The sequence below is a fragment of the Panicum hallii genome, chromosome 8 (assembly GCF_002211085.1).
Source record: "Panicum hallii strain FIL2 chromosome 8, PHallii_v3.1, whole genome shotgun sequence".
Taxonomy (NCBI): Eukaryota; Viridiplantae; Streptophyta; class Magnoliopsida; order Poales; family Poaceae; genus Panicum; species Panicum hallii.
Genome location: NC_038049.1, coordinates 19015367 through 19086727, shown reverse-complemented (window position 1 = coordinate 19086727; position 71361 = coordinate 19015367). Strand labels below are relative to the sequence as shown.

At 49.6% G+C, this 71361-nt stretch overlaps 2 protein-coding genes and 1 pseudogene across 5 annotated transcripts; 1 reads left to right on the top strand and 2 right to left on the bottom strand.

Annotated features, from left to right (window-relative positions):
- Positions 1-21874: 21874 nt before the first annotated feature.
- On the bottom strand, positions 21875-49540 carry LOC112902445 (CBBY-like protein). Of its 2 annotated transcripts, XM_025971522.1 has the most exons (8): positions 49152-49538; positions 27874-27944; positions 26603-26761; positions 25823-25889; positions 24099-24194; positions 23790-23836; positions 22747-22827; positions 21879-22137 (listed from the first exon to the last, which is right to left on the bottom strand). In XM_025971522.1, the coding sequence occupies exons 1-8, from the start codon at positions 49461-49463 to the stop codon at positions 22014-22016; spliced, it is 957 nt and encodes a 318-aa protein (XP_025827307.1). In that variant the 5' UTR covers positions 49464-49538; the 3' UTR covers positions 21879-22013. The 2 variants fall into 2 exon arrangements, with proteins under 2 accessions (XP_025827309.1, XP_025827307.1); XM_025971524.1 differs by lacking the exon at positions 22747-22827 and having other exon boundaries at positions 21875-22137; positions 49152-49540.
- Positions 31557-32821, top strand: LOC112902447 (annotated as a pseudogene).
- LOC112902446 lies at positions 42893-45275 on the bottom strand. Of its 3 annotated transcripts, none has more exons than XM_025971526.1 (3): positions 43801-45275; positions 43447-43731; positions 42893-43371 (listed from the first exon to the last, which is right to left on the bottom strand). In XM_025971526.1, exon 1 carries the CDS (start codon positions 45255-45257, stop codon positions 44514-44516), a length of 744 nt encoding a protein of 247 aa, XP_025827311.1. In that variant the 5' UTR covers positions 45258-45275; the 3' UTR covers positions 42893-43371; positions 43447-43731; positions 43801-44513. The 3 variants fall into 3 exon arrangements, with proteins under 3 accessions (XP_025827311.1, XP_025827312.1, XP_025827310.1); XM_025971527.1 differs by having other exon boundaries at positions 42893-43360; XM_025971525.1 differs by having other exon boundaries at positions 42893-43731.
- Positions 49541-71361: the final 21821 nt, after the last annotated feature.

Sequence of the window (71361 nt, the reverse complement as noted above, 5' to 3'; positions counted from 1 at the left end):
GGCCCCCTCAGTAACATAGAATACTAGTCGGGAACTAGTAATCTGAGCGTTACTGAAAGTAGAGATAGGTGACTGGAGATTAATTGGCCAAGAAGAGAAACAAAATCGTGCTGGTAGCTTAGTCGATTCCTTGGTCGGGCCATGAGAATTTACATGTTGCAAGGCAAAAACATCATCGTTGGCCCGAAGGAAGTGATGACGAGGTCCTTCACTTGATTTTGATCAGGTCCTTGGGCGGGCCAAGACAAGTCGTATGTTGCCATTGGAAGATGTCTCAGTTAGCCTGAAGGAATAAATTACGCAATCCTGCATATGTGTTGTTACAAAAGTGGTCGTCATGCGAAGATGACTCGGTTAGCCTAAAGAAATTCCTTGGACGGGCCAAGACAAGTCGTATGTTGCCAGGCGAAGATGTCTCGGTTGGCCCGAAGGAATTCCTTGGCCGAGCCAAGACAGCACTGAAATGTGGATGAACGGACAAAAAGCCCTGTCTTGCGTAAATTCATTGATTCCCTGACCGAGTGGTTGAATAGGTTCTTTGGGGAAAACCCCTTGTTTCGAGATAAAACTCAAGACAATGGTTACATAAGTTCCCTAAAGATCTTCAGAAAACCTCCTTGAATCAGAACTCTGTCTTCACGTGGGCAACCATCCGGGTTGCACAGCGTCCAGCCCCCGAGCCTGGGACCTGTCGAAAACGCACTGAGTGCCTTGTCACGTCCAGCCCTCGAGCGTAGCAACCAGAGAAGCGTGGATAGTTGTCGATCTTGATTCATAGGTGATTGCCAATGAAGCCATATTGCTCGTTGATGGAGCCGCGACAGTTTGTTGATGAGACCCGACTAGTAGGAAACAATTTTGACTAGTCATTGATGGAGTGAGTCCCGCTCCCGACTAGTTTTGTAGTCGAAGTAGTCATCGGTGGGTTGCCAAGTGTGCTCGTGAGTCGAAGTAGTCATCGGTGGGTTGCTTCCGTGAATTAGATTTCTTCAATGAAACCCATAAAGACCTCGCGATCCGGCGAGGAGCTTTTGGCGATCCGCTCCTCTTCTTTGTTGGAGCAATCGAGGGGCCTGCCTTCATGGAACGGTTCTACACCCGAAAGGTTGTCGGGGTTAACAGCGCTGAAAAGTGAGCTAAGGTTGGGTAGCTTGGAGGACTCCGTGCCCATCTGATGCCTGAGCCCGCCTGATCATGTTGAAAGCATGGAAAGGTGGGCTGAGGTCAGGTAGCTTGGAGGACTCCATGCCCTTCCGATGCCCGAGCCCGCCCGGCCAAAGTTGAAGGCGTAGAAGGATGGGCTGAGTTCGGGTAGCTTGGAGGACTCCGTGCCCTTCCGATGCCCGGGCCCGCCCGAGCAAGTTGAAAGCACAGAAAGGTGGGCTGAGGTCGGGTAGCTTGGAGGACTCCGTGCCCTTCTGATGCGCGAGCTTGCCCGACCAAAGTTGAAGGCGCCCTCAGTGTCAGACCCGGGGCCACGGGACTGGGTACATGACGTAGTTTTAAGAGGTCTAAGAGATTAAGTCCGTCTTATCTCTTATTTACCTCATTTATCTCTTATTTATTCCTTTTAAATAGGAGATAAGGCTAACCGATACTGGGGGAATCTACTCGAGATGTGTTCTGGTATGATTCCTTAGCTGGTGTTGGTTAGTATCTTTGTAACCCTGCCCTCTCGGATATATAAGGGAGGACAGGGACCCCTCTCAAAACACGATCTCTAGATCATTCCACACCTAAGGCAATACAAACCACTACAGGATGTAGGGTATTATGCACCTAGCGGCCCGAACCTGTCTAAGCTTTGTGTTCCTTGCACCTTCGAGTTCCTGATCTCGGCATCTCCTCACCCAAAATTTACCACCTTGGGTATATCCCGTAGTGGGCAGCCGGTTAAACACCGACAGCTGGCGCGCTAGGTAGGGGTGCGCGTCGAAGATCCACCGGCAAGCTTGATGGCATCTTTCAAATTCATCAGGTCAGTTCCCTCCTAGGGTACGACATTCGTTTTTGGCTCGTGGGTCTGCATCGCAGATGGTGTGGGTAATTTTCGGCGATTTCTCGTCGACATGAGGCCAAGGACCTCCGCTGCGGATCCCTGCAGCGACCTCGACAAGTTCGTCGACGGGCTCGACAACTTGCTGCTCCATACTTCTACAACAAAGATCGAGGCGGAGACTGCACTAGGATTGACTTCGTCCAGTGTTGCGGCAACTTCCCTTGGGTTGGACTCGTTCCAATCTAGGGATATGCATAGCCGATCCCAGCTCAGTTCATGCAAACCGGCCACTGATCTCCAGGAGGCCAATGTCTCTGGGTCCCTCTCCATGTTAGAAAAGGACCTGGATTTTCCGCTCCAGGACGGAAAGCCTGAAGCCACCGCGTGTCGGGGGGCTTCGGGTTGTTTCGGCGCCGGTGATCTAGTGATCACCTCCTTGCCGTAGGGGCGCATTGTGCATTGGAGGGGCATGGTGCTCTCCGATCTACTCGAGGCAGAGGGTCGACTTGTGGCTCACCTCGAGCCCTTGCCCTTTCAAGAGGGAAGGCCATTGGCTACCGCGGCGGAGGGGTTGACTGAACTAGTCGACGAAAGCTCTCACGAGCTTTCCTCCCGCCAGGTGCTAATGGTGGAAGAAGGCGAGGACGATGGGGATCTTCCCATCATCAACTTTGAAACGGTCTTCGAAGATGAGATCACAGCCAATGCCGGCGACGAGAATGACACCGATCGTGAGGCGCGGAGGGCCAGGAACAGGGCCCGCACAGTCCGGCGGAGGAGGGCCAACGAGCGTAGGCGATCTATGCATCGCGAGCTTGACCCTGAGTTCGCCGCCGTAAGCGAACGGGGTTTTAGGACTCCGGTGACCAACATCGCCAGGGTAACGGCCATCCTCGAGCGCAGTCATGATCTGGATATGCGTCAAGCACTCCTTTACGCGCAGAGGGCTTGGATCCAGCTGGATCAGCACAACCTGACATCCACCATCTAGGTGAGAGTCGGAGCCAGGCTCACAGCCGAACGGCTGGCAGCCGTCCTCGACACCAGCTCAGCAACGACAATGCTCGCGGAAGCCAGGCCCCTGGCGGGAGGCAGCAGCCACAGCCAGGAGGTCACCCGCGACAGGCTAATCATCGACTTCCTCCAGAGGACCTGCGCCAGCACATCAATGAAGGTCGCGACGCGCGGACCGCGATCTCCTCCAGGCGTAAGGTCCGCGAAGAAGTCGAAACTGAAGGTACTGACTGTAGCGACCGATTCCCTAATTTTTCTGCATGTTTCAGCAGTTACAAGTATTCAGAGGGCTTCTAACCAATCGGCATCACCAAGTACGATGGCAAGCAAGCCCCTCAGCAGTGGCTCTGTTGCTACTCCACGGCCATTGAGGTCGCAGGGGGTTCGAATATCACCAAAGTCGTCTACTTCCCGATGGCTTTAGACCCTGCGCCGCTCACTTGGTTGGAAAGCCTCAGCAACAACTCAATCGATTCCTAGGAGCGCCTCAAGAAGGTCTTCATCGACAACTTCCAGGGAGCGATCGCTCGTGCAGGTACTCATCACGATCTTGCTCAGTGTAAGCAGGAATGTAACAAGCTCCTGCGGTCCTACACACGTCGCTTTTTCGACATCCGTGCCACCACTGTGAACATCTCGGAGGACGACATCATCGATTGTTTCTACAATGGCATCACCGACCCAGGCATCTACAGGGATTTCGGGCGGAACAGGCCGAAGACTGTTGCGGGCCTTCGTGATATGATGCACGATTGGTCTGAATAGGAGGAGAAGATGCGGGAGCGGTTCCCGTGGCGTCAAGATAGCAATCTGAGGCGCTCAAATGACAACCGCAACGACAAAGGCCAGCGGGACTTTTCGGGTCCATCCCGGAAACGAAAGCCAGATGATATCATCGTGGTTATCGATCATCCTTCACGGGGCAAGAAGTCGATGACGCAGGAGGAGTTCGAGAAGCTCCTGCAGAAAAAGTGCCCATGGCATCCAGGTGCCAACCACGCCGCCATTGACTACTACCACCTTCGGAGGACGTTCAGCACCTCCGGTGGTGGAAAGAAGAACAAGAAGCCTGCGGACAAAGAACCCGAGGATGACGATCAATAGGACCACGGGCGCAACCCAAAGTTTCAAGACGCTTCGAAGGTCGTCAACGTCATCTTCGGGGGAGATGAGGATTTTGGTTCCAGGCGGGACCAGAAGCTGCTTCTCCGGGAGATTTTGTCCATCGAGCCGGCGGTACCATGACCACTCCGTTGGTCGGAGGTCCCCATCTCGTTCTCTCACGACGACCAGTGGACGAGCTTTTCGGAGCTCAGTAAGTTCCCCTTGGTCCTGGATCCTGTGGTGGTGGAGGTCAAGCTCACCAAGCTCCTCATCGATGGCGGGAGCGGGCTCAATCTCATCTTCGTCAGCACTCTGAAGAAAATGGGCTTGGATTTCAAGGATATGCTGGTTCCCAGCAAGTCCCCGTTCTACGGCATCATCCCAGGTAACGCGGCACACCCGCTTGGTACGGTAGTCCTCCCAGTCACCTTCGGCACGCGGGAAAATTATCGTACTGAGTTTATCAAGTTCGAAGTGGCTAACTTCAAATCTTCTTATCACGCAATATTGGGTCTCTGGCACTCGCCAAGTTTATGGCAGTGCCGCATTACGTTTATCTGCTTCTCAAGATGCCAGGACTCAGTGGAGTACTCACTCTCCGTGGCGACTTGAAGAAGTCGTACGACTGCAATCAGGAGGCAATCCAGTATGCCTCGACTACTCGCGTGCCAGATGCTTCGGGAGAAGTACTCACGGCCGCGCAGCAGCTTTCCCAGTCCGGGCTGGAGATTCCCTCCAAGAAGGCCAGCAAGTCGAGCATCCAGTCAACTGAAGACGTGGCCCTTAAGACGATCCAGCTTCAGGAGGAAGATTCATCTTAGACCGCTATCATCGGCGCGGGCTTAGGTGACAAATAGGAACTCGCGCTCGTCAATTTCCTTCATGCTAACCGAGACATATTCGCGTGGAAACCAGCGGATTTGCCAGGGGTGCCCAGGGAGTTGATCGAGCATGCTTTAAATGTACACCCAAAGGCTATGCCTAAAAAGCAACGCCTGCGAAGGTTTGCTCACGATAAACGTGAGGCCATCAAACGGGAGATCGCTAAACTTCTCGCGGCTGGATTCATTAAGGAAGTAATCCATCTAGAGTGGGTAGCGAATCCCGTTCTTGTAAAGAAAAAGAACAATGAATGGAGAATGTGTGGCAACTACACTGATCTCAACAAGCACTGTCCAAAGGACCATTTTGGGCTGCCGCGCATTGACCAAGTTGTCGATTCGATAGCTGGTTGTGTCCTTCTTTGTTTTCTTGATTGTTACTCAGGTTATTATCAGATCGCGCTCAAGGAGGAGGACCAAATCAAGACCGCATTCATCACTCCATACGGGACATATGCCTACAAAACCATGTCCTTCGGGTTGAAGAATGCAGGAGCGACCTATCAGCGTGCAATCCAGATGTGCTTTGCGGATCAGCTGCACCGGAATGTTGAAGCCTATGTGGACGACGTGGTCATCAAGACCAGGGTGTCCAGCGACTTGATTGCAGATTTGGAGGAAACATTTAGCAGTCTACGCAGATTTTGGTGGAAACTCAATCCTACCAAGTGCGTTTTTGGAGTACCTTCAGGGAAATTGCTCGGGTTCATCGTTAGCAACCGGGGCATCGAAGCCAACCCTGTAAAGATCATGGCCATCACTGATATGGGGGCTCCGGCCACAATCAAGGATGTGCAGAAGTTAACAGGTTGTATGACGGCCTTGAACAGGTTCATCTCCCGACTCGGGGAGAGAGGACTACCCTTCTTCAAGCTTCTAAAACGCCAAGATAAGTTCCAATGGATGGAGGAGGCCGAGCAGGCCTTGCAGGATCTGAAACATCACCTTCAGTCACCTCTGATCCTCACAGCACCATTGCCAGGGGAGGATCTACTACTCTACATCGCGGCAACAGCTCATGTTATCAGCAGTGCTATTGTAGTCGAGCGAGGCGAGGAAGGCCATGCGTTTGGAGTGCAGAGGCCTGTCTACTTCATCAGCGAGATCCTCTCCGAATCCAAGGTACGGTATCCGGCTGTTCAAAAGCTTTTATATGCAATCTTAATCACATCAAGAAAGCTACGCCATTACTTCGATGAGTACAAGATCACTGTGATCACGGATTTCCCGTTGGCGGATATTCTTCATAATCAAGATGCCATGGGGCGTATATCTAAGTGGGCAATGGAACTGGGGGCTTTGTCAATCGACTTCAAGCCACGCACTGCAATCAAATCACAAGCTCTAGTCGACTTCATGGCCGAATGGAGGGAGAATCAAGTCCCAACTCCAGTCGACAAGCCAGAGCACTGGACCATGTACTTTGATGGGTCCCTCAAGCTCGACGGCGGCGGCGCTGGTGTTCTGCTTATTTCTCCACGAGGTGAACAATTGAAGTATGTCCTTCAGATCCTGTGGGTGGTATCCAACAATGAAGCCGAGTATGAAGCCTTGCTTCACGGGCTTCGTCTGGTGGTATCACTAGGGATCAAGCGACTACTTGTGTATGGCGATTCTCTTCTTGTCGTTCAACAAGTCAATAAGGAATGGGACTGCAACAAGGAGACGATGGATGCATATGTACAGGAAGTGCGCAAGTTGGAAAGAAAATTTTCTAGCTTGGAGGTTCACCATGTGTTGCGGGAGCACAATGTTGGCGCGGATATCCTGTCCAAATTGGGATCAACACATGCTCAGGTCCCGCCGGGAGTTTTCGTCCAGGAGCTCAAGCAGCCATCCATCAAGTCTTCTCCGCAGACGCGGGTCCCCAACAACCCGATCGAGAGGTTATGGTGCTGGGGGAGGACTGGCGAGAGGCTTTTATTGACTTCATCCAAGATCAAAGGCTACCAGCGGGACTTGACACCAAGAGCGTGGAGGCGGCACGCGTCCTGCACCGAAGCAAGGGTTTTGTCCTGGTCGACAGCAAGCTCTATCGGCGCGGCGCTCGGTCAGGAGTTCTCATGAAGTGCGTCACAAAGGAAGATGGTTACGACATACTACGGGAGATCCACGAGGGCGTCTGCGGAAACCATGCAGCTTCAAGAATGCTGGTGGGGAAAGCATACAGGGCCGGTTTCTGGTGGCCCACTGCAGTGACTGACGCGGAGGATCTCGTGCGCAGGTGCCAAAATTGTCAATTCTTCGGCAAACAGACTCATGTTCCAGCCCATAGCCTCATCACTACACCGCCCTCCTGGCCTTCTGCTTGTTGGAGCCTCGACATGATTGGGCCCTTCACAACGGCGCCAGGCGGTTTCACCCATGTTCTTGTGGCTATCGACAAGTTTACCAAGTGGATTGAATACAAGCCGATAGCCAAGCTCACACCAGATCGGGTTGTCGACTTCATCTCGGATATTTTGCACCGATTCGGCTCCCCCAACACCATCATCACGGACTTGGGATCAAATTTCACGGCCAACCAGTTCTGGGAGTTCTGCGAGAATGCTTGCATCGAAGTTAAATATGTCTCGGTCGCACACCCAAGTGCTAATGGACAAGTCGAAAGGGCAAATGGCTTGATAATCGACGGCCTCAAGAAGAGACCTTATGATGAAAATAGCAAGAAGAGAGGCAAATGGGTGCATGAGCTGCCACATGTCGTCTGGGGGCTTCAGACTCAGCCGTCCAAAGCCACAGGACAAACACCTTTCTTCCTCGTATACAGATCCGAAGCTATTTTACCAGCCGATATCATGTGGAAGTCTTTGTCGAAATGTACAATGAAGGCGAGGCGGACGAGGCGAGGCAGTTAGAGCTCGATTCTGTTGAAGAGGTTCGCTGCACCGCTCTTGTTCAGTCAGCCCGATACCTGCAGGGGATCCGGCGATATCATGATTGCAACGTGACGGAGCGGTCATTCAGCGTTGGTGATTTGGTCTTGCGTCGCATTCAGGACGAATCCAGCCTACACAAGCTCAACTCAAGGTGGGAGGGCCCGTTCGTCATCAAGCAGGTTACAAGGCTAGGGTCATATCGACTATAATGTCCCGAGGGTCAGGACGTCCCAAACTCCTGGAACATCCAGAACCTGCGCAAGTTCTACCCATAAGAAGATGCCTGGTGATAGCTGAATCCCCGGGGGTCCAGAAGATTTTTTTTCTCGAATCAATTCGGAGGCTATGTGCCACGAGATTCAGTTTGTACATCCTTTACGAACACAAGGAGGCTACTGTCATGAGCAGTACTTATATAAATCGACTTCTCGTCGTGAATGTTACGGAGGCTACGGCCACGAACATATCTTATTGACTTCATTTTTTGACAAAACCCTCCGCTCCGCCCAACTCCTCTACACATCGACTTCTGCCGCGACCTCGGATGGTCGCACACGACAGCAGTTGCGTATTCCCAACACAATCGATCCGTTCGATTGGTCTATACCCAGTTTGTTGGGTGAGCTCGTATAAAGAGCTACCTCGACTACATCCTGAGTGGTGGCACCCAGAGTAGTCTCGTTTCTGCCAAGAGCACGGCATACCAGCGGCAACGCTCGCATTTGCTCCCAACAAGTTCGATCCGTCCATCCGGGTCCTACCTAACTTGCAGAGCGCGCTCCTATGAGGAGCAACCCTGACTACGTCCAGAGTCGATGCACTCGGGGTAGTTTTGCCTTAAGCATGGCAATCGCGCGACGATGCTCGCATTCCTTTTCTAACAGCTTTAGACCCGCGAGTTCGGGTTGTGGACAGCTTGTTAAACAAGTTCCTACATGGAGCTATGGCTATCTTTAGGATCGTTGCACCCAGGGTAGTGTCTACTACTTAAGCCTTGTAAGCCTAGATTCCAATTCAGCCTAGGCACATACACAAGTAGAGACATCAAAAGAAACCATATATACAAGGAAGTGAATACTTGTTTTTAGTACCCTAATCCTGCATTACACTTTGAACTATATGTTCTGATACAGGTTGGGCTTCTAGGAGGTATCTGTCAAATTGCTCCTCGGTGCAGTCCGCCGCCATTCCTTGAGCAAATATTTCCAGCTGAGCGTTCGGCAGGAAGGACTTCACAATCGCGAGGGCGTTGTTGACGCATGTGACAGGTGCTTCGGAGAGGAACTTGAATACTTTCTTCGGGGCCTCGCGGAGCCGCTCTAGTAGGGGCCGAGGGCTTGTTTCGCCTTCTTCCGGTGGATCCACCATGACCACCAGCTCCCGGGCGGCCCCCCTGAGGTCTTCGAGTTCTTTGCCCAGCGTCTTGATTCGCTGAAGGCCGTCGACGAACTGTCGCTCAGTGTCGCCGATAACCTTCTGTAGCCTCTCGACGTCATCTGTACGGTGATAGAGCAGGTTCTTCACATCAATAAGTAGCTCTTCTTTACTCATGAAGATTCTCCTAAGCTCTGTGGTGGAAAGCTTTTCAGAATCCAGGCTGAGTCATACAGTGCAAGTACCCAAGGGAAGCAATGGCTTACCTTGGTGCGCTTTCTTTTGCTCCTTGAGCTACACCTGGTGCGCATGCTTTTGTGCCTCGAGCTCCTTCTTCTGTTCCTCGAGTTGTCGCTGGAGCTCGACGTTGACCTTCTCGAGATGCATATTCTCCGTCCTCTCGTCGTCAAGGCGTCTTCTCAGGGCAGCAAGTTCCTTGCGGTCACAGGCAAGGGTCTTCAGTTCTTCTGCTTGTTTCTGGGAGTGGGCAATCACACTCTGTATAAAAAGGGAAATCCGGATAAGCAGCTCGATATAGTTACCGGCAGAACAGTGTTCAGGTCTTACCATGGCAAAATCATGCGCCTTCTTGAGGTTCTCTATATTGCCATCTGTCAGCAGCAGGTCACCCGCCAGGTCGGCAGCGACGGCATCTCGACAACCTGACCCGGCCAGGAGCAGCTCCACAGGTCTCCTGGAGGTTCCCACGGCTTCTTCAATAGTCGGCTGCTGAGCACCTGCAATCACAAATATCCTCAGCATACAGCATGCGGATCCTAGTAGCTAGCCGGGGCGGTCAAATGCTTACCTGTGCCATCCGTAGGAGCAGCGCTAGGGGCCTCGACTTGTTTCTCGCCACCGGCCCCGACCTCGACTTGTCGAAGTTCGGGAGGCGGCAGGTCGGGCAGCGTCGTGTCGGCCCCGGGGGCTGGCTCCGCGGGCGCTGACCCTTCTGGGGCCGATGGCTCAGGGGCTGGCGCAGCTGTGACTGGCCCAGCGCTTGAGGATTCCTCACGGGTCGAAGACCCAGGGGCTGGGGTAGTCGAAGCTGGTGTCAGCTGGAGGTCCGCAGCGCTTGCAGCTCTAATGAAGTTGAAGCCAGTTAGCGTACAAGTCAAAAGATCAAAATATGTATTGTGCAACTAGAGGCAGACTTACAGTATCGATTTCTTCTTGATGGCCCTTTTCATCCGCACGGTCTGTCGTGGTGTTTCCGTTGCGGGCAGCGGGGCTCCACCAGCCAACGGCGCGGTCCCTGCCACGGCAATGGTGACGGCTACGGCGGCCGATGGGGTTGCTTCTTCTTTTTCGGGCTCGGCCCGGGAGGAGGAGGCGGAAGGACTACAGGAGGATATTGTAAGTACGACATAATATCAGCATATGGCAATACAGTAAGGCAAACAACAAGTACCCGGACGATTCGACTTCTTGCGCCTTCCACTTCCGCACTATCCGACGACCTTGTGGCACCAGTGGCAAAGCGCCGGTCAACCCCACGATCGGCTCAGAGGGGTTGTCCAGACGCGTTTCCTCTTCAGCTTCCTCCCCCGCCTGGGAGCTCACATCTTCTGTGGACCCGCTGCTGCGTTGAGCTGCAGCAAGGCGAGCCCTCTTCGTCTCAACGGCGGCGCTGGGGAGGAGGTGGTCCGGCCGGGGGATGTCAGGTCACGGCGGATAGCTGCGGTACAGCTCTGTGTGTCCCTACAGAAGGTTCTTCAGTTAAGTAATGGAGTAACAGAGGGTGTTTCCCACAAAAAGAAGTCAAATACTCACCGGTTTGGGCAGATTTCGCGCGGAAAACAGTGTTGGCACATACGGCACGGCGTCCACGTCTAGCAACACCCGCTGAACTCGCTGGAGCGCAGCTTCATCTGACAATTCCTCTGCGCACATGCGAGAAGGACCAGCGGGGCTGGTGTACTTGAATCCCAGGTGATGGCGTTGCTGGATTGGCTGGACGCAGCGTTTGAAAAACGCGAACATGACGGAGGCACCGGTCACTCCCTTCGCCTTCTGCGCCTCTATGATGTCCAGTAACTCCCTAACTTGGTCCATGTCTCCACCGGAAGGTTTGAGATTCCACTCTGGCCTCATCATAGGCGGTCTTTTTGATTTTACTGGGAGTTGGGGAGCGTGGTTCTCGATATAGAACCAGTGATTCTTCCACCCGGGAAGGTTGGAGGGGAATTTGTATGTGAGATATTTGTCACCGGCCTGCTGACGCAGTTGGATGCCGGCGCCCCCCTCAACGGAAAGTTCTTTGATGTGGGCTGTGGTTTGATACGGAAGAGGAAGCGGAAAAGATCCCAGTGGGGTTCGATTCCGAGGAATGCTTCGCAGAAATAGATGAAAATTGAAATGTGGTAGATAGAATTTGGGTTGAGGTGATGAAGCTCAAGCCCGTAGTAATACAGAAGGCCTCGGAAGAACGAACAAGAGGGGAGGGCTAATCCCCGTTCGGCAAAGTGGAGAACTGCGACGATTTCGTCAACATTTTCCATGGGGAAAGGCTCGCGGTAAGAGGGGTGCCAGTTGACAAGGTTCTTTTCTTGCAGCAACCCCTCGGAAACTAGTTTGTTTAGATCGTTGAGGGAGCACTTACTGTGTGTCCACTCCGCGGTCGATGGCTGCGCTTCCTTCTTCTTCCCTTCAATCTCTGACTTCTTGGGCGCCATCTCCGATTCGCCTACCACGAGATGCTCGGGGGCTGCGGGGAGAGGGGCGGGGAGGTCGGAGCGGGAGGATTTCTTTGGGGGGATGGCGGCGGCGCTTGGCCCTGATTGGGGATTTTGGCGGTTTTTGGCAAAATGCAGATTGAAAGCACAGTTTTTTCCCACTATTGTCGCGGGGTTAAATAACCAGCGAGGTGGGGAAAAATTACTGTTTCAAAGTTCAAGAGTCATTTTTTGGGAATATTCCGAAGATGAGGGGTCATTTGGTGGACTGTTTGGATTAAATATTCGATTAATCATTTTTTCAGGGCCAATTAGCCCGAAAGAAGGGGTTTTTCGGGTTCATGATCTAATTTCCATCATTTGTATCATCATTTTGGTAATTTCTCAAGTTATCATTTTTTAGCCCGCATGCCACGGTTTCTGGATCCTTATCTCCAAATTTGCGGGATTTTGATTCAAGACTCGGGGGCTGCGGGATACGTGGCATCGACTACTTATTTTTTCAAATTTCTTTGAAGGATAAGGAGGATTATAGACTAATGGGACCCTCAGCCTGATTCTCCGATTCAACCTAAGGCTCGGGGCTACTCCATATGAAGTGCGATTTTTAAATCACACACCATAATAAACATTCGGGGCATGAGCACCTCATAGCATTGATGCAGCCAAGCAAGTACTCGAAGAAGGACTTCAAGATGAAGCTTCAGAAGAAGTCAAAGACTGCTTCGAAAGTACTCGATAAGCCTGCAGTACTCAGCTACGAAGAGCTCGGGGGCTTGACAGACCCGGGGCCACGGGACTGGGTACATGACGTAGTTTTAAGAGGTCTAAGAGATTAAGTCCGTCTTATCTCTTATTTACCTCGTTTATCTCTTATTTATTCCGTTTAAGTAGGAGATAAGGCTAACCGATACAGGGGGAATCTACTCGAGATGTGTTCTGGTATGATTCCTTAGCTGGTGTTGGTTAGTATCTTTGTAACCCTGCCCTCTCGGATATATAAGGGAGGACAGGGACCCCTCTCAAAACACAATCTCTAGATCATTCTACACCTAAGGCAATACAAACCACTACAGGACGTAGGGTATTACGCACCTAGCGGCCCGAACCTGTCTAAGCTTTGTGTTCCTTGCACCTTCGAGTTCCTAATCTCAGGGTCTCCTCACCCAAAATTTACCACCTTGGGTATATCCCTCGGTGGGCAGCCAGTTAAACACCGACACTCAGGTCCTTGTGGCCGTTTGATAAGGGCGATGCATCGTCGATGAAGACCAAGTAGTCAGCGGAGACGAGAGCCCTTCGATGGACAGTGACTAGTCCTCCTCCGACTTGTGGTAGATGATCCAAATCCCCCTTCAACTCAGAGAAGGACTTGTGGTACAGAACCTGGGACCGAGGCGAACTCGGTTCGAGGGGTTCCAGGTTGTCGATCAAGTTGTCGACTACACGATTTACATACATGGCAGGTGGTATGGGTGCTTCAGGCTGCTTCAGGTCGAACAATTGATTTCCGCCGAGACTATTAGCAAGGTCGTATGGGAGCAAGGCTCCTTCAGTAACATTACGCGTAATACTAGTCGAAAACTTGTAAACAGAGTGTTACTGAAAGTTTGAGAGCAAGGCCCCTTCAGTAACATAAAATAATAGTCGAGAACTAGTAATCTGAGCGTTACTGGAAGTATTTGATAGATAATCACATAGATGCTTTACTTGGCTAATTAACGGGTTCCACTAGTCATTGCCAAATGAGGCAACCACTTTTGGCAGTTGCATGGCTTGGTTGTGACAAGGTTCCCTAAGCTTAGACTTGAAGAAATTGAATCATTTTCTTCTTTCCCGAGCTGATCCCCACTGGCCCTATCCTTAGCCCCCGAGCGTTGGTAAAAAAGGCTCGTGACATGAGGAATAGGTGACAAGAGATCGGCTGGAAAAAGTTTGCACTAATTAGGCTGGACATTCATTGGGCACATCTCAGAGTAGTATAGCGAGGAAGTCATGATTAACCCGAATAATGAACATAAATGGCGACCCTGACTGAGTGGTAAAAAGGGGTGCTTTTAGGTTTACGGAACCCCTTATTTCGAGATATAGTTCCAAAACAATGGTTTAAATGAACAAAACACCTAAAAGACCCTCAGAAAACCTCCTTGAATCGGGTACTTAATTTATGAATAAATTATTATTCGGGTAGTCCCGTCGCCTTTCTTCGTAGTCTTTGTTGAGTGGCAGAGCTCCTAGGGCCCTCCAGAGAGTTTGACATTCAAACGTGGAATGCTTGCTCTTCGGGTGCCACGTGCTCACCCGTGGAGGGCTTCCTTGAATTGTTCCTTCGAACTTAGAGTCTTCTTTTTACGGGTGGATTGTTCCCTAGCTTCTTGCTTGGCTTCCAAGTAGTCTCCAGGCAGTCGAGAGGGATTTGATAATGGGTGGGGCTGTAGGCTTCCATGTCTTCGCGTTCCTGCTACCTGGCAATGATGACATTGCGGGCGTCCCAGCCAACGTTGATGATGGTGCAAAGGTTGTCCGTGGAGGAGTCGTAGAGGTTGCCTCTCCCCCACTGGTTCGTCTCGATCACGCGGTGCCCATTGTTACGTCCACGTCTTCGTCGAGTGAATCAAGGAGGTAGTCATCATAGTCGTCTAGCTGGACCTGCTCTAAGCCTTCACAGTCCTCGCCGGCGTGAATCATGAACACTTCTTGATTGGGCATGAAGCGTTTGGCACTCCGCGCCACCTGGCCCTCATCTTCGTCGTTGGAAGGAGGGAGGGGTCTACCTTCTTGAAAAGGGAGTTTGTCAGTTGTAGTAATGGATCGTGGTGGACTTGATTTGAGAAACCTGGAGGGTTTTAGGCCTTTCTAATGCTCAAACCTACCCGACCAATCCGATCATATGAGCAGCCGAATCCAAGTAGTTGTCGGAAAAAGTAGCCCCCCGACGCGCGGTGGCTTCTCCTTCTCCAGGTGGTAGTAGATGATCCAAATCCTCTTCCAATATGGAGAGGGTCCTAGGTTGAACCGCCTCAGACCAAATGTAGTTTTGATTCATGGGAGATTTGTCGATGAAGCCAACTAGTCGGAGCTGATTCCGACTAGTTGACCGTGCGGAGCTAGTCGCCGAGTAGTTTTAAGACTTGTCCATGACTAGTTTCTAGTCAAGATGAGTAGTTGGAGTAATCGTTGGCGTTGCCGATTTGATGCAGTAGTCGTAGCTACGGCGCGAGCTGAGTAGTCGAGGTCGTCGCTGCAGCACGTCTAACAAAATTTAGTTTGGCATTTTTAGAGCAGTATAGGATTTACTAAGAAATTAACTTACTTTCACAAAGACAAAACATAACCAATTTTATAGAATAGCAACATGCAAAACAATATTTTTTGCTGAGTAGATCTACAATACAGGACTTCAACAAAAGAAGTTTCACAATTTTTAGAGATCTACATAATTTTTTATGCTTTTTACAAGTTGATAGATTTATACAAAATATAAAACACAAGGAAACGCTAGGGGCACTCGGATCCGGCGCTCCCAGGCACCGACAGGTAGGCCTAGGAGACCAGGCGGACCCGGGCCGAGTCAAGGCTGGCTGGCAGCGTTGACCCAGGGCAAGGGCGCGGCCGGGGAGGCGAGCGGGGCAGGGACGGTGCGCGCATGGGGGCCTGGGCGCAATGGGGAGGCTCACCCGCAGCACCGGCAGGCGGGATGGCATGGCTAGCGGCGGCACACGAGGAGCGGTGGCGGTGGATGGAGGCCGGTGTCGAGGGGGACCTGCAGGCGAGGAGGACGGCCGGTGAGCGCCCAAATCGACAAGGAGGGCGAGGGGGTGCCGTGCGTGCGAGGAATCAAAGGGAGGCTCACTGGAGAGGGCGAATCAACGGCGGCCGCTGGCAGGGAAGATGAAGGTGGCTGCGGCAATGGGGAAAATGGGAGAGAGAGAGCTAGGGTTTGGAGTGGGGCGGTTTAAAGGAGGGGGAAGGTGAGCAGGCGGCAGGGCATCTCAGTTGCCCAGCCATGCTGGCCCAACCGGCGGCCAGTGAAGAGGCGCCGTCGCCCCTACTGCCCAACGGCGGGCTAGCAGGCGCGGGGAAGGCGGGGTGAGGGTTGACGTATGGGCCCGGGGAGGAGGGAAAAAGAGCATGAAATAAATTCATCGTCAATGATGGGTTTGTGTTTCGAGCTAACAAGCTATGCATTCCAGCTAGCTCCATTCCTTTGTTGTTGTTATAGGAAGTGTATGGAGGTGGCTTGATGGGGCATTTTGGAGCAAAGAGGACAGAGGATGTACTTGCTGATCATTTCTTTTGGCCAAAAATGAGAAGAGATGTGGAGCAATTTGTTGCACGATGCACTATATGTCAAAAAGCTAAGTCACGATTAAATCCGCATAGTTTTTATATGCCTTTATCAGTTCCTAGTGCTTCTTGGGAGGATATTTTTATGGATTTCATGTTGGGATTGCCTAGAACTAGGAAGGGACGTGATAGCGTTTTTATGGCTATGGATAGATTTTCTAAGATGGCACACTTTATACCATGTCATAAAACTGATGATGCTACACATGTTGCTGATTTGTTCTTTCGAGAAATTGTTCGTTTGCATGGTGTGCCAAACATAATTATTTCTGATTGCGGTGCCAAATTTCTTAGCCACTTTTGGAGAATTTTATGGGCACAATTGGGAACTAAGCTTCTATTTTCTACTACTTGTCATCCCCAATCTGATGGTCAAACTAAAGTTGTTAATCGAACCTTGTCTACCATATTAAGAGCTGTTTTAAAGAAAAATATTAAGTTGTGGGAAGAATGTTTGCCTCATGTTGAATTTGCTTATAATCGTTCCATGCATTCTACTACAAAGATGTGCCCCTTTGAGATTGTTTATGGCTTGATATCTCGTGCTCCTATTGATTTAGTGTCTTTGCCCAGTTCTGAACAATTGAACTTTGATGCTAAGCAACATGCTGAACTGATGTTAAAATTGCATGAAACAACTAAAGAAAATATAGAGCGCATGAATTCTAAGTATAAGCTTGCTGGTGATAAAGGTAGAAAGCAATTGATTTTTGAACCTGATGAATTGGTTTGGTTGCACTTGAGAAAGGAAAGGTTTCCTGCTTTATGAAAGTCTAAATTGATGCCTCGGGCTGATGGATCGTTTAAAGTGCTAGAACGAATTAATGATAATGCATATAAGCTAGATCTGCATGTAGATTTTGGGGTTAGTCCCATATTTAACATTACAGATTTAAAGCCATATTTGGGAGAGGACGATGAGCTTGAGTCGAGGATGACTCAAATGCAAGAAAGGGAGGATGATGAGGACATCGCCACCAATGATACATCCACACCTACACCAGTATCTACTTCGCCAACACCACTTGGTCCTATTACTTGCGCTTGTACTCGTCGGCTTACCCATCAAGTATGTTCACTCTTAAGCTCAGGTTCATCATATTTAGACAATGGAGACACGTGCACTCTTGTTTTACTTAGGAACAATGGATTGGATCAAAAGAGAAGAGGCATCGCGCAGGCTGGATTCGGATTGCAGGACAGACACGACTTGTGACAGCCGCTACAACTTCATTCGAACTCCATTTTGGTCATTCAAGTACTTTCTGGAAAGCTTATCAAATATACTTTCCAAGAGATCCGGAATCAATCACCTCCATATCTGTTCGGAGTTAACCGCAATCGTCAATTTACTACAGAGTCCTTTTCAGCCACAGTGCTGCGTCACCCTATTTTGGCCCAATGGACCGTGTATCAAGTTGAGTCCAATTCAGATGCGTCCAAGATTGGAACACAACCCCAGCACCCTTGCGGTTGTTCTCCCACTTCTTTATAACCTTTAGCCACTGCCAAGAACACTCGGGTTTTGTTAGATGCAAGTTTAGCTTTTGCTACTTCCTTGTAGGCGCGCGTGCTGATCCAGCCGCCCGTCTACTTATTTTTCGAACCCCACCATATTTGAGATTTAGTTTGAGACCTTCAATTACATCTCGTATTTCAGTACTTGTTCTACTTGTTCTTGCTAGTTCTTCGATTGCTTGCAGGACGAGTGTCGTAGTGGCCGGGTTTCGCGCTCCACAAGATCGCGGCAACCATAGGAGGTGGTGTATCGGTTGCTAAGGCGCAGCATCCTTGGAAGGCTGCAGTCAGGCCATGAACATCGTCTCCTCCATCAATCGAGTTATCCCACGCCTCTCATCGAAAGATCAGGAACAAACCCTAGCGGGTTCGCATCATTAGCCACCACACTTTGGTTGGGTGGGTGACAGGTGGGTCCCACATCCTGGTAAGCGTGCATGGTGCATTTCTATGTCGGTTTGGACTGGTTTGTGGGCCAATAAATCCATGTTCTGGCTTGTGATTGCCCGGAAGCATGTTACCTTGGATCTTGCTTGTGTTTTTGTTCATTTTCTGCCCAAGTGCACCTGGACATATTTTTAAACCAACGTCTGTGGAATTCGTTAGATAGATGCCTTATTCTAATGTTACTCCATGTTGGTACTTCATATTTTGCATTGTTTATGCAGGAATTGACGATCAAATTTGTATTTATCGGCCGTCAATAGTATGCATAGCTCATATGCTGCGATGTCAGATGTATGCTCTTTGCTTAGGTTATACTTGTACCATATACCTTGCATGATTGGATGAGTAATTCTAGTGCCACGGCATTGGCTTCAGTATTCGAATGTATGCTCTAGTACGATGCCTATCGATCCATAGGGTCGGGGCTCTATTCGGGATATTAGAGTATCACTTAACAATGCAGGCACGGGGCCTCGGTTGGTTAAAAGTGTTGGTGGATGCGGCTTTACCCCATGGTTTGTAGAGGTAGGAGGCAGTTGGTGACAGCCCTGTCCATTCTCTATAATCCTTCACGTTTGAACGAGCGGTAGGAGGTCCATAAAGTAGCCGAGTTGGCTGGTGGTTCCTCTGCCAGTCATGTGCGGTTCTCCTGGTAGTGCTTGGGAGCCTAGAGCTAGGTCCTAATCATGTGTATATGTATGTGTATGTGTGTACAATATGAGCTGTATGTTTAGATTAAAATTACATAAGTCCCTAGTAGTTCTCTTTTTCCTTTCTCCTGCCTAAGTCTATTCAATGAGCTTGGGTTAACTTGTGTATCATATTACCTCTCTACCTTATTATACTTACCGTGTTTGTACACTAGATACTCAATCAAGAATTAATTATTAACTTATTTATTCCATAACCATCGCCTTTGTTACGGAAATATAACACCCGAGATTACTCACGCGTAAAATGCTATTACAGTATATCCATGCACTTATAAATTTATCTGTGACCTAAAAAATACCGACATAAGTAGGCTGCCGCTAGATTGCACGACACGAGGGCTGCCAGATCGATCACCATTTGCCTCTCCCACGAGTTCCACCACAACATGAGATCGAAGGCGGTGGTGCCGAGGTCCACCATAACAAGAGGATCGGACGTGGTGCCGTGCAACATCTACTCGGCTGGCAGGTGAAATTATTACTTCATGCATATTGCCATTTTATGGAACATATATTTTCGAATCAATTTATCGTGCTGCTTGGATCTCCATCTTCTCCGTGGGCGGTTCCCCTCCGGCGGCCTAATCATTGCCATCGGCACCATATAGCTATCACCGTCAACATCTCCATTGCCATTTCCATCGCCATCGTCGTTGCTGCTCCGGCGGCCTATGCTTTGTCGTCGCCATGGTCATCGTCATTGCCATCACCATCGCTGCTTGACGTCGTGTTGCCGGTGCTCATGGACTGGTGTGGGTTAGAGCGCATCAAGGTTCGTTTTTTATCTCGCGTTTTGATCTCCCGTTTACTTCTGATTTTACGTTGCATGTAAAATCAGAGATCCAGCCTATTGAGAACAGCTTTGCTACTGAGTCCCTTCTATCAGAGATACAACCTAGCTATTGTTTGGTCTCCTTATTAAGTAGATCCTTTCGGTGCTCTGAATTTGGAATAATATAGGTCTGAATTTGATACCTCTTGTGCAAGAATAGTGGCTTTGATCAGCTTTTACTTCGGTGCTCTGAATTTGGATGACATAGGTCTTAGATTTCGCCAAAATACTGTGACAGATTGTAGCATTTTAAAATATTATTCATATATGATGTTATAATGCAACGTTGGTTTTGGTTCATGAAAGAGCAATTTCATCCTTTTCGGCAATGCATTACTGTTCAATAATTCATACATCCCGTCTTAATTCATGAACCGGAGAATGGTTGCTTCTATGTTTTTTTTTGCAGCAATCGATTGCGAGCTAAGTTTAGTCAATACGGCAAGAACTGAAGATTGTAAACTGGACATTAGGGTTCATTACTTGATCAAATAAGCAGCTAGACAAAAGATAATAATACAATAGCTAGACACGACGTCAAGATAATGGTTGTTTCATAACGACACACCGAAAGGTACACCAAAAGCTACTGGCCAATTCAAATCGAAGAGAAATGGCAAAAGAGATGATATAAACTGGAAGCTGCTAGATCGTCGCTTGTAGTTTAAGAGGATGCCTCCGTTTGCCTGGACGTGCAAAGGTGGAGCCAGGGCTAAGGCGCCGGGCACCGCTCACACCGGGCTCTGGTAAGCTACATCGCCGGCGTGGTCCCGCTCTTGAGCAGGCTGTCCCTGATAGGAGAGGGAAACTGAATCATCAGGTTTACTTGATGCAAGGCAAATAATAAAGCACAGGATCAAACTGCCTCTGTTGGTTGATGACAAACAAAAACGGGAAAGCAATAGAAGATGGAGCCATCTAATGAAATTGCTGTTCAGACGACGTGCCTCGCCGGCGACCAATTCCAGATCGCGTGCGGGATCAACAATCCTCGCTGGCCAACTCTAGATCGCCACCTTGCCTGGGATGTCTGTGGGAGAAAACATGGAAAGCAATTTGTTCAAAAAAACATGGAAAGCAGCAAATGTAATTACCAATCACGGGGATTTCGTAGCTATTTTCGTGGGGGCGTGACGGGATTCGGGAGTGCGGGTGCGGGTGGGTACGTGAAAATTTCACGGTGAAAAAGTAGATGGAAAATGGCAGAAGCATTTTAGAAACATCTATTTTTTCTGCCCCTCAAAATTTTCGTCCTACCTCGATCCTGACAAGCGGGTTCAACATGAGGGGTAAGAAGGACCCAATCTGAGTAAAAAATGTTTTCAAAAATTTTCTTTCTTTATAGTTAAAATCTAATGAACTTGAAAAAGTTCCAAGGCCTCAATACTTGGGACAAGATTCTGACAATGTTAGCCGCCTTGATAGGTCAACGGAACTGTATTGAATATCTTGCAATGCAACCTGCCAATATATACTTTGTCTAAAACTGCCCTGCCATATAAATATAGTACTTCCTCCATGGGTCATTTTAGTTATGTTCTATGTCAAACTTCTCTAATCTTGCATAACTGCTGTATCTCAAACTTCTAACTCGCATAGATTGGCACATGGGGCCAAGAAGCTTTTTACCCAGTCTCACAGGTGGCGGGATTACTTATCATTATCACGTTTGGAACATCCCTTTCTTCTTGTTTAGGCTATGTGCATCCTGCTATGTAGAGGCCATGAGTGTTTTTAAAAATTCTTTTCAACTTGATTTTTATGTTCTTGAAATGAATAAAACTTCCCTTATCAACAACAATGTAAAGATATCCTGCGACTGCATTTCCAAGTAGCAAAGCCAATTCCAAGATGCCCAATTTAGAAACATAGAAAACGACCAGAAAAACTACATGGCTTACATATTGTTTGAGGGCGTATAGTAAATTGGAGTTGAAACAAATGGTGGTAAAATATTTGAGGAACTGCCAATTTCTATAGGGTAGAAAAAGGGAATTGGCAGGACATGGCGGTCAGTCACTAATCAGCTATCCATGTCAGAGCAGTGAGGATTCAGTAAACATGCAACTTGGCACTTCGATTACCAGTAAAAACAAAATGAAAGATTACTAGTGAGATTTGCCAGAAGAGTAGTTACATGTATAACACATTGTTGTTTGTTTATACATTTGAGGTCCTTTACAAACAATACTTGTTTTCTAACAAGATGTACCATAAATGTGCCCTTCGTTTAGCTTACATATTGTTTTTGGAGCAGGTCTGCGCAGAAATCCAAATCAAAGCGTACTTCAGGTGGGTCTCCAATGCAATCGAACACGGCTTCTGCTGTCGCAAAGTCCTCTTCTGCAGTGTAGCTAAAAGGAACATTCATGCTACATCTTGTTAGAAAACAAGGTTCATAATTTTGATTGAATAATTAATGAGATGGCTTTATTCTCTACTCGAAAGGATGTAGCATAGAAGTAACGAAAGTGACAATTTAGGATAAATACAAAATTTTGAAGATGGCTAAAATAAATTGGCATGTGGATAACATTAATTCAACTGTCAATCAGAATGATGCTTAAATGTGCCACATTAGTTACTCATGTGGATTTACAGCTTCCAACCATTTCACCTTTTCCTCTTTGTTTTAGCACTCGATCACTTGTAAATATATCCTTCCTTATGCACAGAAATTGACACAATCTCATGCAGATTCGTTCAAAAAAGAGAAAAAAAAATGATAGACACATGTGCATAACATTCAATGCAGAAAATAGCTCTAAGTAGAACATACAGCTTCCTCACAAAAGAAAGTAGAACATATAGCGTAAACTACAGAAAAGCTATGTAAAATTAGAATTTCAGATAACTTAAAGTCAAATTTTCCTTTTCATAAAAGAGATGAACACCTTCAGTATGAAATTCCTATCAACTTTTATTAAGTAACAGAATTAGTGTTCCAAAGAAGAAATTTGTACCTGCTTTTTGTTACAATACACTTCATGCCGGCAGCTTTGGCCGCTGCAAGTCCTATAGTACTGTCCTCAACCACAACACAGCTTCATATAGAAGAAGAATGATTTACAATAAGGTACCAAATCATATATATAGAAAATCACATCAAAGATAACAAAATTACATATTTGTATCTACGGGAACATCCAAGCATTATCTAGTCATAATACAGTGCAACAACATGTCGGATACATGGAAAAAATATTACAGTATGTTTAAAAAAGGGAAAAGTCAAATTTCCACCCTCGAACTAGCACAATTGATCGATTTTCATCCTTCAACTAAATAATCAGATAACAGAGGTCATCGAATTGTCGAAACCGGACGAATTTGGCACTTTGGGTGGTTTCAAACGTGATTTGTATTTCTTGAAAAAAATAAAAATTCTGATTAGATCTAAAAAACCACAATAATTCATTTTAAATATGAAAAATATGAATCTGGTATCAAATTTTTTCTAAAAATGTAACCTATCCAATGGTACTGTATTTGAATCTTATTTTTCAAAAATAATAGGCATAACTATAAGCAAACAAATATTAGGAACATGAAAATTTTGGATCCAAACAACTCACAAGTAGAGTGCCAATAAATAGGTTACATTTTTTGCAAAATGCTAGCACCCATTCCGTATTTTTCTGATTCAAATTAGTAACTAATGAATTTTTTAATTTAAACTTGAATATTTTTAATTTTCACAAAATGAAAAACCACCTTTGAAACCAATCAAGGAGCCATATTTACCCAGTTGCAACAATTGGATAGCTCTCATTATCCGATTTTATAGTTGAAGGTTGAAAATCGGACTTTTGTGATAGTTCGAAGGTGGAAACTGGACCTTTTCCTTTAAAAAATGCATTATGCACTGGTACACAACTGTACTAAATCAAGTTAACAGTAAGTAATCGAAGATATATCAATTACGCCATCAATCTTTGCAATGGTATTTGTGAAAATAATAGATACGGATTGATATAATAATTGTTCAAACATGTATTGTCAGTACCTAGATGGATCAACTCCAAGTGTAGTTGCCGCTAATATGTAGATTGCCTGCAAATACCCACAAAGAGAAACACATAATCTCTGACACATAATGCATTTTGGGACCCAATTGTTATAAACAAACTATGGCCGTGCACAATGCAAGATGAACGGTACAATACAGTACCACACCACGGGCCTTTCCTGGAATCAGGGCCCATATTAGGACATGTTATCAATGTGTATGTACATTTTGTAAAATATTTATTCAAGTAAATAACTCAACAGGGAAAGGAGAATAGTGTCTACCGTATTGCCAAATCAAACTTACTGGATCAGGTTTTTTGCGAGGAACCACATCCCCGGCAAATATGGTAATCTTTTCTGCTCTGTCAGGCCCTAATAAGCATGACACTATTGCTGAAACCTGCAATAAGTAAAAGAAAACACAATTCACAAGATGCTATACTGATAAGCTTATAAAATTGATTTCTTAATTCTATAGGTAACTTTTGGCTCATTTCCACGGTCCAGATGTCAGGAGAATGTGAACAAAAGGGTTGGAAGCAGTCTAGTTCTATTTAGCAATCTTCAACAATGTCAACAATAGATCTTTGGACTTGAGTGCTAGAAATAATTGTGGCCATGTTGATAACCAAAACAGGCGATACAGGCAGTTTGGAAAAACCGGACCACCTGATTTCCCAAAACCGATGGTCCAGTTTTGAGACCACCATGTTATAACTCTCATCGATACAATCAAAATGCATAATTGATCGTCCAATTTGGAGTCCGAATAAGAAAGTTACTGTGACCAGGAGGTTCCACCAGCTGGAAAAACAGGTCAATATGTATTTTGTGATGTATTCGGACTCTACACAGGGCAAGACCTTCCCACCCTATAAATATGAAGTGACATAGCCGATTGTGGTATCCAATCAATCAAAAATCCATCTACTGTTTTGGTTTATCTCTCTATCTTGAATTCCCTTCAAAACCCCAATTTTTTGTTATTCCTTGCTCTCGACGGTGATTGAGGACATCCTAGCTGGCCAGGTGATACTAGGGCAACCCAAAGTTTGTTTGCCCCAATGGAGCCCCTCCGGGCAAACCCTCGTTGATCAACCGAAGAAATCTGAGAAAACAAGGGCATCCAATTCTAGTAGAAGCACTGCAGTGTGTGTTTCTACGGGGTTGCATGTGACGTGCTCATGTGCCAGCACATCTGAGCATCAACAGACAACCTATTGAAAGCGAATATGGCTCGGGAAATAATAGACTGATAATGAGGTGCAAGGCATGGTCCAGAATTGCTATCCGTACGACCTTTGTCTTAGATTGTATAAACGAATACAGGCGAGCGTCTCTAGGGTTTATGGAAACATAACCAACTGGGAGATGCCTAATACAATACCTATCCATCTATCCCTATGGGCGGGGCACAGCAACAGGCTGATGCGGCCAACACCCAAGGCCCATTAGGACCGGCCGAATACCCTTTTGCTAACACCTATAATCCTACTAAATTAAATTAGAATAGTATGTCGATGAGATATAATTATTTCTCTCAACTCTAACCTTTGAGTACAACAAATCCAATGAAAATTTTGTACAGCAATAAGAACCAAAAAAATAAAGTAAAAGTGCACAAACTAAAATGAGTGTTTCATTTGACCCGGAAGCTCGGCAAAATGTTTTGCTGCTTAAATATATTATATGGAATTTTGAACAAATCCAATGGAAAAAGGGTTGAAAAATCTGGATTAATAGGCACTGGATCGAAAACTTAGGTTGAACATCCATGATGCTTTCCTTCCATCAGGAATTGGTGGTATTTGAATTTTGTTACGTCAGTCGATGTCCTACTAAGTGATCAAATGAATTTCTCAGCATTTCACGGACCAGCTGTTGACGCAAGATGGTGGAACGTATGTTCATATCTTGCTCAAAATTGAAAGAAATTATTCTCCTGGATATTGTAGACATCTGTTGTAACTCCTAACGACCATATCCTCTGCAAAAGCACTTCAAGGTGGGAATGGATGTGTTACTTACAGCTTTCTCATTTGATGTACTGCACACTGCAACTTTAACTTCCTTTCCTAATGCTTCATCGATTAACCTGTAAAGTTGAAAATTAACCTAGCTTAGCTTTACCTTTCATTTTCATGAAGCTAGAGTGATTCACATTTACATTTTGTTGGCATGTCTTTCTCTCAGTTGAATCCCTTCTGTATTGTCAACAAGTGTGTCCGCATCTAATACACATACTGTGGACGTCAACAAAATGAATGCTAACTTTACAGTACTTTCAAAATATAATTAGATAATGTATTACAATATCATGTTGGTAGATATATTTAGTTTTCCAAAGTACAACACCTTGATCACACCACAACGGTTTGCACCTTTTATTTTCTTTGTGCTAAAAGTAAGAACCTCTTTAGGGCGTTGTGAAGATCTATTCTTGATCTTGTTGATTCGTGGAAGATATAACATCTCTAGAGGGATATTCGCTATTATAGATCCAAAAAACATTCTGCAAACAAATAATTGCCACCAGAGCTAGAAATAAACAAGCACTTTTGAAAAGTCACCATAGTGCCAAATGGAGCCTTATTGTTTATTAGTAGTTGAGATGTTGAAGTATATCGGATTCATGGTTTTACATGCAACATCAATGTTTTTTGTGTGACATTTTTTATTATGTTGTACAGTGTCACTTGATGACACACTTGTCTCAAGAAGCAGGCGAGGATATTTTCCAGCGTTGCAACTTATGGGTTCATTTAAACTGTAGCTAAGTTACTAAAGTCATCAAGTTGTTGGAAATACCTTTGAACTCCTGGGCGGAGAGGAAGCAACTTCTTCTCAATTAGGGCCATGAATAGTTCTGTTTTCCTCTTGTGAAGAGAAGCAATAAACTGCTTTCTTTCTTCATCAGTTTTTGGTGCTTTAGCTGGCCATCCTGTCTTGTTGAAGTAAGCCATCATCCTGAAAATAAATATTTAGAATTTGAAAATGTGAGGCTTCAGTTGAATTAAAATAAATAATTCCTTTATTTGAAATATTTGAATTCTAGTTGTCCTTAAAACACTAATAATTGTTTGAGACCATTCCCAACCAATCTTCCAATATCCTATATGAGTAATTATCATAGATCCTTCAGACAGTGTCTAATGAGGGCACTCTTCCCCTTTTCTTTCTTAAATGAAATGACACGCAGTTCTCCTGCGTCGTTCGAGAAAAAGAATAATTATCTTATGCAACTTACCTTTTATTTTTGATAGGAAATTAAATGTCTAAACTCAATTACAGTTGATTATATTACTGATCTCAATCACAACAACAAAGTCAAACAATTGTTTGTGTTTGTAGTTAATCATACCAACATATGTTGATATTTCTATAGCGGCTGCTAATGTAGAGGATCAAAAATTTTAGGATGAAAACTTTTTATATGAGATGATAATAAACTTTTTTGGGTGGAGATGCTTCATAACATTCAATAATGAGTCAACTACATTTCACCTTTTGTCGTAAAAAGCAAACACATGATTTGAATAGCCCTGTGGCATTAAGTTTCACCCGAGATGGATAATGGCTACAAAATTGTTGAACCATGAACTGATTACAACAATAATATGTTCCACTCCAGCCTGACAGTCAATATTTGAAGAAAATATGGAATAGGATGAAATTTAATTATATGAAAAAAGTTGCATTAGGAATTGGACATGTTTCCCATGTAGAAAGTTTACATTTAGAATGTTTCACATTCAAATGTCCATTTGCTGGTCGTAGAATGAATTTTGCAAAAGCCGTATTACATTCTTCTTTTGTTACAGTTGCATGATAACCAGACCAAAGTTCCTACAGAAGTACACATAGATGGGAATAAATGACAAATTCCACAGGAAAGTAAAGTGCTATCTCCTTAAGCTCTTAATGGAAGTCATCAATCATTCAACATAAATACAATTAACTGATTCATATTTCGTTCCGGCCACTTATTTTGGGCATAAATGTTTATAAGGGAAGTACTGAAGATAATTTGTAAAGGTAAATGAACAATTATAATCGAGTTAAGTAAGTAATTGATTGACCTTTCCTTACCACCACCTATCTTGAGCAATTCTCCGTACAATTCAACGTCCCAGCTGACACCTAATTCCCTCTGTAAATATCAACAGCCCATTAATCAGCAAACTTCAACAGACATCAACAATTGGTAGGTTTAGTTTCTTATGGTGTCATTTCTTGGATTTATTGATCAATAAGAACGCACATTAGAATTTTTTCCAACATAAAAACAATCACATGAAACAACTTTACTACTGGATAAATGATTACATTTTATTTTTCCGAAAGTTCTGGTGGGTCCATTTGAAGCTAACAGGCTAGGTACTAATCTTAAGAAAAACAATAACCAATGCACCAAGCTGGACCTATTGTATTCAAGAATACATCTGACGGGGGTGGATATCACGGGTACCCTTAAGTATGGACTTGGGAGACTAATCGTGGATAGGGTCCCCTAAACGAACGGCTCAACTTAACAAGGCCGCATGCGGCCATGGACGGCTCGGCGACTGAATGACGTCGACGGCCCAACAACGGGTCCAGGCAGGGGGCGCAAGCCACTTCGTCCGACCCTCACAAGGAGGACGTGGGGCCCCTAGGGTCCTGCGGGAGTGAAGCGTCACATCAGAGGTCAAACCTCTGGCGTAAGGATAGGTGAGGGCACGCCCTGACACGACATCCGGAAGTGACAGGCCATGACGGTAGGCGCCCGCCGCCACCACGCTGGGGCTTAAGCCAGGGAACGCGCTGGGGGCTCCCGCCGCCCATCATGTCAGAGCGCACATCGCTCACCGCAGCGGGAACTCGCGCCACCCGGCGCCGGGGGCCGCGCCGGTTGACCTGTTGGGGTGCACGTCGCCCGTCGTTCCGGGAGCGGCGCAGGGACACGCCCATCGTCATCCACAGGACCAGTGGGGCCCGCATGAAGGGAAGGAGAAGCAGCGAGATCCCGGGATTTTCCTCTACCTGCTCTGGTCTTTTTCTTACTCTCTCTCTCTCGTGTATCCGACCTCTTCCTTTTGACTTGTAAAAGGGGAAGGGAGACCCCTCGCGAGGGGGATCGAACGCACGTGCGCGTACACACACATGCACGCACTTCACCAGAGACTTGGGAGCCCGTTCCCTCTCTTGCCCGTTTGAAACCCCTACTGCAAACCTAGTGCAAGAACACGAGCAGCTCGAACAGGATGTAGGGACATTCTGCCCGAACTAGTATAAACCCTATTGTCATCCTTGCATACCATCCGGGCTAGACGCGCAACACAAATTTATTAGTTGGCGGTTCGATACACCAATAGTTGGCACACCAGGTGGGGGCCTTTATGCGTCTCGTCGGCTTCGCTACGCCGCAGATGGCCAACCACGTCGGAGGATGGGCCCCGGGCGCGCTCGTGCGTTTCGGGAACCTAGACTTCATCGTCACCACGGAGGGAGGGCTGGGGCAAGTTCAAGTTCCGGTCTGGCCCGCTCGCACCACTAGCCTCGATCCCGTCATCGATGCTTTCGAGGGGATGCGGCTACGCACTTCGGAGGATAGCGCCTTCGGGGATAGCTGGCTCCTCGACTTCGATTTCGAGATGCTGGGGCATCAGCTCCACGACTTCCTGGGTCCCCGACCAACCTAGGAGGACTTGCATCACGCTTTCATCTTGCTTATCAGAGTGACGGCGCAGCTTTCCGAAGGAGAACCACTCTCCCCGGAGATCCTGACGAGGCGCGTCCCGAAGACGTTCCCGTTTGGTTTGCGCAACGCAGCAGAGGACGTGCGCCGCCTCACGGCGAGTTCGTGGGGATGACGGACTACGTCTTGGAGTCCTTCCATGACCTCATGGGGGAATCGGAGGCGATCTCCGACTCCGACTCCAGCGGAGGGAGCCATCACCACTCGCTGGAGTGCTTCATGGCGGACACTCCCGAAGGGCACATCAAAAGTGTTCATGACGGAAACACTCCCCTGAATAGCCCCGCCGCCGGGGACTGGGAGAATAGCAGAGCCCCGCCACGCGCGGCTGGAGCAGCTATAGGAGCACTAGAAAGAGCTCGAGAAGGCACACCTCCAGTTAGACCAAGAGCACGCCAAGCTCGAGTAGGAGATCACACGTCGCAGAGATGGTGGGCGTGCGCGCGCCAATGCCCGCAACGTGAATCAGAAGATCCTCGAGGACGACGAGGGCCCCCCACTCTTCACCCGGGCAAGCCAAAACATCGCTGCCGTGGCAGCCCTGCTTGAAGGGCTCCCGGAACCCGCAACGCCTGAGGGGTGCCGCGCCCACAACAGGCTACGCATGCTTCCCAAGCGCGCGGTGCAACAGCAGGCGGAGAGCTTGATGTCCCGACGATGCGGGCCCATCGCCAGACAGCGCCCGTCTGCGGCACCAGGTGTGAGGGACATATCCGTCCATCAGGCCCGCGTGAGGGACAAAAGCCCGCGAACGCCCCCGTTAGGGGACGCCTCGGCGCCAACCACGACCTGCGCCTCACCCTCGATGCCCGGAAGCGCTAGCACGAGGACAAGCTGGCGGCAGCAAGCCGAGGGTATCATCGTCGCCACGGTGGACGCCACGATAGTGGCAAGGACCAAAGCCCAAGCCCCGATCGGCCGGGTCCTAGGGTCTTCAATCCGCGCATTCGTAGTGGGCCGTTCCTGCCACGGTACCGTCCCCTAGCGAACATCACGAAGTATGCTGGGGAGATGAACCCGGGCTTGTGGTTCGAAGACTACCCGGCTTGCTTGCAGGGGTGGAGGAGCAGACCGTGATGATTTCATCATCTGCAACTTGCAGCTGTTCCTGGCCGACTTGGCCCGGACGTGGCTCGAGCATCTCCCGTCCGGCCGGATCCACAACTGGTCTGAAGGAAATCTACGTGGGAAACTTCCGAGACACTTACGAACGCCCCGGGAACCCATGGGATCTCAAGAATTGCCGGCAGAAGCTGGGAGAAACTCTTCGCGAATACATCCGGCGCTTCTCAAGGGAGTGCAACGCGTTGCCCGCTGTCGCCGACACCGACGTTATCGAGGCATTATTTTCTGGGACCACCTGCGAGTCCCTAGTCCACAAGCTGGGACGAAAGAGCCCACGAACCACCAAGGAACTCCTCGACATCGCGACAAGCCATGCCTCAAGTGAGGAGGCGGTCGGGGCGATCTTCGACCACGCCAAGGGCAAGGTGAAGCGAGACGAGGACGCTGGCGAGGGCGCCTCGAACCGCCAAAAGAAGAAAAAGAACAAGAGGAACAACGGGGGTTCCCTTGTGGCCGCGGCCGACCGCAAGGGCGGTAAGCGGCCGTCGGAGAAACCCCCGGCCATTTCGAAGAGATGCTTGAGAAGCCGTGCCCGAACCACGCCTTCCCCGTCAAGCACATCTACAAGCACCTCTACAGGACTATGCCCTCATGAACAAGTATCTAGCCAAGAGCTCCAAAACAAGGGAGCGAGGGAAGAAGCCAGAAGTGGGGGAGGGCGACGCCAAGGAGAAGGACGGCGACTTCCCGGACACTGACAGCTACCTCATGATATTCGGCCGGCTGACCACCCACGAGTCCTGGCGCCGCCAAAAGCTCACACGCCAGGAGGTCTACGCGGCCGAGCCGGCTACGCCTGCGTTCCTCCGGTGGTCGGAGTCTACTATCACTTTCCAGCGATTCGACCAACCCGAGTAGCGTTCCGCAACCAGGGAGGTGTCTGCTCGTGGTCGACCCGATTATCAGCATGAAGCGCCTCACCAAGGTACTGATGGACAGGGGCAGCAGCCTCAACATCATGTATGTCGAGACCCTGGATGCCATGGGTATCGACCAGTTGGGCATCCGACCATTCGGAGCACCTTTCCATGGGGTTGTGCCGGGAAAACAGGCAAGACCACTCGGGTAGATCGATTGCCTGTAACGTTCGGGGATCTGACCAACTACAGGACGAAGACCCTCACCTTCGAGGTGGTTGGATTCCACAGATCCTACCACGCCATCTTGGGGCAACCATGCTACGTGAAGTTCATGGCCGTCCCCAACTACACATACCTTAAGCTCAAGATGCCGGGCCCGCGAGGGATCATCACCGTCGGCACCTCTTTCCAACGCGCCTACTAGTGTGACGTAGAGAGCTGCGAGCTGGCCTCGACGGTCATCGCCTCCGAAGAGCTCGCGATCATCAGGGAGGAGATCGCGGAGGAAGCGCCCGACGCCAAGCGAACCACCGGATCCTTTGAGCCTGCGGAGGGCATCAAAGAAATCCTCATCGACCCCAACAACTCATGGGACAAGAAGGTGCGGATCGGCACCGCCCTCTCCGCATAGGAAAGCGTGCTCGTTGACTTCCTCCCTATCAATAAAGACATCTTCGCGTGGAAACCCTCGGATATGCCGGCATATCGAGAGAAATCGTCGAGCATGCCTTGAAGATCAGGCCAGGCTCCAATCCAGTCAAGGAACGCCTGCACCGCTTTTGGCAGCCGGATTCTTCAAGGAAGTGTATCACCCCGAGTGGTTAGTCAATCCTGTTCTTGTACAAAAAAAGAGTGGGAAATGGATAATGTGTGTGGACTACACGAGTCTCAACAAAGAATGCCCAAAGGATCCGTTTTCTTTGCTCCGCATAGACCAGGTAGTCGACTCGACCTTGGGGTGCGAAAGCTTCCTTGATGCGTACTCCGGGTACCATCAGATTGCGATGAAAGAGTCCGACCAGCTCGCGACCTCATTCATCACCCCCTTTGGATCGTAATGCTACGTGACTATGCCGTTCGGTCTGAAGAACGCGGGGGCTACCTATCAGCATTGTATGCTCAGGGGCTACCTCATCGGGCGAACTGTGGAGGCATACGTAGACGACATCGTCGTCAAGTCCAAATAGGCCAACCAGCTGGTGGCCGACCTAGAGCAAACCTTCACTAGACTCCGGGCAAATAGCATGAGGCTCAACCCCGAGAAATGCGTCTTCGGGGTTCCGAGGGGCATGCTGCTCGGTTTTATCGTCTCTGAGCGTGGTATCAAAGCCAACCCAGAGGAGATCGCGGCTATCACCAAGATGGGTCTGATTCAGAACCTCAATGGGGTTCAGCGGATCACAAGGTCCCTTGCGGCGTTGATCCGTTTCATCTGGCGCCTTGGCGAACGAGGCCTCCCCCTTTACCGGCTTCTTAGGAAGACCGATCGTTTCGCGTGGACCCCCGAGGCCCAGGAGGCGCTTGACAAGCTCAAAGCGCTCCTAACAAAGGCCCCGATCTTGGTCCCGCCGACCGACGGGGAGCCACTCCTACTCTACATCGCGACAACGACACAGGTTGTTAGCGCCGCCCTGGCCGTGGAGTGGGAGGAGGGGCACACCTTCAAGGTGCAGCGCCCCGTATACTTCGTAAGTGAGATCTTGGCCGATGCCAAGACCCGCTTCCCCCAGATCCAGAATTTCCAGATGGAGGCTTCGGAGCCTTCCGGAATTCTTTGTCAGATGGAGGCTAGACCCACGGATGATATTCGCGTGGTGTCTGAATTCCCAGATGTCTTTCCGGATGATTTGCTAGATATGCCGCCTGATCGCGATATTGAGTTTTCTATTGATCTCTTGCCTGGCACAGCTCCTATTGCTAAGCGGCCCTATCGTATGGCACCCGTCGAGCATGAGGAAGTTAAGAAGACTGTCGACGAGTTGCTAGCCAAGGGCTATATCCGTCGTAGTTTCTCTCCTTGAACTTTTCCTGTATTGCTTGTAGAGAAGAAGAATGGAGCGAAGAGAATGTGCGTCGATTATCGGGATCTAAATGCAGTCACTATCAAGAACAAGCATCCATTGCCTCGCATCGAGGATCTTTTTGATCAGCTTCAGGGTGCTTGTGTATTCTCGAAGATTGATCTGCGTTCAGGTTATCACCAGCTGAAGATTCGTTCCGAGGATATTCCGAAGACGGCATTCACCTGCAAGTATGGGCTATACGAGTATACGGTCATGTCCTTTGGCTTGACCAATGCTCCGGCTTTCTTCATGCATCTGATGAACAAGGTTTTCATGGATTATCTGGACACGTTTGTGGTGATATTCATTGATGATATCCTGATATAATCCAAGTCAGAAGCAGAGCATGAGAAACATCTGAGGCTTGTGTTGCAGAGGCTCAGAGAGCACAAGCTATATGCCAAGATCAGCAAGTGCGAATTCTGGATTGACGAGATTCCATTCCTCGGTCATGTCATCTCCAAGGGAGGTATTGCTGTGGACCCCGGAAAGGTGAAGGATGTGTTTGACTGGGTGGTACCGCAGACAGTGAAGGCAGTCCGCTCTTTTCTGGGCTTAGCAGGATATTATCGGAGATTCATTGAGAATTTCTCTAAGATTGCGAAGCCTTTGACTTCCTTGCTAGAGAAGGGTGCGGATTCCTCTTGGACGGATGAACGTCAGAAGGCCTTCGAGGAGCTGAAGAAGAGGTTGACTACGGCGCCAGTCCTTACTCTGCCAGACCAGAGCAAGAGATTCACAGTGTATTGTGATGCTTCGAGAGATGGTCTTGGCTGCGTTCTGATGCAGGAAGGCAGAGTGATAGCTTATGCTTCAGCAGTTGCGCCGGCACGAGCTGAATTATCCCACTCATGATCTGGAGTTAGCCGCAGTTATGCATGCTCTGAAGATATGGAGGCATTACTTGTTTGGGCAGAGGTGTGATATTTAGACCGATCACAAGAGCCTCAAGTACATTTTCACTCAGAATGAGCTGAACATGCGGCAGAGAAGATGGCTAGAGTTGGTCAAAAATTATGACCTGGAGATTCACTATCATCCGGGCAAGGCCAATGTTATAGCAGATGCTCTCAGCATGAAAATCTATGTTAACATGGCCGTGGCTTTTCAGATGCCTCAGGAGTTATGCGAGGAATTTGAGCAGTTGAGTCTAGGTTTCGTGCATCACACCTCGAGTGCATCATTCGAGGCAGAACCCACTCTAGAGGCGGAGATCAGGCAGCATCAGAAAAAAGATAAGAAGCTGCAGGAGATCCGTGAATTGATTAAGATTGGCAAGGCACCTCATTTCCAAGAAGATGATCAGGGTACCTTGTGGTACAAGGGTCGGATATGTGTGCCAGATGTAGAGGATCTCAGGAAGCTGATCTTAAGTGAGGCTCATGATACGGCATATTCCATTCATCCAGGCAGCACGAAGATGTATTATGACCTCAAGAAACGATTCTGGTGGTACGGAATGAAGCGTTCCGTTGCAGAGTACGTGGCTATCTGTGACACTTGCCAGCGTGTCAAGGCAGATCATGAGAGGCCAGCAGGTCTATTGCAGCCATTGAAGATTCCGGAGTGGAAATGGGAAGAGATCACTATGGACTTCATTGTGGGATTGACTCGTACTCAGAAAGGGTACAACTCCATATGGGTAGTGGTGGATCGGTTGACAAAGGTGGCCCACTTCATTCCAGTGAACACTACTTACTCCGGTGCTAGACTCGCAGAGTTATACATCTCCAGGATCGTTTGTCTGCATGGTGTTCCGAAGAAGATCATATCTGACCGAAGATCTCAGTTCACTTCACGGTTCTGGGAGCAGTTGCATGACTCGTTGGATACGAAGCTGCGTTTCAGTACTGCTTATCATCCTCAGACAGATGGGCAAACAGAGAGAACCAACCAAGTGTTGGAGGATATGCTTCGAGCCTGCGCTATTCAGTATATTACCAGCTGGGATAAATGCCTGCCGTATGCAGAGTTTTCATACAACAACAGCTATCAGGCGAGTCTGAAGAAATCTCCTTTCGAGGCCCTGTATGGTCGGAAGTGCAGGACTCCGCTGTATTGGGATCAGATTGGCGAAAGGCAGGTGTTTGGTCCGGATATTGTCGAGGGGGCAGAACAGCTGGTACAGCAGGTGCGCGAGAACCTGAGGGTCGCACAGACTCGTCAGAAGAGCTACGCGGATGTTCGTCGTCGAGATCTGACCTTTGCTGTAGGTGATCATGTGTACCTGAAGGTCTCGCCGATGAGAGGAATCCATAGGTTTAACGTGAGAGGGAAGCTAGCCCCTCGATACATTGGTCCGTTCAAGGTGTTGGAACGGAAGGGTGAGGTGGCATATCGTTTGGAGTTACCTCCCAACCTCTCGGGAGTGCATGATGTGTTCCACGTGTCTCAGCTGAAGAAGTGCTTGAGGGTGCCAGAAGAGCAAGCACCGCTAGAAGGGTTGAATGTGCAGGAGGATCTGACCTACATCGAGCATCCGGTAAAGATACTGGAGACGTCTGAGAGGGTTACCAGAAACAAGAAGATCAAGATGTGCCGTGTTCAGTGGAGTCATCACACCGAGGATGAGGCTACCTGGGAACGAGAAGATGAGCTGAGGAAGACATATCCCGATCTCTTTGCTAGCTAGCCTATCAGAATCTCTGGACGAGATTCCTGTAAGGGGGGTAGGTTTGTAACACCCTAATATAATTTTCCCAAATTTTAATAAATTTATTTTGGCTCAAATAAAATTTCCAGGGTTTTCTCTAATTTATCTTACATTTAAAGTAATTTTATAACACGAGAAAATAAAATTTATTATAGGATCAACTTGTTTATGCATTCATGCTGGAGCATTGTTTTATTTGTGTTGATTATATAGGGTTTGAATTCAAATTTATTTGAATTCAAATAGAATTGTTTGAACAGTTTGAGGGTGGAAAGGAAAAAGAAAAGAAAAGGGAAAGGAAAAGAGAGCAGCAGCCCACTCCCCTCTCCCCTCTCCCCTCTCCTCTCCACGCGGCCCATCCACGCCCGGCCCAGCTCTCCCCTCTCCTTTCCCTCCTTTCCCCGCATGGGCCGCACCGAGGCCCAGCTCCCTCAGCCCCTCAGCGCAGCCCAGCCCGAGCATGCTCTCCCCTCTCCCTCACTGCCACCTCGGGCCCGCATGTCGGCGCCACTCCTCTCCCCGCTCACGCGCCCGCTCTCCCTTCTTTTCTCTCTCTGGCAGCGTGGCCCCGCGCGTCAGCGCCTCCTTCCCCTTTTCCTTCTTCTTCCCGTGCCCGACCCCTCCTCTGTTTTTATTTCCCGCCGGCCCGGCCGCTCGGCCGCTGCCCGTGGCCCCGCTCTGCCGCACCCCCCCCCCCCCGAGCCCTTGCGCCGCACCCGAGCCCGCACCCCGGCCGCGACCGAGCCTCCCCCTCCGTTCCAAAAGCTTCGCCGCCCGAGCCAGTATCGCGCGAGGTAGTTGTGCACGATCCGTTTCCTCTGCACGCCGAGGTTGTCACCGTGCTTTCCGCGCCAGCCCGGGCACGCACGCCAGCTTCCGCTCGGCCCTTAATTAGCTCCGCGCACGCCACTGGAACCTAAACCACAGAAGCGCCCGCCCGCGAACCCTCGAGCCGCTGCCACGATCTGCTCCGCCACATCGAGCTTCAGCTCCGCCGTGGGACGATCGATCCACTACAGCCCCGCCGCCTGAGACTCCCGCAGGAGCTCCGCCCCAGTACAGGGTCGGCCCCCGAGCCCTTGCTCGCGTCATCACGCCCTTGTGCTCGTCGGATTTGGGCCCCGAGCCGTCGCAGCCGGTGAGCCGCCTCCGAGCAATTGCCGGCCACCGATGCATCTCAGGCCGTATTGACCCCTCCGCCCACTTCGCAGGACCTCCCGGAGCAGGACCGTGGAGCCGGAAGCCGTGAGCCGCCCTTCTACGAGCCTCTTCCCCGACGCCGTCCGTGCGCCGCCGCTCGTCGTGGTCTCTGGCCGTCCTGCGCCGCCTAGCTGGTTCACCCGAGCCTAGGTGAGCAACAGCTCGATCCCCTCTCCCGTTTCCACTTGTTGTCGTGCGCCCTAGGTCAACCCCGGGGCGGGAACGTCACGCGCCGGCGAGGCGCCGCCGCGGAGACCGCACTCCGGTGACACCCCGCAGTCCCGAGCACGCGTTGACCGAGCCGTGGATCTGAGCCACTCGATCCCGATCCAACGCTCCTAAACAGAACGTACCGCTTCAGCTTGGTTTCTTGCTAAAGAGCCCCTGCCCTTTTGTGAAATCAACCCGCAGTCCTTTTTAGTTCAAGAGTATTTACATTTTACTCCTGTTTCTTCTGTTCAGCCCCCTGTAGTTTTTCGAAATCGAACCCGCTGTCCATGCCCTGAGTTTTTGCGGGTTAGACCTCAGATCTAGCCTTTAATTGTGTTTAGGCCCCTGGTTTAAGCACAGAAACCCCTGGTTTTTCTGTTTTCTTACAGAAAGACCCCTGGACCTTGTTTTAACCCTAGATTTCACGTCTTAGCTCTGTTTTAGGCAGTTTTCGCGCTCACACGATCGTTGTAACGCGTAGAATAGTTCTATCATAGTTTAGTGTGCTGTTTTATGTAATGATGTAATGTTTCTTATCTTTTGTCTTTGTTTGTATGTATGTGTATGTGTATGTGCTGGACCATGTTTTTGGCATTGCGATCGTGAGTAGACGCTGAGCCTTTGGACGAGTACCAGGAGCCCCTTTCTGCAGAGCTATTTGAGCAGCAGCAGGAGAACTTTGAGGAAGACTAGTATAACATGAACATCCTATCACTTTTAAATACAATTTTATACTGCATTTTAATATTATATGCCTATAAGGACTTCCTAGCCACCTTATCCTTTATATAAATACCTTGGGTTGCATTTTGGTTAGTTGTGCTAGGTGCTGCGCCCTCACACCCCTCGGTCCTTTTTAATTAATTTGATTAATGGTTATATGCAACTTAATTCTGAGAGTGGCCCTCTGTGCTGTGTGCTTGAGCGGCTCACGTCTCGTTAAAAGATGTTCTTATAGAAACTTGGTTTAGGGGGCCAGCACGGTGCTTAGTGCTTGGTTGGCCACTCTCCATAAGGACCGGTTCATAGAGCGACAATCTGGGACAACCGCGCAACCACAAGACTGGAATGGGACGGCCTTGACTTATTAATTAGGTCATTTTGGTTCGGGAGTAACTTACCTGCGTGGGCAAAAGGGGTGGTAGGCTTCAATGGTCCCTGCTCCTCCGGCTTGGTCTGTGCTGTGTGCTTGTACCCCCGGAGGTGGGCCCCATCGTCGCTGATCCAGAATACTTAGCGGTTACACCTTACTAACGTGATCCTTTGTAACGGTCTCGTAGTGTGCTTGCTAGCCATCTCACCTAAGGAAGTGTGATGAACAACTAGCGTAGCTCACGACTTGTGGGTAAATTTGTGCAACCTCTCGAGAGTGTAAAACTGATATATCAGCTGTGCTCACAGTCATGAGCGGCCCAGATCCTCCGTCTGATTAGTGGGGTTGTACCTTGGTGGTTTGGCTTGGCTTTCAGTAGTCTAATGTTAAATCTTGATTAATTATTATGCAACTTGGGTTACGGTAATTCATCCACCTGTAGTAATTAGCTTTAATAAAATTTGCAAAGATTAAAATCTAATGCAGTTGAGTCAGCTAACCTTAGAGCCTCATAATCCATGTTATACTTGTTGAGTACAAGTTGTGTACTCACACTTGCCTTCTCTACTCTTCTGTTCTTTCGGGGATATCTTCGACTGCTGCTCAGTACCAGGCGACGTGGAGAACTACATCAGCGGACTCGACGATTTCTAGGCGTTATCTCCCAGTTGACGTCCCTGTGGCGCCCTACCCTTCATGTATTTATTTTACGCTTCCGCATTGCTTGAACTAATTCTTGATTCAGTTGTAATAAAGATATTCATTTATAATTTATACGCATTTATCCAAGATACGTGTTGTGATATCTTGATGATTCTGTTGTATATATGCGTGACTTGATCCTGGCGCATATATGATCGCTCGATTTATGTTCTTATAAATCGGGTGTGACAGGTCTCCCACCTGCGGGTCTTTGGCTGCCTCGCGTTCGCCAAGGAGCTTGGCCACGTCAGCAAGCTCGACGACAGGAGCACTCCGGGAGTGTTCATCGGCTACGCAGAGGGCTCGAAGGCCTACCGCATCCTCGACCCGAAGACACAGCGTGTGCGCACCACGCGCGACGTTGTGTTCAACGAAGGATGGGCGTGGGACAAGGCAGTGGACGACGGCTCGACTCCGGCGTACGACGACTTCATTGTCGAGTACTTCCACTTCGAGGGATCCGGGGGAGTAGGCAGCCCCTCTTCGACGAGCGTGGCTACTCCAGTCCCCGAGCCTTCACCATCCCCGGCGCCTTCTACCCCAGCAGCACCATGCTCTTCAGCCAGGACTCGGGCTGCGACGAGATCGTCTTCGCCGACTCCACCACAGCTGGCGACACCATGCTCTCCAGCCACGACTCTGGCTAAGATGAGTTCCTCATCTGCTCCACCTCAGTCGGCAACGCCATGCACTCCAGCACCGACAGCTAATTCTCCGGTCATGTCTACTCCAGCACTAGCTCACGTCGAGCCCAGCCCGGTGGAGTTTGCTACCCCACTCTCTCACGATGAGGAGCGCATCGACGTGTGCTACGACGGCGAGCCGTTGCGGTACCGTACGATGGAGGATCTTCTTGGCGACCAGCCGGTGCCGGGACCCGTGCCTCATGACCTGGAGGGGCAGTTGCACCTTGTGTGCGATGACGGCGAGCCTCGGTCTTTCGCAGAGGCCGAGAAAGACGCGGCATGGCGTGCCGCGATGAAGGCGAAGATGGATGCGGTAGAGAAGAACCGCACCTGTGAGCTTGCTGATCTCCCTTGTGGTCACCGTGCGATCACCCTTAAGTGGGTGTTCAAGCTGAAGAGGGATGAAGTCGGCGCCATCATCAAGCACAAGGCTCGCTTGGTGGCACGAGGTTTCTTGCAGCGGGAGGGGATCGACTTCGACGATGCCTTCGCTCCCGTTGCCCGGATGGAATCCGTGCGACTCCTCCTTGCGCTGGCTGCCCAGGAGGGCTGGCGTGTTCACCACATGGACGTCAAGTCGGCGTTCCTTAACGGCGACTTGAAGGAGGAGGTCTACGTGCACCAGCCGCCGGGATTCGCGATCCCCGGCAAGGAGGGCAAGGTGCTGCGCCTGCGCAAGGCCCTCTATGGCTTGCGGCAGGCACCAAGGGCATGGAATGCCAAGTTGGATTCCACGCTCAGGAGGATGGGCTTCGAGCAAAGCCCGCACGAGGCGGCCATCTACCGGCGGGGCAATGGAGGAAATGTCCTGCTGGTGGGCGTCTACGTCGACGACTTGGTGATCACCGGCACCAAGGTTGCGGAGGTGGCGGCGTTCAAGGAAGAGATGAAGGCCACCTTCCAGATGAGTGACCTGGGGCCTCTCTCTTTCTACCTGGGGATCGAGGTGCACCAGGACGACTTCGGGATCACACTTCGGCAGACTGCCTACGCCAAGCGCGTCGTTGAGCTAGCTAGGCTCACCGACTGCAACCCAGCTCTCACTCCGATGGAGGAAAGGCTGAAGCTGAGCCGTGATAGCAGGGCAGAGGAGGTGGACGCTACCCAGTACCGGCGTCTTGTGGGGAGCCTTCGCTATGTTGCCCACACACGGCCGGACTTGGCGTTCTCCGTCGGCTACGTTAGTTGGTTCATGCAGCGACCGACGACGGAGCACCAGCAGGCGGTGAAGAGAATCATCCGCTACGTTGCGGGGACTCTCGACCACGGCCTCTACTACCCGAGGTGCCCCGGAGCGGCACACTTCGTCGGGTACAGTGACAGCGACCACGCCGGTGACATTGACACCAGCAAGAGCACCAGTGGGATCCTCTTCTTCCTTGGCAAGTGCCTCGTCAGCTGGCAGTCGATCAAGCAGCAGGTGGTAGCTCTGTCCAGCTGTGAGGCCGAGTACATCGCGGCCTCCACCGCTTCGACTCAGGCGATCTGGCTCGCTCGACTGCTCGGTGATCTCCTCAGTAGAGACGCTAGAGCGGTGGATCTCCGAGTGGACAGCAAGTCCGCTCTGGCCCTGGCAAAGAACCCCGTTTTCCATGAACGGAGCAAGCACATCCGGGTGAGGTACCACTTCATCCGAGGCTGCTTGGAGGAAGGGAGCATCAAGGCAGGCTACATCAACACCACGGACCAGCTTGCAGACCTGCTCACCAAGCCTCTTGGGAGGCTCAAGTTCCTGGAGCTCTGCTCCAAGATTGGGATGGTCCAGATTTCCCACAAGACGACGCACAAGACTTAGGGGGAGAATGATGGGAATAAGTCTCTGTACTTGGTCTTTGTGGGCAGGGGGTTTTTCTCAGCATTTTTCAACATCTTGGACTGCTTTTAGAGCAGCTAGGACAGCAGCATCTTGACTGCTTTTAGGACAGCATTTAGGACAGCATCTAGTTTGGCATCTTAGACTAGCAACTAGCATATCCTTGGCTGGCTAGCAGCCTATAAATATGTATCCCCAACCCCCTAGAGGGTATGGCATTGTGGTAGAGTTTGAGAAGTAAACCCAGGAAAAAATTCCCAACTCCTAGTGTCATCTTCACTCTCAATGAGAGTGAAAATTCTGCTACTAACATTCCCTTCGCTGTGCTTCTTGCCATGATTTGTGATGTTTCGCTCTTCATCCGTGCAGGCCGCCTCCACGGGTCCTCGGGACTTAATCGCCGCGCGCGGGGCAGTTGGAGGGCCCTCTGCGGCTGCGTAGCTGGCGTCGTCAGGGTCGTCCGGCGCAGGGAGATCTGGGATCTCGAGCGGGAGGCGTCCGAGGCTAGGGGCCGGTACTCGGACGTGACGCGATAGGTGGGCAGGCTGGAGTCCGACCTCGCCGTTGTCCAAGGCCGCGAACATCTACGCCTAGGCAGCATGTGCATCCCTCGTGCCGAGGGCATGCATTTGTTTTCATTCCCGGGGTAGTAGTCGTGCGCTCATCCTCCCGTGCTCTCAGGTTTGGAGGAGGTTGCTGCTTCGCGTCTCGGGAGCTACACGAAGACGCCTTCAGAAGTACTCGAAAGTCTGCAGCACTCGACTACGAAGAACTCGGGGGCTTGTCAGACCTGGGCCCACGGGACTGTGCACACGGCGTACATATCCTAGGATAGGGGATGGAACATGGCCCACGCCCCACATATGTTATAACTACTTGCACCGTAGTAGGACTACTCGAACAGTAGTAGAACTAGTCGGAACAGAAGGAAACTTTCCGAAAAGTACTCGGGTAGGATTCTTGGGCTCGTATCTGACTAGGACTTCTATATAAGGGCGGGTAGGGACCCCTCCAAACGGAGGAGATCACCCCGATCAACATTTAAGGCAATACAAACCACATAGGACGTAGGGTATTACACTCTTGGCGGTCCGAACCTGTCTAAACTTTGTGTTCCTTGCACCTTCGAGTTCGATCTCGGCGACACCCTACCTACAAACTCACCGCCTTGGGGGTACCCCTCGGTGGGCTTGGCGGTAAAACACTGACAACGTCAAAAAGCCTGCCTGAAGCTCCAAAAGAACGGCCGGTGCAAGCGAAGCCTTACCACTCACTTGATCGCGGAGCTTGCCCGCCTCGGTATTCAAGCGAACGACCCCTGCCCGTCCAGAAGCAACCACCACAGCAAGGTCGGCCTCAGCCGCCTTGGCTTGAAGCTTCTGGTACATCTCGGCAGCAAGCTCTTGCTGGAGGGAAGCCACCTGCTGTTGGACGGCTGCACGAGAGAGGAATGAAGCATGTCGTGCCCAGGAATCTAACAAATTGAAGGGAAGAAGAGAAGGATCTTAACCGCGAGACTCCCTTGAATGGCCCGCTCTCACTCCTCCATCTCCTCGGACAGACGCATGGTGGCGTCGCGCTCTTGGTCGGCTGCTTCAAGCTCACCGCAGAACTCGTCCACGCTCCGAGCCAACTGGTCCCACTCCTCATGCAACAGCTGGAACGCGGCAGCATCCACGAGAGCCTTGGCTCGGGCTTTAGCCACCTCCTGGCGGGCGGTAGCAAGCTGCTCGGCTAGCTCCTCACGTCATCGCACCTCTTCGACATGACGGTTCCGATTACGATTTAGAAGGGACTACGAGGAGGACGCAAGTTAGGAATACCCAAGGAGGAGGCAGCAGTCGGGGACGCTGAGATGTCTTACCTACACGGCGGACAAGGCCTTAAAGACATCTCTCCTCTCTGCATCCTCCACCTCGTCACCCAGGGCAAGGATCGCCATAGTAGGGTCCTGCGAGCCCTGAGCACCTCCCCTTGCCAACAGATTGCCGCCCGCCTAGGCCAAAGACGGCGAGGATCCCCGCCGTGGCTGGCCTCGCCTGTTCCCTCCAGCGCCAAGCTGGCAGGCATCTCCTGCGCCACTGCCCCCGGGGCAACCGCGGCCACCTCGTCATCGGCAGCCAAGGCCTCCTCCTGGGCAATCGCCGCAATCTCGTGCGGCGGCGGCTCCTCTCGCACCATCTCCTCATCTGTTCGCCCCGCCGCGGACACAACAGCCTGTTGGGGCAGCAGCAACGTTTGCACCTCGGCCTCGGGGAGTGAACCTGGTGCACCTTTCCACGTCGGCTGCCTTCGGGGGCGTCCGCTGGAGCACAAGGACCTTCCGCGGCGCCACCACCAAGGTATCTGCCCGGCCTCCAGCGCTACAACGAAAGCATAAAAGATAGAGCAGTTAGCATAAGATCGCCTAGAGTGAAAGAACAAGGAGATCCTCAACTCACTGAGGCGCCACCATGCGAGGGCGCTACGGGGTCGGTCCACCCGACCCCAGCTGCGCCTCCGCGGCGCGTTTGGAACCCTCCGCTTGTGCGGGCTCCCAGCAGGGTGCCACGATATGCGCCCATGGCCTCCACGCGCCTATCCTCCCCCTCCTGCGCCGGGGTGGGCACAGGGTCGAAGGGAACTTGTGCTGACACCGAGAGGACGGTCCCTCGTTGTCATCTCGCGCGTTAGCTCATCCCGAGGGATGTCATACTCTTCCTCCTCATCATCGCCATCATCATCATCGTCATCTTCCTCCACCTCCTCGTTTGATCTCTGCTGGCATTTGCCGTGCTGCCGCGCGGTCTGCGTCTTCTTCTCCTCCTCCTTCTTTGCGTCCTTCTTACGCGCCTCGTCGGCAGCACGGTTCGCCGCACACACGGCCTCGTCCTCCGGCAACGGCGCGTGAGAATCATGCAAGGGGCTAAATTGCCCCTGCAGGCATCGACCTATGAAGCCAAAATAAGACCCAGAAAGAAGCAAGACGTGGAAGGAAGGCGGAAAGGCACTCACTAGGTCGATGAAGCCAGTATCGAGCCGCATCACCGGGTGTCCCTCGACAGCAAACACCGCTTCGGGCCCATCCAGCGCCTCCCGGATGCACTGCGTGATCTCGGAGTCACGAAGTGAACCCTGAGCGAACGTCATGCCCTCAGGATGCATGCCCAGCCCCATCCCGAACAGCGGGATTGCGCATGCCATTAGCAGCGCCACCCTCCTCGCATGGTAGGCTCCGATGACGCCGAAGCAGCAAAGGCCGCGCCTCTTCAGGTGCGCTATGGAACCCAGGAGCAGCACGAGCCTCTTCTTCTCCTTGTCCACGGGCCCCCATAACCACATCGGCAGAGCCGCCTCGATCGTGCAGCCGGTGAAAAGCAGAAGGGGGCGTCGCCGTGGTTCTTGATATAGAGCCACTGCGAGTGCTACCCCTTGTTGGATTTCGTGGGGGCGATGGCCATATACTCGTGTGCTCGAGGTCCATGGAGATGGATGCCGACGCAGCCTGTTGGCGCTACCGCCGTCCCTCATCTTGACCAAGGAGACGGCAAAGAAGTACTTCTAGAGCTCGAATTGGGGCTCGATCACTAGGTATCCCTCACACAGCGCGATGAAGACCGCGATGTGCTGGATCCCGTTTGGATTGATTTGCTGCAGCTCGATTCGGTAGTGGTGAAGGAGTCCCCAGACGAAGGGATGAGGCGGCATCGTGAGCCCGCGCTCGTGGAACCGCGCGAAGGAGACGACATAGCCATCGCGCAGTGCCGGCACCTCCTCACGGCCAGGTAAGAGCCACTCCTCTACAGCGGTCGCCGGGTGGAGGAGCCCGCGCGATATGAGGCCCCCAGACACGCCTGGCCTGCATCCGAGCGGAACCATGACGCCATTGACGGGCAATGGTAAGCGCACAAGAACTCTCATAGGGACAAAGGAGCAAAGGGCGGAACGGTTTGTGCTTCAGCAGCGGGAACACATAAAAAGCGGGAAGACGAAGCGGCCTAGTGAGGGTGAAGGGGCCAGGAACCCTAGCTATAAACGGGGGGAGCGGAAGCCGAACCGACGCCTTAATCCCCACGTCCACCATGATGGCCACGTCCGCCGCGTCACGTCGCCCCGTCCCATCATGAAGCACATGCACACCATGCCCGGGCCCGGCCGCTCAGGGGACGCACCCGGAAAATGAAGGGGCCAAACACCCCCGCAGGTAAGACGGGATACGTGCTGAAAATGCCCCGACGGCCCATTAAGCTCCGAGGGTTCGAATGTTGGCCCGCCGACAGGTTCAGAACCGGAGTGAGGGGCAGAAACGGATGGGCCCGCTAGCGGCCAACACCCAGGCGTGCGCGCGCTGCGGGCATCCCGACCCGCATCCTAGTCTTGGCTGGAGCATGATCCGTGGTTTTTCTCTGAAGAAAGGCAACGAGCCATCAAGATCGGTCAAACGGACCTGATAACTATACGGATCGGCTGTCAGGTTTCTAGAGTCGGTCACCAGCTGACCCATGCTAGATCCCCACGAACGGGAACTGGGGACCATGTTTCAACCCGTTACCAGCTCACTGAGCACCACATTTCAACCAACGAGGAAAAACGTGGCATGGCTCAGCCTTTCCGCCTTAACGAAAAAGACGCTTGAAGGGAAGGGATAGCAAAACGAGACGGCGTCCCGACCAGTCACCCATAACTCACGGGAGCTCGAGGATTGGACTCGCGAGGAGACCGAGTAAGAGGTCGCATACAAAACGGGGGCAAAAGCCGAAAGGGGAAGTCCTCTCAGCCTTTCAGGTCCCTCCCGAACGAAAGGGCCCCCGTGACAAAATCCAATCCCTCCACAGGCTCGGGGGCTGCCGTGGCAAACACAACACACTCCGGGATAAACACGCTTTATTCCTGGAAAATAAATATTACAAAGTACAGTCGGCCCAAGGCCGTTACAAGGTACAAAAACTAGTTACCACCACTAAGGTTGTAACGCCGGTAGCCATGGGGAAGGCTGCTACAAGTGCGGGAGGGTTAGGAGGTGCATCCTCCTCTCAAGCCTTCTTCTTGCACCCCCCTCCCTCATTGGTAGGGGATGAGGTGAGCAGTCCATCTGCCGCCGCCGCCGATCGAACTCCCTCGTCGTCTCAAACGACAGCGAGGAGCTCTTTCGCAGCTTCAGCCGCTTAGGAAGGACAAGCCTTCTCATAAGACAGGTTGGAGCTGAGGAACGAAGGGATGCCAAACCCACTCGGGGCCTAGGTAGTTCCCGCAGGCATGCGCCGCAATAGAAGGGAACGAGGAGTTCCTCCCCGCACCTGGACCCGGCCGGTGGAAGCACTGCCACATCCACCGCTAGGGGTCGACGCTCCCCCACAGTCACCCAAGACGACTAGGGAAGCAGCGTCGACCGCTAGCCGGAGACGGTGACCCGCCTGCGGTCACCTGCGCACCCGCTCCCCTCAATCATCCAAGCACGACGCTCGGAGGACTCAGCTTGGGAAAAGCCCGAGCGAACGACGTCGCCCACGTGCTATCCCCTACCGCTAGCAAGCGTTCTTCTAGCACCAGATGCTGAAGGATTCGCCAGCTTCGTCGGGCAAACACACACGGGCGGAGAGAAGCTCCATTATGCAAGGCTAGGCTCACCCACGACTCAGGGGACGCGCCTGACCCGGCGCACACGGGAACGGGAAGCAAGACCCGGGCAGAACGGATCCCCCTCACGGCTCTCCGAGCCACGCAGAGGCTCAGGGGCTACTGACGGGGGTGGATATCACGGGTACCCTTAAATATGGACTCGAAAGACTAATCGTGGATAGGGTCCCCTAAACGAACGGCCCAACTTAACAAGGCTGCGACGCGGCCACGGTCGGCCCGGCGACCGAAGGACGTCAACGGCCCAACAACGGGTCCAGGCAGGGGGCGCGAGCCACTTCGTCCGACCCTCACAAGGAGGGCCCCGCCTCGCCCGACTCCTGTGTGGAGAACTCCGCCTCACCCGACCCTGAGGGCACGGTCTCGGCCACTCCCGAGGACGTGGGGCCCAGGGTCCTACTGGAGTGAAGCGTCACGTCAAAGGTCAAACCTCTAGCGTAACGTAAGGACAGGCGAGGGCACGCCCCGACGCGACCTCTGGAAGTGACAGGCCATGACGGTAAGCGCCCGCCACCCACCACGCAGGGGCTTAAGCTAGGGAACGCGCTGGGGGCTCATGTCGCCTATCATGTCACAGCGGCACGTCGCCCGCTGGAGCAGGAACTCATGCCACCCGGCGCACTGGGGGCCCGCGCTGCTTGACCTGTTGGGGCGCACGTCGCTCGTCGTTCCGAGGAGCGGCGCAGGGACACTTCCCATCGTCATCTACAGGGCCAGCGGGGCCCGCACGAAGGGAAGGAGAAGCAGCGAGATACCGAGGATTTTCCTCTACCTGCTCCGGTCTTTCTCTCTCTCTCTCTCTCTCGTGTCTGACCCCTTCCTTTTGACTTATAAAAGGTGAAACGAGACCCCACGCGAGGGGGATCGAATGCACGCGCGCGCGCACACGCACGCACTTCACCAGAGATTTGGGAGCCCGTTCCCTCTCTCGCTAGTTTGTAATCCCTATTGCAAACCTAGTACAAGAACACGAGCAGCTCAAACTGGACATAGGGACATTCTGCCTGAATCAGTATAAACCCTTGTGTCATCCTTGCACACCATTCAGGACAGACGCGCAATACAGATTTACTAGTCGGCCCAACAACATCAGTTTAACTGGATCCAAGTTAGAGTTCTTTCAGTGGCCATATCATTCGTTTTTTTCCAACTCAAGGCACACAATAGTCAAGTAATATTTGAACTGTTTTTTAACAATTTTATTCCTCATTTAGTAAATGTATCAAGCACGCAAAGTTTTAAGCATGTAAACATATTCCAAGTTTAATATAGACCAGCTACGGGTAGCCTTTATGATTTTAATTCATTATATTTACAATCTATGATGATTAAAATTATGGCTAACTTGGATCCAATGAATGTAAGGATAACGCTACATAACGTGAATGCTGCATCAGAAGTCAATTTTGGAGCAAAGGGATAGCTGCACAAAATCAAAGTAGCGATGAGATTGTCAACCTCCAACCATAGGTAAGGTAACTAAGCAACACGAAGCCGCATTGTTGAAAGAAGACGATCCAGGTTCAGCACGAGTACTAAAATGCATTTAGGAGCAAAAGTATCATAGAAAATTAAAATCAGGGGAGCAGGGTGCTTGACCTCGGCGAAGGTCTCATTGAAAGAGATTCGGTGACCGTCCTTCTCCGTGTCCACCAGCACGCCGTCGCAGTCAAACAGCAGCGCCGCCGGCAGGGAGACGACCGACGCATCCCCGTCGCCAGCCGCCGCCGCCGCCGCCGCGCGGACGACTGCCGCTGTCCGCCCGCTCCCGGTGCGGAAGCAGAGTGAGGAAGGAGAAGATCTCCTCGCTACGCAATTTGGAATGCGCTGTTGATCGGAGGTTCTTGGGACACGGCGCGCGTTTGTGAAGTTGCTTCCCTGCAGCAGCGTGGACGACGCGGCGGCCGCCATGGAGGGAGATGGTTTCGTTGGGCGGGAAAACAGTGGCGGGTCAGTGGATAGCGCGCCCTTGTGGCTGGCTGGCTACCGATGCGGGGTAAGGATTTTAAAGCTGAGTCCACCACACATGCCTCTTCGCCTCGGTCATCTTTCGTGTACCTCAGTGGCTGACGATCGATGACGGGGAAGTTGGCATGCGGCAGGCCACACATTCACTCCACGGCTCTTTTGTTGCCACTTTTTTTGTTTTTCATTTTTAATAGATGGAAAATACCCTAACTAAGGCTTGACATGCCAGACATGAAACACGGATCGACCTTGATAGGTGAACAAGTACTGATTTTTAATCGATATTAGTAGTAAGCCCGCTAGCATTAGACGGCTTTTGCCTTCGAAGAAGTAACTGATCTCACGATAATTCATTATAAAATATAAATTCTCAATTGCAAAATTCTATTTTGTTACCCCTAGCATCGAGCGTGAATCCATTTTCCCTTTTTTGTTAGTATTCTAAAAGTTTCACCTAAAAATTATTAGTGATTCCAATTCCCTATGTGTACTAAAGGCACAAATATCAAAATATAATAAAATATTATCTTTACCTATTTCTAAAGTGAGTAATATTTCCACCTCTAAGTTTTTATTTGGTCCAACTTCTCTATTGCGTCGGTATTTCGTACACCGGCTAGTGAATGTACGCTGCACTTCTCCCGATCTCAATGGCTAGGACTCAAACACAGCAATTTATACTGATTCCGACGAGGATCCAATTTGTGTTCTTCAAGTGCTCAATAGCTTACAACGGGATACTTGTAAGCAAAGTGAACCTGAATGTCGTGCGTGTGTGCATGTTGAGAGAGTTCAGAAAGTGCTTAACTCTCCTTGTAGGTTCGGGGGCTGGCCACAATGAGAAAGTAGGGATCCCACAACCCTAGTGATCGGGTCACCCATGGGCATGGACGGAGCTCTACATGTGGTGGAACGGTACCGTACCCCATCACGTCATTGGTCCTGTAGCGAATCGCGTCGTGACACCATTATGCAATGAGGTAGTCACAGTGCGAGCGTGGCCACGGTCCTATCTGCAACTCCCATGGCAGAGAGGGGGCGTTCGGCATCTGTTGCTGCCGAATGGGTCGTCCTGGTCGGCGACTGCCTGACCGTTTGCCATCGCAAAGCAGCCGGGTGAACACTCGTGACCACTGGGCAAGTGGTCAGGGGCCTATACTGGGCCGGTAGCTTAGCAGTGGGCCACGACAGTGTGGAGTGTGCTCCAGCCCCATGCCCGTGAGTGGGTGGTTGCGTCGTACACTCCTGCCCATTCCTGGGACCGGACGCGGGCAGGTGGCACAAGAGCGAGTCCTAGTGTGCACAGCAAGTCATGACGATGAGCCTGACTGGGGCGCAGAGTTGGATCCCATGGGTAAAGCTGTCTTCAACGCGAGACTCTAAACCGTTCTCTACTCTATATATATAGAGAAGATTCCGTTCTCTATATGCTCCAGCAGCGTTTTCTAAATGGTCCTCTAAAATAGAGAACGCTACATGTTTTCTTTATATATAGAGATTCTCTCTCCTTTTCTCTATTTTTTCTTTACGTTTTAAACACTAGATTAAATAAAAATAAAATATGTCCATAACATTTGAGGTATGATAAATACGTACGTACAAAAATTTGGAACAAAATACGTTTCTAATATAGGGTTTAATGTATAGAGAACGAGATTTAGAGAACGTTGTTGGAGAGAAATAAGATATAGAGGAGAGAATCTTATAAAGAAGTCTGTAAATGACGGATACAGAGAATGATACAGAGAACGGCGGTTGGAGATAGCGCAGTAGCCGTTGCCTCCGGTTCTCGTGTTGGACCAAGCGCGTGGCGGGTGCGCGTGTTATGTCAGCGTGCCGCGCATTGAATGCCCTGCCTAAACCATCTACCTCCCGTCCTCCCGATGCAAGAGGTCGCTGCAGCTACTGGCACGGCGGCTTCCGCTCCCCTGTGCCACCCGAGGGGGTCGGGGGAGCGCCATGTGTCACGTTCCAACCTTAGGAGATAGGGGCTGAGGCCGCATACGTGGTCCTGTTCATCGGCGGTCCTCTTGAGCGCTCTCGTTAGGCTTCATTCTGCCGGCCGTGGCATCCCTTTTAGATAATGGAAAGAGTTCCGGCTTCATCCCCTTCTAAGAGGAAATAAGTCCACACATTCTTATAACTAGATTCAAAAAAGTAAGTATCACAAGCTAATCCGTAAATTAAATGGCCAACCATGGAAGGCAAAAAAAAAAATGAAGAGCCGATATCTACAGTGATTGACACGCCTGGATCATCATCTTCTTTATATCGTCATTGTGCTGCAATTGCACACATTGTCGAAGCCAATGCATTCACCTGAAAAGAACCTACATAAAATTTTTTTGGTTGGTATTTATCAAAAATAACATCACTCCTTGTGAGCCAAATTGCCCAACGAAAAGCCACTGCCCCTGTTAATAAGTAGAAGTTTGGATTTTGCCCCCACCCCCCAACCATTGATGAAACAAATTCTCAAAGTTCAGAGGTGGTGCAATTCCAAAAACGATATGTACTGCTTGTTGCACGAATCTAGCATAAGCACATTAAAAAAAAAGATGTTGGATAGTCTCTTTAGAGTGACAAAAGCTGCAGGCCTCGCTACCGTTCCAATTTCTTCTAGCTAAATTATCTTTGTAAGCACTACCCCTTTTTCAAATACCACATAAATATTTTAATAATCAAAGGTAACTTGGCACGCCAATCTCCGTTGTGACTCTTATCCAATTGTTAATCATATGTTTATACATGGAGCGCATAGAAAAGTCTCGCTACAAGATTATACCAGTCATTTAGTTTGTCACCTATTAGAGATCTCCGAAATGAGATGTTTAAATATCTAGAACTAAACACTTCTGCCACTGTAGCATATTTTTTACGTCCGATATTATACAGGGATGGATATTGAGATTTCAACGGTTGATTACCTAGCCAAATGTCTTCCCAGAACCTAATTTATGTTCCCTCTTGCAAATTGAAGCGACCCAGGCCAAGGAATTGGTCCTTCACATTCATCAATCTTATCCAAAAATGTGAATCTCCTGGTTTCTTTATAACTTGACCTAACGTCTTGTTATTTAGATATTTATTTGTTAGCAATTGCCAAATCCACTTCTCGTTACACAATTCAAATTGCCACTTACTAAGTAGGAATTTATTTTGTAAATTCAGATTTTGTATGCACAAACCCCCTTGTTCCTTTGGTTGGCACAAAATCTTCCATTTAACTAGTCTATACTTCTTATGTTGTCCGTATTGCCAAAAAAATCTTGATCTATAGTATTCCAGTTTCTTAAGAACTCCCTTTGGAACTTCAAAGAACGACATCATGGACATCGGTAAGCTAGATAGAACTGAGTTAATCAACACCAGTCTACCACCTACCGGTAATACCTTGCCTTTCCACCCACTAAGTCGCTTTTCAAATCATTCCTCAATAAATTTCCAATCCTTGTTACTCAACTTCCTGAAAGTGCATTGGGATGCCAAGGTATCGAAATGGATAAATTCTGTCACACCCGGTTTTAAGGATAAAACCGAATGCATAACTATATGTATATTAGGATTAACTTTCATACATACAATGACTTCATCAGTGAATAATCAGTAACAGTATCACGAAAAGAGAAATAAAAGATTAAAAGACTATAAGAGTTATACATGTTATCCTGAAAACGAAAACTCCAAACTTCACAGACAATCGACTAGGAGTTGCGTAAGCCTAGAACTCAGCATCATCTTCAAAAGACTTCACGGCAACTTTCTCTTCTGAGCAACAATTATAGCAAGCATGAGTACACTTATGGTTGGTACTCAGCAAGTGTTGGGAATTATATGACATGAAGGCCAAAGGCTGACTGACTTACTGCGATAAGCAATTTTAATTGGTCAAATTTTATTAGCACCTGATTACTAAGGTATAAGTATATATCAATCCGCATTAAAAGAAACAGAATAGATATAGCAGAAGCATGACCATAACCATAAACATATGGTCCACGATTTATTTTATCTTCAAGTTCAATTAATCATGTGAGGGTCCAAACCGCTCATAACTGTGAGCACGACTGATATACCAGTTTTCACTCTGCAGAGGTTGTACACTTTACCCACAATTCGTGTCACCCGATTTGCCCAGGGTAGCTAGCCTCTTAACATTTCCGAGGTGAGTGGCAAAAGATTCACTACGAGACTTTTACAAAGATTCCCTAACTCATGGCAATCCGCTAAGATTTCAAGTCAAAGCGGTCATAACTCTCCCTAATAAGGCAGACGTCTTAACCAGGACCATATCATACCCTCAAAGAGACCGAGCTATACCCCGATGATGCAACCAATCTTACTCTTTCGATAAGGTTGTTATAAGCTAGTGTTTCTAATTAATTAGCCAAAACCAGAGCTATATAGTATTGTGGTTGCACTGCTTTCCTAGGTGGTTCTCCATGTTCCGATTAAAGCATATGATCTTGTGATTAACAACATGAAAATGGATAGAACAGGTGTAGCATCATCATTGTTATCATCATGGTTATATATTATTCCCAAACCGAAACCAGTTATAGCAACTAAGCAGAAGCTACCCAACAACAAGATAAAACCTAGATTGACAAGAAATGATAATAAATACTAGTCATATCCTTAATTAGGATTCATCAGGTTAAGAAACATGCCTGCATAAAAGAAAGTAATATTTATTGCAATTAATAAATATAACACTTGCCTTTCTTCTATAGAATAGCTGCTCAGTGTCTTCAACTCTTCTTCTTAAAACTCTTAATCTTCAAAGGTCTTGGATCGCGCTCCTTCTAACGTCACACAAGCATCGGGCCCAAGCATACAAACAAACAAACAAACAAGAACAACTAAAAACAGATACACCAAATAAAAAGAAAGCTTATAAAGGAGCGTACTAAAGGATAGGGCTCGTTGCTATGGTCATGAGAACGCAAGAAACGCGAAAAATAGAGCTACATTTGAAAAGAAACAACTATCAGAAGGTTTATGTTATAAAAGAGAATAAAGAAACTATAAGTTTCATTTATTTTAATTGGAAAACAAATGTGAAGGATTTTAAAAGAAATATTCAGGTTATAATTAACTTAAATTATATTTGAATTTGTAAAGGCGAAGTAGAACTTAGTCAAATTTTATTTGTGATTATCTATGTATAAATTATATTAATTAAACAATTAATTAGAAAAGAACGTGTGAGGATATCTAAGCATATAACTTTATGATTCGTGTTGAACTAACAAATTATAATTAAAATATATTTATGTTGGTATTAATAAAATTAACATTAATTATGAAAACCGAAGTATAGATCTAATTGAATTTTAATTGGAAAAACTAGATGAGAGGATATTAATCAAATTAAATTGATATTCAATTTTAAAAACAGGCACCATGGTACAACGAGACTATTTAACTGAAGCTTACACTAAAACAAAACTAACGCAACAAGAACAAGTCAAAACGGATCTAAAACAACGATTCGATGGAAGAAACAAGGTTTAAGGGACCTAGTCGCGATTAACTATAGATATGGAGGGCTAGCAGCAAAGAATTGCAAGACACAGAAACAGTGCTCGCAAATTAGGGAAAGTTTAGGGTTAGATCTAAAAAAGACCACGGGTGGGGCTAGGTTGAAAAGATGCAACTTTCCTAGGGGGTTTTCTGCAGATTTTGCATGACACAAGAAAATAGCAGAAAATTACATGTTTTTCAGGGACTAATATACAAAAAGCTCAGAACAGCGCCCATGGAGGACCTGCGGGTACTGTTTGCCGGATTCCCGGTGATTTAGGGCACGAGAGGGTTTGGGATTTGGGGGAAAAGAAAGAGGACAATGAGGGGATTCCTGGTGATGCATCGTGGTGGCAGGAATCGAAGCTGGAAGAAGAGGCAGCGGTTCGGTTCGTGGCCTTCTGGTGGCAGCGTTGCACGATTGAGAGGCGCGAGGGGGCGGTGGCGGCCGGGCAGGCACTGCGGTGCTGTAGAGAGGGGGCGATGCAAAGCAGGGCTGCGTAGGCAGGGCGTGCAGCATTGGGGCACGGCTTGGGCGCACGGCCTAGCAGCAACGCGGCTTCCTCGCGCGTTGGCGACGGCATGCGGTGCGAGGTGGAGGGAAGGGTGTGAGCAGGGGGTGACGCGGGGGAGGGTGACGGCGGTGCTCTGCTGTGCGTGGGAGGGCGCGAGGCGTGGTAGGTGCGCGCGGTGCAGGTAGGCGCGACAGCAGGGAGTCGTGGGGAAGGCTAGGGCCGGCGACGCACGACAGTAGGGTCGAGGGGAGGGCTCGGCCTCCCAATTTATAGGCCGCGGTGTCCTGGCTGGGCGTGGTGAGCACGCCAAGAATGACGACGACACCACCAGCACCGTAGCATGCAGCGTCAGGAGAACCGAGCCGTATCTGGATGCACCAACGGGCTAAGATGGGCCTTTCACGCTCCGCCCATTAGGGTTCGGAGAGAGAGAGAGAGAGAGAGAGAGAGAGAGAGAGAGAGAGGTAGAAGAGGGGTGGACAGGGCCAGCTTGACGAGCACACCGAGGCACCAGGCTACGACCGGTGCTGCGCAGTTCGTCATGATGGGATGAATAGTTTTGGGTGTGGTCGAAGTTGAATGTTGGCTGGCTGAAGATGAACGGGTAGGTTGACTGAGCAGTGTTGGGCCAAGGAAAAGAGAAGAGAGATAGAGAGAGGAATCGTGCTAGGTTGTTCGCGGGTCAGTTCGGGTCTCGTAACGGCGATGCAGGTCGCCAGAGCTGGCACTTACGAAACCAGAGACATCATCGAAAAACACCGAAGTTGGGCTACGGCTCCGTTTCAAGCGTGATTTGATGAGGGAGAAGGATTAGAGGATGCGGAACTCGAATGGGCATTTTAGGGTGTCAGATACGACAGTGTAAAAAGGGAGGATGGCGATATAATGGATCGGTCCGATTATGATAAGAAAGTGAGAACATCAGAAAGAGAAAAGGAAAGATAGGGGAAATGGCCTTGGGAGTTTTATCATCTCACGGGGAAATTTCTGGATAACACCAACTCGGTGAACGAAGGTGATCGACGGTGAGTGGCAATCCGCTAGCTTCGATGAGAAGGTAAGCTTCGAAAAAGAAGGGCAAAAGGCAAAAATAAGAGTCTTTTCATCGGTACATCAAAGGGAAGTTTTTGATTTACTTTTTGTCGATGGAAAAGCAACGAACGACGAGATCAGGATGGTGGCCAAGCTCAAGCTTGCGCACGGCACGATTCTAGGATTTAAGGCGGACTTGACCGAAACAAGTTGAATCCAGCTCGAGATGAAAAGAAAACAAATTCATTTTCCAGAACATATTTTTAAGCTTAAAATTAATCTAGAAAAGTCCAGATAAATCTTTTAAACAACGAAAAATATATCCTGAAGAATCCTAAAAATATAGAGGAAAACTCTAGAGATAATTTGGGATACGAGGAATCCAAATAAAATACTTAGAATTTGAGAAAAATATTTTAGAACTTTTCAATAAATGGATTTAGCTCTACGAAAAAAAGAGAATAATTGCCAGAAAAATTTGGAAAATTCTCTAGAAGCCCTATTGATGGATGAACACATTCTAAAAGATATTCACATCCTAAAATTAAATATTTTAGAGTGTGACAGAACTACCCCCTTAAACAGAATCTCATCGCGAGAATCGCAAGGGCCGGTGACAAAGAGGAGATCTATGGCAAAGAGATTCATCAAGGAGACAACAAGAGAACAAAATATTTAAAGAGAAAAAGAGAGATTTCGGATGTTGGTCTTCTTCACCTGTTTTCAATTGGATTGAGTAGATGGTGTTGACAAGAGATTCGCAAAATCTGGCGATATAAAGGAGAGATAGAACATAGAGTTTTTGATAAGAAGTAAGGCGAGATGACAAGATGGGTATAAAAAAATGGGTCTTCTTTGTTTTTCGAGTGGATCAAGTAGAAAGCATTGAAGAGATAACTAAGGAATGAATGATGTTATTGCAGGCATAAGTCCCACAACACATGAACAAAGAAGAAAAGACATCTAACAAACAAAGACAAAACAACAACCATTAGAAGCATACCAAAACAAACTATCAAACAACCGAAACTAACATTTTATAACTGAAAAGGGAAAGCTCATTTTACAACTGAAAAGGGAAACCTCTTAATTATGGGTCATATCTTAAAGCTTCAGCATTCTTGATGTAGGCATCTCTCTCAGCCTATCTTTGAGTGTGGCATAGTATCCACTTTTTGGTTGTAACGGCTTTGAGTCCGATGTGGTCTTCAGCTGCTCTGGCTTGACTTCTTGCAGTAGACCGTTACTTTCATTCTCCTTGTAGTACACCGTTACTTCCATTCTTCATGTGGGGCATAAGGTTGGACAATCTAACGTTTGTAACCAGAGGAGAGAAGAAAATCACTGTTGAATTGAAGGAAAAGGGATTTTCAAAGTGAACATACTTAAAATCAAGGAGGAGGTAAATTAGAATCAATAGATACAAGGTAACTAATGTCAATTAGGGAAGAAGTGACCATGGAAATTGGGAGAGGTAAAAGCAATCAAAAGGAGGGATAAATAGGACAAGATAAAGGGGTCAGAGAGAAGCAACATCAAGGATGAGATAAATGAAGAAGGTTGAGGAATAAACAACAAGAGGGTCAAGGATATGGTAAAGAATGGCTTTTATATCAAAATAGATCTTAGGAAACGACCATTTCTATCTAGGCTGGCGTCCTACGATCAATTCAACTCTGATACCACCTCTGTCACATCCGCATTAAAAGAAACAGAACAGATATAGCAGAAGCATGACCATAACCATAAACATATGGTCCACGTTTTATTTCATCTTCAAGTTCAATTAATCATGCGAGGGTCCAAACCGCTCGTAACCGTGAGCATGACTTATATATCAGTTTTCACTCTGTAGAGGTTCTACACTTTACCCGATATTAGTGTCTTCGATTTGCCCGAGATAGCTAGCCTCTTAAACACTTCCGAGGTGAGTGGCAAGGGATTCACTATGAGGCTTTTACAAAGATTCCCTAACTCATGGCAATCCACTAAGGTTTCAAGTCAAAGAGGTCATAACTCTCCCTAATGAGGCAGACGCCTTAACTAGGACCATATCATACCCTCAAAGGGATCGAGTTATACCCTGATGATGCAACCCCTCTTGCTCTTTCGATAGGGTTGTCATAAGCTAGTGTTTCTAATTAATTAGCCAAAACCAGAGCTATATAGTATTGTGGTTGCACTGCTTTCCTGGGTGGTTCTCCATGTTCCGATTAAAGCATATGATCCTGTGATTAACAACACATAGCACATGAAAATGGATAGAACAGGTGTAGCATCATCATTATTGTCATCATGGTTATATATTATTCCCAAACTGGAACCAGTTATAGAAACTAAGCAGAAGCTACCCAATAAGAAGATAAAATCCAGGTTGACAAGGAATGATCATAAAGACTAGGCGGATCCTTATTTAGGATCCATCAGGTTAAGACACATGCATGCATAAAAGAAAGTTATATTTATTGCGATTATTAGGACAAAAGCTTGATTAAGGAAACACTTGCCTTTCTTCTTGGGAATAGCTGCTCTGTGTCTTCAACTCTTATTCTCGAAACTCTTAATCTTCAAAGGTCTTAGATCGCGCTCCTTCTAACGTCACACGAGCATCGGGCCCAAGCATAGAAGCAAGCAAACAAATAAGAACAACTAAGAACAGATACACCAAATAAAAAGAAAGCTTAAAAAGAGCATACTAAAGGATAGAGCTCGTTGCTATGGTCACGAGAACGCAAGAAATATGGAAAACGGAGCTACGGTTGAAAAGAAACAACTATCGGAAGGTTTATATTATAAAAGAGAACCAAGAAACTATAAGCTTCATTTATTTTAATTGGAAAACAAATGTGAAGGATATTGAAAAGAAATATTCAGGTTATAATTAACTTTAATTATATTTGAATTTGTAGAGGCGAAGTAGAACTTAGTCAAATTTTATTTGTGATTGTCTATGTTTAAACTATACTAGTTAAACAATTAATTAGAAAATAACTTGTGAGAATATCTAAGCATATAACTTTATGATTTATGTTGAGCTAACAAATTATAATTAAAACATATTTATGTTGGTATTAATAAAATTAACATTAATTATGAAAACCAGAATATAGATCTAGTTGGATTTTAATTGGAAAAACTAGATGAGAGGATATTAATCAAATTAAATTGATATTTAATTCTAAAAATAGGAACTATGGTACAACGAGACTATTGAACTGAAGCTTACGCTAAAATAAAACTAACGCAACAAGAACGTGTCAAAACGGATCTAAAACGGCGATTCGATGAAAGAAACATGGTTTCACGAACCTAGTCGCGATTAACTATAGAAATGGAGGGCTAGCAGAAAAGAATTGCAAGACATAGAAACAGTGCTCGCAAATTAGGGAAAGTTTAGGGTCAGATCTGAAAAATACCACGGATGGGGCTGGGTTGAAAAGATGCAACTTTCCTATGGGGTTTTCTGCAGATTTTGCATGACACAAAAACACAATAGAAAATTACATGTTTCTTCAGGGACTAATCTGAAAAAGCTCGGAACAGCCCCCATGGAGGACCTATTGGTACTGTTTGCCGGATTTCCGGTGATTTAGGGCACGAGAGGGCTTGGGAGTTGGGGGAAAGAAAGTGGACGATGAGAGGATTCGATTTTATACCTTTCTTGCGGTGGAGATGCATCTTGGCGGCGGGAATCGAAGCCGGAAGAAGAGGCAGCGGTTTTGTTCATGGCTTCCTGGTGGCTGCGTTGCACGAGGGAGAGGAGCGAGGGGGCGGGGTGCGGCTGGGCAGGCACGGCAGCGCTGTAGAGAGGGGGCAATCTAAAGCAGGGCTGCATAGGCAGGGCGTGCAGCACAGGGGCAAGGCTTGGGCGCACGGCCTAGCAGCAGTGTTGCTTCCTCGCGCGTTGGCGATGGCATGCGGCGCGAGGTGGAGGGAAGGGTGCGAGTAGGGGGTGACGCGGGGGAGGGCGATGGCGGCACTCTGCTGCGCGGGGGAGGGCGCGAGGCATGGTAGGTGCGTGCGGTGCAGGTAGGCGCGACAGCAGGGAGTCGTGGGGGAGGCTAGGGCCGGCGACGCATGGTAGTAGGGTTGAGGGGAGGGCTCGGCCTCCCGATTTATAGGCTGCGGCGTCCGGGCTGGGCATGGTGAGCACGCCAGGAACGATGATGGCACCACCAGCACCATAGCATGCAGTGTCAGGAGACTTGAGCTGTATCTAGATGCACCAACAGGCTAAGATGGGCCTTTCATGCTCCGCCCATTAGGGTTCGCAAAGAGAGAGAGAGAGGTAGAAGAGGGGTGGATAGGGCCAGCTTGACGAGCACGCCGAGGCACCAGGCTACGACGGTGCTGCGCGGTTCGTTGTGCTGGGATGAACAGTTTTGGGTGTGGTCGAAGTTAAATGTTGGCTGGCTGAAGATGAACGGGTAGGTCGACTGAAAAGTGTTGGGCCAAGGAAAAGAGAATAGAGAGAGAGGGATCGGGCCAGGTTGTTCGCGGGTCAGTTCGGGTCTCGCAACAGCGATGCAGGTCGCCAGAGCTGGCACTTACGAAACCAGAGACATCATCGGAAAACACCGAAGTCGGGCTACGGCTCTGTTTCGAGCGTGATTTGATGAGGGAGAAGGATTAGAGGATGGGGAACTCGAATGGGCATTTTAGGGTGTCGGATACGACAATGTAAAAATGAAGGATGGTGATATCACAGATCGGTCTGATTATGACAAGAAATTGAGAACATCAGAAAGAGAAAAGGAAAGAAAGGGGAAATGGCCTTGGGAGTTTTATCATCTCACGGGGAAACTTTTGGATAACACCAACCCGGTGAAGGAAGGTGATCGACGGTGAGTGCCCGGTGAAGGAAGGTGATCAACGGTGAGTGGCGGTCAGCTAGCTTCGACGAGAAGTTAAGCTTCGGAAAAGATGGGCAAAAGGTAAAAATAAGAGTGTTTTCATCTGTACATCAAAGGGAAGCTTTTGATTTACTTTTTATCGATGGAAAAGCAACGAACGATGAGATCAGGGCGATAGCCAAGCTTAAGCTTGCGCACAGCACGATTCTAGGATTTAAGGTGAACTAGACCCAAAACAAGTTGAATCCAGCTCGAGATGAAAAGAAAACGAATTCATTTTCCAGAACATATTTTCAAGCTTTAAATTAATCTAGAAAAGTCCAGATAAACCTTTTAAACCACGAAAAATAGATCCTAAAGAATCCCAAAAATATAGAGAAAAACTCTGGAGATAATTTGGAATATGAGGAATCCAAATAAGATGCTTAGAATTTGAGAAAAAGATTTTAGAATTTTCCAATAAATGGATTTAGCTCTAAGGAAAAAGAGAATAATTGCCAGAAAAATTTGAAAAATTCTTGGGAAACCCTATTGATGGATGAACATATTTTAAAAGATATTCATATCCTAAAATTAAATATTTTAGGGTGTGACAGGTTCCTAGTCAGCGACCAAACAATCTAGAATGTTCTGCTTCAAATTGTTGTGCTTGTCCGAAGCAGAAGATTTCACTGTTATAGAAATTTATTTTTAGACCCGATAGTTGTTCAAAGACACGTAACAATAGTTTCATTTTATTTGCTTGTTTAATATCATGGTCCATAAAGATCACAGTGCCATCTATATGCAGAATAGACAAGCCATCCTCTACTAGACGTGGAACTACTCCCTTCACCTGCCCAGCATCCTTAGCCCTAGAGATGATAATAGCCAACATGTCAGCCACTATATTAAATAGTATTGGCGGCAGGGGATCACCATGTCTCGGCTCCTTTTTGGTTTGGAAATATGAACCCATTTGCTCATTCACCTTTATCCCTACATTACCCCCTTGGGTGAAAGCTTATACCCATTTGCACCATGTTTCAAAGAAACCTTTCATCCGTAAGATTTGTTGTAAGAAACTCCATTTTACTTTGTCATATGCTTTCTCAAAATCAATTTTAGAAATAACGCCATCTTGCTTTGTTGTATGTAGTTTATGTATAGTTTCATGTAATATAATTACCCCCTCCAGTTTTGTCGGTACATACAGACAGGGGTACCTCCTGCTAGTGTGTCTAACCTGAGGGGCGCGAGGTAATCCGTAACCTCGCACTGCGCCTTTGGATGACAGGGCGTACGGCCCGGGCCTGACAAGCTGGGGTCACGGTCTCCGGACCTCACCCCGCGCTCTAGCAGGTCCGGCGCCTCCACGTGCCCACAAGGACAAGGTGCTCAAGAACGGCTACCGCGGGCCCGGACCACCGCAGGGTGGTCCGGGCCCCTACGTGTGGAAGCCAGACCCCTAGGGGGCCTGTGCGCCTGGGCCGGCATAGGGGGCCCGGACCTCCTTTCCCACCCGGGAGGAGGTCCGGTGCCGCCACGTGCCCCTATGGAAGCGGCCGCTAAACCAGCTCTGCCACATGTCCGTAGCAGCCAGCCTTCTGCAGGAAGCCAGCCCAACTACCGCATTAAATGCGGGTAAGTGGGGTGCGCGTGCCTGGGATAGGGCATGGGCTGCCCACTGACACGTTGGGCAGGTATGCTGACACCATGTAAGCCAGCCAGTTACTGAGGTGGCGCGTCGCATCACCGCACCGTGTGCGCAGGCGGGCGGCGTGTAGTCACATCATAGCACCGCGCGCGTGAGTAAAGGGTAATTATGATCTGCTGCAGGAGGGCCGCGGCGTGCGCTGCTACAGTGCGGGCGGAGGCTACAGCATAGCAGGTCAACATCGCCCCTTTGCCTGTCAGCGGGTACTGACCCAACAGTGACAGCACATCTCTCACAGTGCATGTCACTGATAGCAGACACTGTGCTAGCGAGACGGCACATGACCATACCCTGGAAGAGGATACACACGAGGGCCGAAGAGAAAGATTTCCGAATCTGTAGCATTTAAGGCTCCAATGTGTATCTTATTTAATATGTCACCGGGTCCACCTGTCGGGTACCCGCTCAGTGTACGCGCTCCCCTTGAGCCTATAAAAGGGAGAGCGGGCACGTTAGAACACAGATTCACCTAAGTTCACTTAGGTTCTCTCAAGCCTTGTGAAGTCCCAAAGACACTTAGGCTCTCGCAAGCTTTCCACAGACTCACAAGCAATACAACACACAATGGTGCTTTCTATGATCTTACACCTTTTGATCTAGCATTCCTTGACTCCCCCAAACTCATCCTAAAACTAGGATTAGACAGGTGCACTCCGCCACCCGGCTGGAGAAATCCTCCGACATTTGGCGCACCAGGTAGGGGCTAGGTTTGGTTAGCGCTAGATCTAGGCCCTTGATCATAATGCCTCAGTTAGCTGAGCTCCATGACCACCCGATTGGGGAGGAAGTGGCATCATCTGCGCCGCTTGCCTCTCGCCGTCCTCCATCCAGGGTTGTGGCGCCCGTCGTGCCGCCGCGTGCCGCAGGGTAGTCCTCCAGGGCCATGTCGCAGCCCGCTCAAAACGGGCTGTTGATGGCGGCCAGGGAGCTGCTCCACAACCCGCTAGATGCAGAAGCCTCACCCGATGCGCTGAGGCAATGGAGTGACAATGTCGACCGCCTCCTCAACTTGGTGTAGGTCACCCCAGGCTTAGTGGGGGGATCTGTGTCCAGGCAACGCCGTCGTCAAGGCGGCGCGTCTGGCTCTGTGCACTCCCCATCAGTAAGGAGTGCACGGACCGAAGATCTGAGGGTAGAACTCAACCACAGACGTGCGGGAGAGGATGCCTGCATCACCATCGAGTGGGCGCACGTGCGCCGGCTCAACATCGAGGGTCGGAACCTCGAGGCCGAGCTCGATGCGGCTGTGCCAAAGCTGCAAGGACTCGCCCAAGCACCAGTGGCTGGGGTAGGCTGCGCAGTGCTCGTAGACCACCTCCGAGCGGTGGCCTGGCCGTCCAAGTTTCAGCCCCATCTGCCGGAAAAGTACGACGGGTCAACCAACCTGTCAGAATTCCTGCAGGTCTACATCACCACCATCACGGCGGCTGGGGGTAATGATGTTGTAATGGCAAGTTACTTCCATGTAGCCTTGACCGGACCAGCCCGGACGTAGCTCATGAACCTCACTCTAGGATCCATTCAATCCTAGGGTGAGCTCTACGCGCAGTTCACGACGAACTTCGCCAGCGCATACCAACAGCATGGCGTGGAGGCCCACCTCCACGCTCTGAGGTAGCAACCTAGGGAAACCCTTCGGGCCTTCATCTCCCGCTTCACCAAGGTACGTGGGACCATTCCACGTATCTCCGATGCATCTATTATCATGGCTTTCTGATAGGGGGTCTGTGACGAAAAGATGCTGCAGAAGCTGGCGACACACCAGGTGGAAACTGTCACCACCTTGTTTGCCTTGGCGGACAAATGCGCCAGGGCTGCAAAGGGCCGTGCATGGCACTCTACCCCCCAAGGAGGGCCTGCCCAAACGGGGGGCTCCAGTGTCGCTGCCCCTGGCAGTGGCAAGAAGAAGAACAAGAAGAACCGCAGCATGAACGAGCTGCAAACTGGGGCTCCGGGCGCAGCAGCAGCAGCGGCCGGGGGCCAGAACTCGCGAGGCAAGCGCACACGCCAATAGCGTACCAACCCTACGTCGTGTCCTATTCATCCTGGGGCCTGCCACAGCACCACCGAATGCCGTGAGATCTAGAAACTCGCGGACCGCCTCAGCAAGAGGCGCGACCAGGCCTCCAAGGACAACTCCTCCCCGCCAAGGCGGACCGGCAAGGAGAAAGTCTCTAACGCTGATGCAGCCGCGGCAGTGGGGAAGCTGGGGTTCCAAACCCCAAAGAAGGACCTTACGGGTCTCTTCCACCAGTCCGACTCCAAGTCCGGAGGGGACGAGCGCCGCAAGAAGCTGTACGTCATGTACGGCAGCAGCTCGGAGCTCGTCTCCAGGAGGGACGTCAAGACCCTTCGCCGAGAGGTTCTTTCGGTGAAGCCGGGGGCACCGAAAGCGGTGCCCCACCAGCGGTGGAGGAGCACCACCATCTCCTTCGGGCCATCCGACTGCCCAGAGAACATGGCGGGGGCCGGGGTGCTACCACTTCTCACCGCCCCTACCATCGCCTACATCAGGCTCCATCACGTGCTGATCGACAGAGGCGCCAGCCTCAACGTAATCAGCTATGTAGCTTTCAAGTAGCTGCAGATCCCGGAGTCCAGACTGGACCTATCACGCCCATTCTCCAGAGTGAGCCCACAACCCGTCTACCCGGTGGGGACCATCTCCCTGCCAGTTACATTCAGGATGGAGGTAAACTTCCGCACAGAGAGCATTCAGTTCAATGTTGAGGAAGTCAACATCCCATTCAATGCCATTATTAGCAGGCCGGCTCTGTACCGGTTCATGGCCATCGCCCATTACGGGTATCTGGTCCTCAAGATGCCGTCCCCTGCAGGGGTCCTCACCGTGAAGGGTGACCGGACCGCTGCCGTGGCGGCAGTTGAGAAGCTGCATGCACTTGCAGCGGGCCTCGTCCCAGTTGCCGGCACAAAGGGGTCCGACCCTTCACCCTCACGCGCTAGGGCGCCTGCCAACGCACCCAAGGTCCGTTCGTCTGATACTGATGATGTTCCCGTGAAAACCTTCCAGGTTGGAGCGGAGCCCTCCCAGACCACTCGCATCAGGGGGAACCTGGGAGAGAAATAGGAAAGCACGCTCATCACCTTCCTCCGGGCAAATGTCGACGTGTTCACCTGGGAACCGTCTCAGATGCCTGGGATCCCCAGGGAGGTGATTGAGCACCATATGAAGATCCACCCCGACGCCAGGCCGATGCGACAAAAGCCACAGAAGCAGTCCATCGAGCGGCAGAACTTCATCCGTGAAGAGATTCCGCAAGCTGCTGCAGGCTGGCTTCATCGAAGAGGTCCACCACCCTGTGTGGTTGGCCAATCCGGTCGTCATCCCGAAGGCCAACGGGAAGTTTCAGATGTGCATCGAGTACACCAAACTCAATAAGGCATGTCCAAAAGACCTCTATCCACTTCCGCATATAGATCAGATTGTAGATTTCACCTCCGGGTGCGACTTGCTATCCTTTATAGATGTATTCTGGTTTTCATCAAATCAAAATGGCTAAGGCAAATAGGAAGTATACAGCTTTTGTAACAGTGGATGGTTTTTATTGCTATGTTGTAATGCCATATGGACTGCTTAATGCTTTACCCACCTTTGCTCGTGCAATGAACATTACATTAGGTGATTTGGTTAGAGACATAGTTGAGGTGTATGTTGATGATATCATTATCAAGATTAGAGAATCGAATTCCCTTCTAGAAAATTTAGCTCAAGTCTTTGACAAGCTAAGCGCAACGTCCACGAAGTTTAACCCTGAGAAATGTGTCTTTGGCATTTCGGCGGGGATGCTCCTCGGTTTCCAGGTGTCACACCGGGGGATCGAGGTGAACCCAGATAAGATCCGGGCAATCGAAGCAATGAGACCCCCTGCACGTCTCAAGGATGTGCGAGGTTGACGGGGTCCCTTGCAGCCCTCAGCCACTTCATCTCAAGGCTGGCGGAGAGGGCTCTCCCCTTCTTCAAGTTGATGGGGGGGTCCGGTCCGTTCACATGGACTGAGGAGGCATAGCAAGCCTTCTAGGAGATGAAGCATTATCTCACCTCTCTGCCAGTCCTAATGGCTCCGGACCCGGGTGAGACGCTGTTTCTATACCTTGCAGTGACGACTGAAGTGATCAGCATGGTGCTGGTCGCTGAGAGGTCCAAGCAACTCTTGCAGGGGGCCCCTGTGGTCCCCCCTGTAGGAAGTGGAGGTCCGACCTCCACCAATGTGACAACCGACCCTGCTTCGGAGGGTCCGGCCGGGTCCCAACCCAGGAAAGAATCAGAAGACCTAGGGTCCGGCGTGTCCCCAGCTCAAGGAGAGGGGCCCAGTTCCGCTGCCAAACTCAAGACCGTCCAAAAGCCGGTCTACTACGTCAGCGAGGTCCTACATGAAGCAAAGGCCAGGTATCCCGAGATGCATAAGCTCCTTTATGCTATACTCATTGCATCCCGGAAGCTCCGCCATTATTTTCAGGCCCACAAAATTGTGGTGGTAACCTCCTACCCATTGAGGGCCATCCTCCACAACTCCAACGCCACGGGCAACATTGCCAAGTGGGCTACAGAGCTTGCTGGATTTCAACTCGACTTCCAGCCCCTCCACGCCATCAAGAGTCAAGTCCTTGCCGACTTCGTTGCGGAGTGGACTGTCACACCCGATTTATAAGAACATAAATCGAGCAATCATATATGCGCCAGGATCAAGTCATGCATATATACAACAGATTATCAAGATATCACAACACATGTCTCGAATAGAAGCGTATAAATTATAAAATGAATATCTTTATTACAACTGAATCAAGAATCAGTTCAACGAATGCGGAAGCGTAAAATGAATACATGCAGAGCTGGGCGCCACAGGGACGTCGACTGGGAGACAAACGCCTAGAAGTCGTCGAAGCCGCTGACGTAGTCCTCCACGTTGCCGGGCACTGAGCAGCAGTCGAAAATATCCAAGAGAATAGAAAAGTAGAGAGGCAAGTGTGAGTACAAACTAGTACTCAACAAGTATAACACGAGCATGAGGCTCTAAGGTTAGCTGACTCAACTGCATTAGCTTTTAGTCTTGGCAGAATTCTATTAAAGCTAATTACTACAAGTGGATGAGTTACCATAACCCAAGTTGCATAAGAAGTTAATCAGTATTAATTAAGAACTACTGAGAACCCTCCAACCAAAACCACCCGAAAAATCTCCCTCGTCAAAGGTTGATAACCCCACTAATCAGACGGAGGATCTGGGCCGCTCATGACTGTGAGCACAGCTGATATATCAGTTTTACACTCTCGAGAGGTTGCACAACTTTACCCACAAGTCGTGAGCTATGCTAGTTGTTCATCACACTTCCTTAGGTGAGATGGCTAGCAAGCACACTACGAGACCGTTACAAAGGATCACATTGGTAAGGTGTAACCGCTAAGGATTCTGGATCAGCAACGATGGGGCCCACCTCCGGGGGTACAAGACACACAGCACAGACCAAGCCGGAGGAGCAGGGACCATTGAAGCTTACCACCCCTCTTGCCCACGCAGGTAAGTTACTCCCGAACCAAAATGACCTAATTAGTAAGTCAAGACCGTCCCATACCAGTCTTGTGGTTGCGCGGTTGTCCCAGGTTGTCGCTCTATGAACCGGTCCTTATGGAGAGTGGCCAACCAAGCACTAAGCACCGTGCTGGCCCCCTAAACCATGTTTCTATCAAAACATCTTTTAAGGAGACGTGAGCCACTCAAGCACACAGCACAGAGGGCCACTCTCAGAGTTAAGTTGCATATAACCATTAATCAAATTTAATTAAAAAGGACCAAGTGTGTTATAGCGCAGCAACCTAGCACAACTAACCAAAATGCAACCCAAAGGATATATATATATATATATATATATATATATAGGATATAAAGTGGCTAGGAAATCCTTATAGGTATACAGTATTAAAATGCAGTATGAAATTGTATTTAAAAGTGATAGGAGGTTCATGTTATACTTGCCTTCCTCGTACTCTCCCGGCTGCTGCTCGAACTGCTCGGAAGATGGCTGCTCCTGGTACTGCTCCGGTGGCTCGACGTCTACTCACGATCGTAACAGCAATACATGGGCCACACATGCACACACATGCAAACAATAGCAAAACATAAGAAACAGTACATCAATACAATGGAACAGCACATAAAACTGGCCTAGAACGATTCTACGCGTTACAACGATCGCGTGGACATAAAGAGCGCTTAAAACGGAGCTAAAACGCAAAATCTAGGGCTAAAACAAGGTCCAGGGACTAAACTGTAAGAAAAACAGAACTTCCAAGGGGTTCTGGACAAAAACCAGGAACCTAAACGTAATTAAAGGCTAAACGCAGGGGCTAACACGTGAAAATACAGGGCTTGGACTGCGGGTTCAAATTCTATAAAGATCAAGGGCTTCGGTGCAAGAAATAGGGCTAAACTGCAATTGTTATTGAACTGTAGTGGACTGCGGGTTGATTCTTGAAAAGCGCAGGGGCTCTTTAACAAAATGGCCAGGCTGAAGCGGTACGCGCTAATCCGGACCACTGGATCTAACTTCTACGGCCCAGATCAGATCTATTTCGCGAAGGGGTATACGCGCATCGTGGCCGCTGGATCTAGATCTAACGGTTTACACGCGATCCGGTTCGGACGGTCCGATCTAACTGCCGTTTACGGACGGTCCGATCTGTCCGAGGGGGGTCCGGTCCATTGGATCTTGATCGGAGGGCTGGGATGGAAGAGGTACGCGGAATCTAATCCCGACCGCTGACTTCGGATCGGACGGCTCGGGTCGGGTCGGGGAGCACAGGCGACGGCAGGAGATGCCGGCGATCAAGCCCGCGGCGGCGCGGCTCGGGAGCTCGCCGGAGACACGCGATCACGCGTTCCCGGGGACATTTCACGACGAGATCAAACCCAGGAGGTAGAGCACAACACGGGGAACCTAGCTGGGCACTTGAGGAGGTGGATTCGAGCTCGGTTAGGGTGGAACGACGGCGAGAGCGGCTCGGCACGACAAACCACGCCGGCGTGCGCGCGGTCTAGGCTTTGCGGCTAGCTAAGGATCACGACTCCTAGTGCAAAAGAACCAGGGCGCGAAGGGGAAGCTCACCGAGGGGTTTAGATCGACTGGGGGGGCGGTGCAGGGGTGCTGGCGACGACAGCGGCGGTGGAGCACGGACGGAGACAGGCGGCGCTTGTGGGGAAGGCGGCTGTGGGTGCTCTCCGAGCGTCGGGTTTCCTCGGTTCGACACGCGAAGGTCCTGCGAGGGTGCCAGAGGGATTAGGGAGGTCCGGGGATCACCGACGGCGAGGAATTGCGAGGGCGGAGCGCCTCACCGGCGGTGGCTTCGGGTTCAATTCCGGCACGGCCAGAGCTCAGGGTCGAGGGCAGAAACTTCGGGAAGCTTCCTGGTGGCGAGGCGGAGCTACCGCGGGTGATGTGGTGGCCTGGGGTGCGGCGGAGCGGCCGGAACACGGGAAGACCGAGGCGACCGGAGCGGGGAAAGAAGGGGGCGGCGGTGCTGGAGATCTTCGGGGTTGCAGGGCTGGGGTTAGGGTTCTGGGGGCTCAGGAAGTTCCTTTTGTAGGGCGGCGGCGCTGCCTTGGCGTGCGGGCCCAGAGAGAGTGGCTCGCCGGGGATCTCGGGAAGGAGTTGCGCCGGAGAAGAAAGGGGAGGGAGAAGGGGCGACAGGTGGGGTCAGGCTGAGGGAATGACCGAGAATAGAAGGAATGACTGAGAAAAGAACAGGAATGACTGAGAAAAGAACGGGAATGACTGAGAAAAGAACGGGAATGACTGAGAAAAGAACGGGAATGACTGAGAAAAGAACGGGAATGACTGAGAAAAGAAGGAATGACTGACCTACTTTCCTGTTTCCTCCCTTTTGTTTCTTTTTCAAACAACTCGATTCTATTTGAATTCAACTCAAATTTGAATTCAACTCCTATGCACTCAACCAAATAAAACTTATGCACCAGCATGAATGCACAAACATGTTGAACCTAAAATAAATTTTAATTCTTTGTGAATTAAATTATAAATAAATGCAAGCTAGGCAAAATAAACCCTTGGAACAAATTACTGGAGCCCAATTAAATTCATTATAAATCTCGAAATTTTACCTTAGGGTGTTACATGGACTCCTGCACCAAGCGTCCCTGGGGGTCCAGACCATGGTTCGGACCCTCCACCTCCAGAAGTCAG

Coding starts and splice junctions, on each gene's coding strand:
- LOC112902446 (XM_025971525.1), bottom strand. CDS start 45,257: ATGTGGTTATGGGGGCCCGTGGACAAGGAGAAGAAGAGGCTCGTGCTG.
- LOC112902445 (XM_025971522.1), bottom strand. CDS start 49,463: ATGGCGGCCGCCGCGTCGTCCACGCTGCTGCAGGGAAGCAACTTCACA. Junction 27,945..49,151: donor TCAATGAGACCTTCGCCGAG/GTCAAGCACCCT, acceptor TGATATTTACAG/AGGGAATTAGGTGTCAGCTG. Junction 26,762..27,873: donor ATAGGTGGTGGTAAGGAAAG/GTCAATCAATTA, acceptor ATTTATTTTCAG/GATGATGGCTTACTTCAACA.